Genomic DNA, 71,196 nt, shown 5'->3' on the forward strand with positions numbered 1-71,196 from the left:
TGTGTATAGTAGACTTTTTTTTCTATAAATTAAAGAAATTTGATATTAATTTAATGATGCAAAGGAGAGATATTAGCACTGGAAGATCAACATCAAGGTTGGAGAAGGAGGCCAGCTAACATCTAAGTAGTTTTTAGGATTTTTCTTCTATTTGGTAATTGTGATTGTCCTAAAATTTATTGTACTTATTTGTAACTAAGAGATTGAGAGGTATATAAAAGATTAAACAAGATCAATGATTTAATCAAAAAATAATGAGGTTCTAAACTACCTTGAGATTTGGTTTAGGATTTAGAATTGATTAGGATTTGATTTAGGAATTAGGATTTGGTTAAGTTATGATTAAGATTTGATTTAGGATTTATGATTTGATTAAGGTTTGCTCAAGGTTTGGTTAGAATTTGATTCAAGATTTAGGATTTGATTAGGATTTGATTAGGATTTGATTTAAGGTTTAGGATTTGGTTGAGATTTGATTTAGAATTTAGGATTTGGTTAAGATTTGATTTAGGATTTAGGATTTGGTTTAGGATTTGATTGAAGTCTATTAGGATTTCAATTAAGATTAAATTAGAACTTAGTTGAGATTTATTTAAGATATATTGTGATAATTTTAATATTTTTTTAAGGCTTCTTAAGGATTCTTTTAAGATTTATTGTGGATTATCTTTCAACTCCTTTAAGATTTCTTATTGTCTCTTTTGTAATTTTTTTAAGGTTTCTTTTTGAATTTGATTGAAGCTTATTTAGCATTGTTAAGGTTTAATTAGAATTTCTTTAATATTCTATTAGAATTAAAATTTTGTTATTGTAATTTTCATTCTACCTTCCACAATCAAGTGCCCGATGCACTCTCAAGCAACACTTCACGTATTACGACACCGCATTTCTACAGCGATTTTTAATGTTGCATATGGCCCCGAGCATTTACGACATATTCGAATCCATCCAATTTTCTATGTTTTCCAATTGAAAAAATTTCATACTAAGCCAAAGTGCTTTTTGGATTGATACCAACCACCACCACCACCAGTTGTAGTTAATAATCAAAAAGAATATGAAGTAGATAGCATTTTGGAGCATTACTACATTTACCATGGTAGTGGACATTTACAACTTCAATACAAAGTTTTTTAGAAAGGTTATTCCATTCACAATGCAATAAGGGAACTTGCTTAAAACCTCACCTTTTGCCAAGAGACAATTTGGAGATACCATTGGGAGCGAAACGAGGATGTTCCACATTAGTGGAGAGAGATTAATTGTATCAGGGTATAGATAAGGTATTTATATATGGATAAATAGTTAGAACCATGGAAGTTTCTAGAAGTGGGGTTAGGTTAGTAGACTAGGGAGAACCCACTGTAGAACATTTTAGAAAGAGTCAGGGCACTTATTTATGTAAGGTCCACCATAGAAGCTTCTAAAAAATATTTAAGGCTATTATCTAAGTAGAGCCCATCATAGAACTTTCTAAAAAAGACTTAGGGTGGTTATTTAGGTGGAATTTACCACCTAAGAATATTCTAAAAAGTCCAAGGTGGTAAAACAAGATATAAATAAGATTGGCTAAGGCCTTTTGGGGCATTTGGCCAAGTATGGCTTTGGATCCTTTTTCTTAGTAAAATTTGGTTTTTCGTCTTTCTGTTTAGTTTTGTTCTGTTTTATTTTTGTTTACTCACTTTTGTCTTTCATGTCCTATTTTGTTTAGTTTCGATTAGTTTTCTTTTGGTCTATTTTATCTTATTTTATGATGAGACTTTATGATATTGTGGATTAGAAGAATCTTAGGTTTTTGAGATGGTTTGGTCCTGTTTCATTAAAAGTGGATAGTCTATAACCTTCAAACACAATAATAAAAATAGAATAATCCATTCACTTCTAAAAAAAAGACAAGAAAATTGAGTTGGCACTTTTGTCAAATTGTCAAGGACATGAATTGCACAGAACCAAAAATTCAAAATATTCTTATATAATTCAAAAAGATTAAATAGTTATTCAAAACTAATATAGTATTGCAATTGAGATGGCTATTACTAAAGACAAAAAGACTAGAAAGTTTTAAAGTAAGAAGAAGGACTAAAAAGACGTTGATAAGAGTGAAAAAAGCTTCATTCTCGCTCCCATATATACTATCTAATTAAAAGCTATGTAATGATGTTCTACAAGATCTCCGACATGTATTCAATTTGCAAGATATGTGTCTTAACTTACAAAGCAAGTTTCTCATATATACGCCACATCATTATCTAATACCACAAGCTACTAACATATATAACATGTGACTAACTTGTTAGCCAAGTTTCTAACCTACTAATCACCTATAGATATGTATAAAATTGAAATTGCATCTATGAAGCTTTTGTATAAGATATTATTAAATTAACCTACTTTTATCTATTCATAACATCTAGATAACTATTGGAGTGAATATATTTGTCCATAACACCAATATGCTATGATTCAATAGTTTAAGATCAATGCATACTATTAGCAAGTTCCAAAAAACCATGTTGTCTTTGTAAAAAATAATGTCATAGTTTAATAGTGTAAATCATAATATTAGATTAATAAACCAATAATATGAATATAAATTTGAATATAAAGCTTCGGTTATTCCTATAACATTCACACACTGTCTTCATCATTTTTGTTTTTTTGTATTACACCATGTAATTAATCTTATAAAATTACACATTTTATTTAAATTTTATTTCTTTAGATTATAGATAAAATTAATTGATAAGCTTAATTAATTAAAATTTTAGATAAAATTTTACATTAATTGATGAATCAATGATTTGATGACATCTTAAATTTTAAAAAATTCACAGTTTAGAAATGAAGATTATTAGACCATCATACATTACAAGTTGAGTGCAAGATCGAGTTAGAGACAATTGGTGGGCGAGTCTTTGAATCGGAAGTGCTAGAATAGTAGTCACTTCTCCAGCTGCAAGCAACATCCAGATAAGCTGGAGAACTTCGCTTCCATGAGGATAAATACCAACTCAAAGAGAGTTATCCCGAGAGTTAAACTTTAATCTCTCGCATTTGCTTCTGAGAAGCAACACAAATAGACTTGTCGACGAATGAATTCATGAGGGAAACAGGCGCAGATAGTGTATAAAGTCTGCAGACCCTCTTTTGGAAAATCCGGGTCTCCTCGCAGGTTTCGCGATGAAGTCTCTCGATTCCTCCATTGTAGGATCGGACGAGTTCGATGAGTAAACATTCAGTTGTTGATTCAAAGATCGTTCTGGAATATCTGGGCTTTTGTGCCAAGTACCCAGTTCCGCCACGGAGGATCCGTGCTCCTGTGCTCCGGATGTTAGGCCCATAGTTTAAGCAGTACCTACCTACTCCTCCTCGAAGAGATGAACCAATAATTTTAAACAACCCTGCAGCTCGTGCAGTCACTGGTTTACAGGCTCGTCGCAGAATACAAATCGTCATCGAGGTCTCTGGAGACTGGAGTTCTAAACCATGTTTGAGGTTTGATGTAGATATCCAACCTGCTCAGGTTCCAGAAAATGCAATAAACATGCATGCATTTTTGGGCTCTATTAGCCCGCAAAGCAGATAATGCAATCCCCAGCTCTGGTCAAACGACGTCAACTCACAGCACAGCCTCATTTTACTACATGGCCCAAAGGAATTTATTAATACCGACATTCGTACATGAGCGAGTACAAGCGTACTGAACATGGATATTTAGTTTCCCTATGGCAGTACTTTTTTGTTACTCTGATGTCTCGCAAATCCTAGATCCCCCAGGTGCGATCTCTTCATTCTGTAGCTTCGTGAGCATTCTGGTGTTTTGGCTGAGTCACGGTCTTTACTGCACCTCCTAAAATTCAGAGGATCGTGCTCGGAATCTTTAATTATAATTCATTATGAACAAATGCAGTATTTAGATATTCATGACTAAAAACGGTCAATCTTGCTCATGTCATCACAGTGAGAGCAAATTTGAACTATCTCAAGACGTTCTCGTTTTGGAACTACAGCTATATTGACATTCTTAACACATGAATATATACACAAAATATATATAGACAATCACTTAACAGGGTTTAGGGTTTAGTAAACTGTAAACCCTCTTATGTACAAAGATTTGAGTCAATTATTTTACAAAAATATTTTTATTTACAAAAATCGATATTGTATTATGTGTTGTGAAGAATTATTTTAATATTTGAAGAATCTATAACAGAAAAAAAAAAAAAAACAAAAAACAAAAAAACAAAACAAAACAAAACAAAAAATAATACAATGGATGAAGGGTTTCAGAAAGATTGATGTCAAAGAGTTAGTTGGTTACAAGGATTGCAAAATACTTATCAAGAACTAAGACCCATGTAATAATCGCAAAGCCGATTCTGGAGGGTCGTCAGGACTCCCCAATTGACCTCAAGACCACTGAATGGATTGCGAGGGAGCTTCGTTCGTTCGTAGAGCGTGTGATTGACTCAGCGGACGACGATATCCACTCCCTGCGCAATTTCAGCTTTCGACGGCGTGTGTTTCTTCGGCGTCCCTTAGATCTCTCTCCCCACCTTCTTCGTGAAAGTGTGTGCGCCGTGATGGATGTTGTATGCGCTGAACCATCCTGGCAGGTGCTACTCTGGCGTGCAAGTGGAGGTGCGAGTGATGAGCAGCTCGGTTGATTTTTCGTTGTCGGGGTCGCGATTCGGCTAGTCCTTGCCTTGGGCCGCACTCTCATCTCTTTCTGGATTCTTCCTCTGTGCTTCACCGCCGCCGATGTGCGGCTCTTAGGGTAATCTTCTGTTTGGGGGGGATGTAGTCGATCGATCAGCTCGTTTTGTTTGTGCGCTTCTGTGAAAGTTGCGGTTTCGAGCACTTGTCACTGTTCTGGCTACGGTACCGCCATCGATCTCAGGCCCTGGCACATTCCATGCAATGCATGCTGCGGATATGGCAGATTTGCTAGGTTTACGAGCTACAGGAACTGTAGCCGGTTTCTTTTGTTGCCAGAGACGCGGATTCGCTGTTAGACATGAAGCGACGAGGTCCTTTCCTTTGAATGTGCCTGCGTACTCTGAATAGTACTCACGTTCATATCTTGGTTTTCCTGCTCCTACTTAGAATGAGGTCGCGGAAAGGGACGATGAGATGCCGAGTATTTTGCACTCAATTCGGCTTTTGTGAAACGAGTATTCTGTCAAATGCCAGATTAGTTTACTACATCTCACTTTAGACCCGAATTTTGTTGAGGGATTTTCCGTAGATATGATTGCTTACTCATTCTTGGGGCAACGTTGGAGATTTTCTTTGCGTAACTTTATTGTAGAATGGAAAAGGTGTAACAGGAATCCGTGTGAGTGGTTCGTATAATGCTCAATGAGAGTTCCTGACACTCCGTTCTTAGTGTAGGGTACAGTGTGAAACTTGAGTTGGTGGCGAATGCGTTGTGCTTCTTTTCAAATTCAGTTTTGCCTCTATGTATACACGTTTGACAGAATTTGAACGTAACCAAGCGACGTTTCAAGGCAGAAGTGATCGCTGCGATTGATTCAGATAATATGCTAGGAAGCAGGAAACTAGAGGGACCTTCTCAAGAAAATAGTGCTCATATCTCTCCGCTAGAGAGTTTATTGCATCGAGCATGGCTTCGGACTCACAAACCAAAACTACGAAAAAGTATTACTTCTGCTCCCCCCACAGATGTGTCAGTAGGAAAGCGAGAGTCTTCGCAGGCTTCTTTGCCAGTACTTTCAGAACTTGTTTCTGGTCAAGTAAGTAATGAGGATGGGCAAGATCAACTCTATTTTCACAAGTCGAGATTGGATGCATCAGCGTCGTTCATATCAAGGTTCGTACTCCCAGAGCTAAAATGTTATTCCCAGAAGACATACATCCCAAAATCAGTGTCCACGGAGCAATGGATCTACCGGTTGCCAGGCGTTAGATACGGTTTATCGCAGGGATTGAAGTCACTTTCAGGTTCCTCTACCGGCCTTAGCCGTAACCGTTCAAGCACTGTCAGCCAGGTATCTGGCGTCACACAATCTGAAGTAAGTGGTAGCGATTCGGTCGACTCTGAGGAACACACACAGCCTTTAGCTAGCTATCTCGAAGGCATCCTTACGGAAGAAAATCTGGAAGAAGAAAATACCATGTTGTGCAAGACTAGTGCTTACCAGGGTATAGCGAAAGAGATTTCTGATCTTATTGGCCTGGAAGTCCCAACTGATCCTGACGGATCCGATGTGAATTCTGATCGTCATTGGGCGGACGTTGAATCCCATTACACCGAAGAAGAACTACGCATAGTAGAAAAGAGTAGCGCTTATGAAGCCATGACAAAAGAGATTGCGGAACTCATTTCTCCACCGCACTCTGATGTGCATGATGCTTTATCAGCCGAATCGTCAAATGAGGTGTATGTCTCCAAATCTGACTTTAAGCCAACCATGGAACTTGCGGCTCGGAAAATGATAGAGGCGTACACTTGCATGCTAAGCAAGCACATGGCGGACATGTCGATCAATACTGACAACGAGGATTCCAAGAATCGAGTCGCTAACACTGATGGCCTCAATTCAAGTCTTTTAATCTACTTCGATGAGGATTGGAGAATATACCTACATAATCTCAACCAAAACTTCACGCCATCCTCCAATTTCGACTTCAACATGCTTCTTTGTGGAGCAAGTTTAGGGTCAAAGACGTTAGAGGATAATGCTGTTGCCACCACCTCAGGTGGTAGTTTGACGGAATTACTCTACAAGTATGATTTTACCGTAACATTTGTTCAATGCTTTCAGTACTTGAGAAGTGAATACACAGAAGTCAAACATAAGTGAAGAGCCCGATCAATGTTTAGAAAGTGCTTGTAAACAAATTTGCGGTTCACTTCAGTTAAACATAAGTCTGATGATTCACAAGAAACGCATAGTATCTTTTGCCTCCTAAAGTTGATGTAATACTGCAGGTGTGCACTCGCAGTGAGTCAGGGCGATGCAAGAAATGCCACGGACTTGTTAGCTGAACTGCGGCTGAAATCAAGTAACCAGGGGAATCCCACACAGCGCATGGCTCATTATTGCATGGAAGCTCTGGTGAGTTAGCTCTTCGCTCTCAATCTACTTAGATTAGCGTCACTAATACTTCTTTGGCATAACATCGCCACAGAAGAGTGCAATTTACTACTAGGGTCCAATGGCATTTGTCCTTGTACATCAACATCGAATCTGTATCTTCTCCCTGAAACAAGCGGACAACGTGTGATTGAGGTTGTTAGTACAGAATTGTAGCTCGGAATCAGTCGCCCTCGATCCACTGTGTTTTTGAACTCGAATGTTCGTAGGAGAGGAGACTATTGAAGCATCACAGTTGAATTAAACTGTGCCCTTACTTGTAAACTTGGGTGTGGGGTGTTCCGATGCACATATAGTTCGTAGATGTTCGACACGTAAATCTAACTTCGATCTTATTCAAGCATCAGAAAGCGCTTTTCTGTAATATTCTTCCTACCTGCAGGTTGCAAGAATGTCAAAGACTGGTGAACAGCTTTACAATGTCATCATGAATAGCGGCCCCTCCGATGCAAGACTGTTCAAAGCTATTCGACTGTACCTCGAGAATTGTCCTTACATCAAACTTGCTCATTTTTTCGCCATCAAAGCCCTTCTAGATGCCTGTGAAGGTGCCACTCGTATTCATCTTGTATGCTACGGAATTTGCTATGGTGTCGAATACCCGAGTTTCATTCAACAACTGTCACTAAGGGGTGGGAAATTACCTCATCTTCGTATGACAGGTATCTGCATTCCTTCTCTAAGTTGTAGACTTATAAAGCACTCGATAACAACTTTGAAGATACGCGTCGTGCATTTCTGTTCACCTTGTTGAGCTTATGTCTTTGTGTCCTGTTACTTTTGTTTGAAGCAACATGCCGAAATACACTGCTCTACTCTGTATAAAGTCTCTACTTTACGATGACAGTTATTGATTCAGCAAGTCCTGGAGATGATCCCGCATCAAAATTACATGAGACTGGGCGTCGGCTGACGGCGTTTGCGAAGGATGTCAATTTACCGTTTGAGTTTGTCGGACTGGCTGGAAACTGGGAATCATTTACAGCAAGAGACATGAACTTAAGGGACGATGATGTGCTTCTAGTGTACAGCGTTGGCTTGCACCGTCTTCTTGATGCGTCGGTTGTGGCCTCAAGCCCTCGTGAGGTTGTGTTGAGGAGGATCCGAAGCATCAATCCTAAGGTATATAGATGACAATAATTAGAATTCTCAATCTTTACCAACAATTCTATTAATCAGCATTTTCCCTTCAGACAGCTCACTTGCGTGGATGTTAGCAACTATAACATTGGGTGGTCATTTGTTTTTGAAGGTTTGCTTGTTTCAGTATTCTTTCTGAACTATATTTGCGTCTATGGATATTGGTTCAGTAGTATGTTGATTATAGCATTAATTCAAACGTGGTACAAATTTGCAGGTATTTGTTATGGTGACGCTAAACGGAGGGTACAATGCTCCTTTTTTCATGACCCGCGTCCGAGAGTGTGTCAAGTTTTTCTCTGCAATGTATGAAGGGATGGAGATGTGTATGCCTCGCGATGATCCAGACAGAATCATTATTGAACGAGAAATTTTTGGTTTAGAGATAATGAACATCGTTGCATGCGAAGGACGAACGAGAGTGGAACGTGCTGAGCCTTACCGGCAATGGCACAACCGACTGCAACGGATAGGCTTCACTCAACTGCCACTCAATCCGATAGTTTACTCCAAGATTACTAGCATGATGAGTGCTTATCACAAAGACTACGGAGTAGGTGAAGATAATGGCTGGTTTCTGATGGGAATAAGGAATCAGATCATCAAATGTTGTTCAGCTTGGGAAGCTAAAACATCTGTAAGTTTGCGCCCTATTTTATAACCGGCACATTGGCTTCTGTTACGTACGGTTGTCAACAGAGAATGAGTTGCAGATTCTGTTAATCTTCAGCTCTAACCTCAAATTTTGATCCATTTGGAGGGTTGATGGGTCGTCTCATACCAATACGAGACTCCAAACATTGAGAAAGAGAGACAAGTCGAAGAATATAGGTTCCACCCAAACCTTCAACTCTCACGCACTCGGTCCCTTAAACATCCGAATCCGCAGCAAACTCTCGAACATGACATTGCTGCTATGGTCCCAATCTAGCGATCGTCTTAGTTTGATTTAACTGAAGTGAACAAGCTACAGTACGCCTCTAGATTTGTGTAGACTCACATTTAAGCAAATTCCCAGTAACAAGCAAATCTTGAACTTGCCGAAGATGGTTGAGTGGGTGACAGCCTACGTTTGCACCAAATTGGGGTACCCCTGATAATTTGCTTGTTGCACCGTTATGCGGACTGCTTCTTTGCACTTATATAATTTAAAAATAAAATAAAATAAAAATAGAAATAGGTGAGTTTGAATATTGGTTTTAATGTTTGATCAAATTTTTGCCAATTTACATTCATAATGTTTTCGAATTGATCTATAATAGCAGACTGGTTCAAACAAAAATCATGATTTTTCTTATAACTCATTTACTTATCTACATGGTCAATGTATTGCAATCTAGTTTCTATTTTTTTCTTCTTATAATACATCATTAAAGACATTGCATCAAATGCAAATTGTTTTTTTTTTTTTTTTTTTTGTCAATCTGCTAAGTTAAAATTGTGAAGAATATATTGCAAGGATTGTATTTTCTTTCGGTATTTTATATAATGCTTTAGTTTCTAAATATTTACAATGTACTTTTGTTTTTATCTTGTTTGTCTTTTGTAACTTTTAACTTTCTAAAATAATCTTTGCATTGATAAACACATCTTAGGATTGATTATTTCACTTATAAAAAGCCAAGAATTTAAAAGAAATCAATTGATATTAATAACATGTGATATCCAATCTTTCTAAATTATATTTAAAGATTATGTTTTTTTGACAATATAATTTATTGCCAAAATTTGTCTTCTAAAAATCACAATAGATGTTAAAAAGGATGTTTTAACAAAAGCCTTTATTTGTTATATACTTAACTTCTTTCATATTATAATCTTGTTTGATTTCATGCTTGTTAAGCCTTAGAATAGTTTGAGACCAAATATAAGTAACTTTAGCCACTTTTGTAGTTTTAATTGTCTAATTTATTCCTATATCTTAGACTAATAACATTCAAAATTAGATTTTAAACTAGTGAATGAAGTATTTATTGTCTATGCAATCTATTATGGAAAATAAATAAATAAATAAATAATAATAAATAAAATCTTGACTTTATAATCTTACTATAGAACAAATTCTCTTAAGTTGCAATGTTGTCTTTATTCAAGATCAATTCATGATTAGTAGTATAATTCTTTTGTCTCTATAGTTCTTTTTTACAATGCTAATGCATAGATTTTAAAATTAATCTTTTTACATGGTGTTCTATTCTATACCAATCTATTTGCATATAATGACATGTTTATGCATTATATTCCAACTATAAATAATTGCTTCGATACTTCTACTACATTAGTTAGTATTCATTCTTACACCAATATAATCAAGTCTTACACCCTTATTCTTCTATTACTTCAACTTAATTGTCTTTTCATTATACAAGCATTGATCATCTATTGGATCCATTGTTTCAAGACCTCTATGCTACCTATAACTTTCTTCAAGCCTTATTACCTCTATTGTAGTACCTTTCATAATTACTATCTACTTTGATTTCTACTTTATATGTCCTTCCACAATCACCTAATATGAATAATATTCCACTTAACTTTATGTTTTATTCTTGCAATATTATATTATTATTTAGAAGTCTAATTAAGTATTGATTTATACAAGCTTTGTAACAAATTTTACTCAAAAAACTTATTATTTCATCAAATCTTTCAACAATGTATTAAAAGCTTTTAGATTTCTACCAAGTTACAAAATTATTTTTTTGCAAAATTATTTTTCTGCACCTTCTCAATTCAAATTTGGAAGCCTTATTGTATTAAATAGAAGCAACTAATATAGTTGAATTTTTTATAAAAAAATTGAGTATAAAGAAATTTACTTAATTTCTTTATAGATTATAAAATAAAACATTTAATGATGTAACTAGATAGTAATTTTTTATAAAAAAATAAATAAATTATTTAATAAATAATCATTTTAAAAATAATTTATACATTATTTTTTATTATTTTTTAAAGAAATAATATTAGCCATGTAGTATATTTAATGCAAATTAATTTTTAATAAATATATGTGTATATATATATATATATATATGAATTTTTTACTTAAACAATAATGTTGTATTAAAGACACTATATCTTTAATTATCAATATTCTTTAATTTTAGCAAGTTGTTCAAAGACACAACAATAGTAGTGCTAAAAACTTACTATTATTTAAAGAGTCTATAATCATTCTTATATTACATACATAAAGGAAAATGTAAATTTTTTTTCCTTCCTATCTTATTGCATAAAAAATTATTAAAAATTTCTGTTTAGTATGATCATGTCATATCTATAATTGTAAAATTATATAAAAGAGTTGTTTCCAAGATAAAAACAATCATTCAAGATTAAAATTGTTTAGATAAATAATGTCATAAATGTTAGTAAGTTGTTTAAATTTTATTTTAAAAATCAAAGAATATTTTATTGCAAACTTATAAATAATTTTTAATTTTGAAACATAGTAAAATAGTCCCTTAATCTTTGGTAAGTATAACGCTGCTCAAAGAATTATACTAGCTAGTATAAAAGTCTAAAAAGTTTATCCATCTGGAATTCATTTAAAGAAATTGTATAGCAAAAAATGATAATGTTACTAAAAATAGTATAACAGAGATATTGACTTTTGAAATACTAAGATAAATAATATTAAACATTTTAATATAAAAACAATAGAAGTGATATTTATCTTAAAAATTTTAATAGATATAATGTTTTAAGATAAATGAAATTAAACGTCTTTGAAAAATTAAGCATTATACTATACATTAAAGCACAAAGAATTTTATTTAGTATTGAGTTTAGAAGAAAGTTAGAAAATAATTGATTAAAGATGAAAATAAAATAAAAAAATTACGAGTAATTTGAGTTGTTTTATTATTTTTTTTTTCTTATGCAGATTGATAGAATTTTAAAAGAAAAACATAATACATAATATCACAAAATACAAATAATTATTTTTTGAAATTTTCAATCTTAATATATATTTCGTATTTTATTTTAAGTAGACATTTTAATATAGTGTAAGTATTCTTAGTACAAATTATATCTAATATTATATTTTATAACTTTATATATGTAATTTTTTACATGATTTTTATTTTTTAATAGTAATTGAGTGATTAATTTTTACGTTTATGAACTAAAGTTCTTAATTTTTTTCTTAAAGCATTTAAATATAGCAATTGGATATAATAAATTCAAATAAATTTATTATTGCAAATAGAATTATTTATGGTTCTTCATTGTATATATATATATATGATATGTTAATTTTATGAAATCCATATTATGTTTCTAAACATATTTTAATATCTTACTATATTAAAAAATAATTATATAATATTCTTTGTATTTATTTTCCAAAGTTACAATTAAATCATATAATAAAAAAATTGATGGGCTATTCGTATTGTCTCATAAATCTAATATAAAATTTAACTATCTTAAATTTTATGTGATATGATATTCATAATTTTTATATCTATATATATAAAACTAGTTTAAAATAATTTCATTTAGATATCCATATCCTAAATCATAATTTAAGTGATCAATTTTACATGTGACAACATAAATTTTTTCCACACATTAACAACACATTAATCATACATGTTTAAGATTTCATATGCCTTGTTTAAAATTAGAAACTAATTCTATGAACACATCACATGAAACATTATAGCATTTCTTCTCATTTCTTTCTAATCATGAAAAATTTATCTACAAAACCAATTATAATTCCTATCCATGAACAAGAAACATAAACCCAAACAGAAACCAAAACAGAGAATGCAATCCCTACTTATACAACCACTTTGGTTTCTTTATTTCTTTATTTATTTTTCTTAAAACAAACTTCAAGTTCCCCAACACAAAACACGAATATCGGTGTGTGAACATGACATTCCGTCGAAACGCAACCAAGTGTGAACGGGGCTATTTCCCAAACATTTGAGCGTGTCTTCCAATTTTGTGCAGAGGGAGGGGTTTACATCAATTCGAGAGTCTACACTGTTTTTGCGGTGTCGGCGCGTCTCCGGAGCTCATTTCATCGCTCAATCGCTGCGTTGTTGCTACGTTCTCGCAAGCATTGTTCCATCACAGCTCGGTTAAGAGCTTCGGTAAATCCAGGTCGTCACCATGAGGTGCGTAGAATGATGCTTTAGCCCAAGTTGTTGTTTCATTGTAGCTGTTGCTTCGAGACCCCCCCCCCCCCCCCACCCTCCCATGGAACATAATCTCACCGGATGGGTAGTGTTTGGAAGTGGAGAGGGTTCCGAGAATGACTTTGTTGTTTACACTTCCTGTGTATTGCTGAAGTTTTCTACGATGAACGTGCCGATTATGTGGGTCTACGGAGGTTTAGGGTTTCTGGGGAAGATTCTTTGTGCCCTTTATGATGCTCAGTATTTGGGCAACCCGATCATTTAGTGCTTACATTTGTATATACTGACTTTGAATTGGGGTCTGGGGGTTTGGGTATTGTAGTGCAAGACCAATGGAGGAAGACACCGTAAGTTTCTCTCTGCTGTGTATGTGTGTGTGTGTTTTTTACGGGTATCTAACAGTTTTCTGTAGTGTAGCAAATTTTATTTCCATTTTTATGAAGAATGGATAATTTTTCCCCGGATGAGTGTTCCATTTGATATGGTTGGCTTATTGTATGTGGGAAATTGGTGTGTAGGAAAAAACGGAAGAGGAAGAATTCTCCACTGGCCCTTTGTCTGTGCTCACGATGTCCGTGAAGAACAATACTCAGGTTTGTGGTTTTTGTGCTTATGGATATTGCAAAGTTTGGATAGTTATAATTAACTGCCTATTTCACTTTGATTTCACCGATTATACCGGATGATTTTATAGTTTTGTATAATCCCCCACATTGAATATGATGACATCATATGTCATGGACTGACTCGTATCTTTACAAATGTTGCAGCTTGCTTAGCTTTAGCAACGACCATTGTTTAAAGTGTTGTTTTTGTTGTGAGTTGACGTCTTATATTTAACGGGGAGTATTTTACATGCTAGGTTCTTATCAATTGCCGAAATAACAAGAAGCTATTAGGGCGAGTGAAGGCATTTGATCGTCACTGCAATATGGTTCTTGAAAATGTGAAGGAGATGTGGACAGAGGTGCTCCATGACATCCTGCACTGTGATCTTTTCGACTTTTCTGCTTTTGTAACTGTATTCAGGATAGAGAAGCTCAATTCTGATAAATTTCAGTGTAGTTTTTCGCTCAGCCATAATAGGATGTTGATGTCTATTTTTTTCTGTTTTTTGGATGTCTCATTAGGTGCCCAAGACTGGTAAAGGAAAAAAGAAAGCCAAGCCTGTGAATAAGGACCGCTTTATCAGCAAAATGTTTCTAAGAGGAGACTCTGTTATCATCGTTTTGAGAAACCCAAAATGATTGACTGCAGCCGCGGCCAAGTGGGGGCTTGTGGTATCACATATTGGTCGAAGGAATTTTGACCCGGGGAACAAACGATCTTCTACTTTGAATTTCAGATAGCTCACAAAGGTGCAAGTGTAATAGATGCTGAAAGCTTATTGTTTTTTTTATCTTAAATACCAATAGGGTCTTGTTTTCTCAAGCAGCTTCTTTAAGCTGTATACCTTGACATTCCACTCTATTTTCAGCTGCACAAGTGGTGCACGAGTGATTCTCATTGAAGTGTAGCCTCTTTCATAAATATGACGTATAATTGTTCGCGGTTTTCTATGTTAAAATGTTCCAAGCTTGCAGCTTTACAGTTGAGAGATAAGGCATGTTGTGCTACCCAGAACAGTGTCTAATTTGTTGTTTCTAGTCTATTTTGGTGAGAAACGAATGTTCATTGACTTATCCGTCGCTTCACTAGTAAATTGGATTCACTTCCCCAATGTGCCTGCTTTCGCATATCCATTTGTCGATTACATCTATCCAGAAAATTTAAGCTGAGCCTTTTTGTAGTTGGTTGTTAGGTGTCAACAAGATCCCCTGCCTAGAGGTTTGTCGATCTGTTATACGAGTGTCGTTGGTGCACGAACACTCCAAGTCATCAACTTGAACGACTACGTTTCCTCTTTCTCTGGACAACACTGGACGCAATTCCAGCTGCGCGTTGGTTAGATATTGTTGCTGCGAGATTGGAAGGTGCAACACCATCGCTCAAGATTTTGTCGTTTTCCTGTCCAACATTTAAATCTCCGATTTTTTTACTAAGCTCAGCTAGCTTCCTTTGGAGCAGTCGACTGAAAGTATCTGTTCCATGTCTGCAACCAGAGTTGTTCTAAGGTCGATACAGTAGTATGTCGAATGAGCGTGATTAGTGTCAGTAGACTATTTGCACTCTTGGATCTACCCCCTGGGCTTCAAATACCTTCGCTGCCATCTCTTTCTGACATGCGCCAGTAGTAAATCGCACAAGACCTCTCGTATGCACGCTCACTTGTGTCAGAGGAATGATGGACTATACATATGTTACCGGAAGCTTCTTACCTGATTTTTTTTTGTTTTTTTTTTTGTTTTTCCCGAATGATGCCGTTGGAATGAGAGGCCGGTGACGTTGTGTGCTGTTAAGGAGGTGCTGATCTACCCAATGTCGACTTGAGAGATGGTCCGAAGCACCTCAATATCGACAATGGCATGTGCTTTGGTATATCCATCAAGTGCAGTATCCTTAACCTCAGTGTTCGATGCATCTTGCAACTCTCCTTTGGACTTGATCAGGAATCATTTAAAAATCACTTTAATTGAAGGAGCTGAGAGTAGGGAAAATCCCTCTTAAATTCCTCTCACCTTTTCATGATAATACAGCTCTGATACTCGAATGTTGTGAATGTTTCTTTCCTAAAATGATTCAACTGTATTTTCTCATTCTAGGCTTGCATCCAAAAGTCCGCATCATCGGAGAAATGTCATTACACAATGTCAATTGATCAATGGCAATGGAACGAGGTGCGGAAGAAAATTCGGGGTATGTCAAGAATGGTACCTTCTTTGAAATTGAACCTGGAGGCCTTCCAAATCTCCAAATCCTTGGTGTAGGTGAAGAAGCTGAATGTAGGGAATATGAGCTTTCTCGACAAATTCTACATCCACGTAGGAATTGAAGAGGTTCACTTGACCATCCCTCTTTCAAACATCCGCCATCTGGTTCCAGCTCTTCTGCTATTGCCACAAAATTGCACTCGAGTTCTCAATGAAATTGGCATCCAGCAGAGTACTGAGCGAAGTCTTTGCAAAGTCAATTTAGATCAGCTTCGACACGTCTGTGACGGATTCACTGAAGGGGACCCATTTCACATGGACATGATTCGCAACGTTGGCTGCTAAGCCATGTCTGCTCAGGGAATTTAATGATGAGGCATTCGAAATCAAAGCACGATCGAAGTTGCTGGAGTGTAGCGTGAAGTGTTGTTTGTGCTACGTTACGTCATCACATCTCCAGCAAGCTATGCCGAATAATAGACTTGGATAGTAGGAATTGAACTAGGATGAGGCTGGGACAAAGCGAGGGATTCATGGATCCTTCAAAGGAAAAGGAACTTTTTTTTTTTTTTTTTTTTTTTTTTTGACTGGTACTGTTATTTAAGGAATGGGTTGAAACCGCCTCTAAAATATTTTGGTCAACAATTATGTGAATATAGAAGATATCGTCTACTCAAAATGGTTAGAAATTGTCATAGATCTGTTGAAACGATCCGAAACGCAGTTGCTTAAGAATACAAGTGATTCCACGTAATTATGGATCAACTCGGAGTGCGTGAGAAGCCTGAGGTGATCTAATGCGAAGGAGGACTGAGTTGTTGGAACAAATCCTGTGAAAAAAAATGATACAATTTATGACTTCAAAGATCAGAAATAGTTTGACAATTGAAACTCCTTTGGTCTCAGTGTTATGGATTGAAGTGCTGCTCCACTGTGGACTGTGTGGCATTAGTCCCAATATGCCAAGGAGTTTCAAAAAATCAGCTGCACTTTTAACATTGAGAGGTTCGACTCAATTTTAATCACCTGAACACTGGTCCTTTGATTCACGGAAGCGATAATTCAATAACTTTGTTCGAAACGTAATATTCAGTTCTTGTACAAGCTTCCTTCTGACGGCATTACACGAACGTGGTGGTAATTAACAGCCATCTGATTAACAAATGCGTATCTCAGAGCTCGAAGGTTATCACGTTGAATGTGTAATGGGGAACAATGTGGACACATCTCTGCTCCCGTGTGGAGTCGACAGAGTCGTTAGTGAAGCAAGTCTTTTGAGAACTACTGTGTCTCTTGCCTAAAGGTGCTGGTTTGGCCCTCACCACGTAGCCACCATTGTTTGCAAGAATTCATCGCAGAGACGTGCCTCTTAAGCCTTGTTGGAAAGCTGGTCCGTGGTCGAGACAGCTATAAAATGTTAGGAGCTGCAAGCTAAAGATTAAATCTGTAAGTAGCTGCTGAGGTCTGAGGGACTGGATGCTCCCAATAAGAGTTAACACCAAATATATCTGGAAAAGTGAACAACTTGAATATTTAAACTTACCTCCCGGAGGCTTTAAGTGGGACTCCCATTCTCGAGCATTGGCAGCAAGGTTTGTCCGCACAGCCAGGGAAGAAAGGCTTACCATTATCCATAGGCATTGCACATTGTCGTCCACAGGACAAGCATTGGTGTAGAACCCACATCCAATAGCCAACCCTCTCGTACAGTAACTCAGCAATCTCACACAAGCAACATCAGCAGTACTTGTAAGGAAAACGACTGGAAAAGTTTATTTACTTACTGTTGCGCTTCGCGTCTGAGCAGTATTTGCCAAACACGTCGTTCAGCACATTCGTCGATAAGAAAGAGGCTTTCAGCAGCATCAAAACCTACTCATCAACCTTGAAGTTGGATAATGGCTAACTCATACATTGCCCGTTGAACGCAAGACATAGGCCAACTATAATTGGCATCAAATATTTAACTTAGAACAGAAACCTCTGTGCAAGCCTGCAGCACTATCTATTCTGGAATGTCGTAAGAATGATCAGTCTATAACAGCACATACCTCTTCTGAAACAACTGAGATTTCCATGGTGTCTAAATCACCAACACGTTCGGATCGTATCATTTCGAGAGTGATGAGTGCTTTCATGGATGAACTGGCGAATATCTCGAGTTGGTTTGTTACCATGAACTTCGTCTCGGGCTTCACGTAACCAACTGCTCGCTGCACCACAAAAGTCCGAAAGACGAAGCTATAAGAGTTCATACGCTCTTGTCACCAAACGATACTTAGGAGAGGCAAGAGAAAATCAATTAAGACCTGCAACTGTAGAGCATCTGCTTGGGTTGCGAGACTTCGTTGATATTCGTCCCTGCCGAAAGAAGAAGGACAACCTTACAAGGAAGTGTTGAGAAGATGGCAACTGTCCAAAAATGCCTGAAAACTGTGTGGAGAAGAACATAATTTAGAGACCAAATACTCATAGAAGGGCACCTGTACAGAACCTGCAGCTTCAGTGGTCTTCTTGACCGTCGATTCCACTGGTGATTCCTCAACCATTTTGATTGCGGTTATCATTGGTTGTTTGTGCTTCGGGCATGTTGTTTGGATTATCGCCGTGGCGTAATTGCAAGCCACTCCACAATTGTAGAATCCGGAGTCTGGATGAACCATCTCCTCACTTTTTGTCGGAGTGCTCTTCGTTTTTAATAGTTTCCCAGCCCCAAATGGAAATGTCGGCTGAGCCTGCAGCAGTGTTCTCTTGTCTACGGCCATCTTATCATTCTTCATTTTCACCACGCTTTCAAATACATTGCTGATTGCGCTCAATGCAAAATGTGGATCGGACTTCATGGGAGCTAGGTTGTTCGAGACGCTAGCAGGAACAATCGGTGGAGATTTTATTTCGTCTGGCTTGTGAATCATGGAGGCCTCTGCCAGCACCCTCACCAGGCAACTAATAGGCAGGGTAAGGAACCCCATGAGCATATCTACAAATTCCTTACCGACCTCTAGACACACAACTTGTTTGCTCGCTCTAGAGTACAGAAGAGTGATAGGAATGGTATCGTCCTTGTTCTTGGGGGGCATACCACAGGTAACACACATATCCGCCATGGCTAGAATGAGGCTTACCACTGCCTAGTCCATGAATCAAGGCTCTCTCGCCGCACTCTGGAAATCTCAAAAAGAACCTTCATACACTACACATCTATATTTTCCTACATGTGATCACCTCTCAGACTTGGGGATAGCGTAAACATGGTTGAGGCTCAATTTCTCCAAGGCCAAATCTGTTCGCTCTTCTCTTGAACAATTCACTGTACAGGGGAAATTCTCCGCGTTCCAACAGGAATGTTATGCATAACTCAACCAAGGCACCAGCGCACTAACCTCATCTCCATACTCACCCTCACCACATTCCACAGAAACGCCCACGACTGACACCAACACAACACCAAAGTATGAAAGCGCCTGGCTATCATTCTCACTCATGATCACAGAACAAATCGCAAGTAACTCACGGCCCTCTGTTGATTAAACCGACGCTAAAGACTGCACTAAAAATTCACAGCGAACTTTCTTTATAAACACAAGCCAGCACAAGCTCCTCATCACGATTAGCTACAATCCTGCCACACGACATTCTGATCGCGCGCCTGTCTCCACGAAAGTGCCGAAATCAGGCAGTTTCGAAAAACTCTACGAGGGAGCATCCCTTCGTGTGCGAATGTGTGCATCGATACGATGCGATGCAGAAGAGTGCGGCGAAGAGGATGCTTGGGAAACAGCGATCTCCGAGAATGGACTCTACTCACGGAACAAGTGCTGCCTGGCCGATGATGGCCGATGAGGCGTTTCGGAACCGTTTTCCATCCACTGGATGTCGTCGGTCATCCAAAACCAATGAAAATCAGCCACATTCATCATGAGTAGGTCAATTTAGTAAAAAACCTGGGTTTATTTAACATTCCCGTATATATATATATATATATATAACCATATAACGATGTTTTTCATTTCGTAAGAATTGCTTTGCATAAATCAATTTCCATTTCAATACTGTAAATGATGTTGTGTGAATAGCATCAACTTCTAGGATGAAAAATCATAACTGTATTTGAATCTGTGTTTTCTTTTCTATTCATGAGTTGCATTTGTGTTAGTTTTACACATGCACCTAATAATGGTTGGTGTTTCTCAAAACAGGTAATATGTTGTACTGTTTTATTCAATCACAAGATATTTACATTATTTTTGGATATAAAAAGGGCTTCAATTATTACAAGATAATATTTAAAAAATAAAAGAACAATAGTATTAAATTACTTGAATTTTCTTACAAGAAACAGTAAAAAAAATTAGAATGTGCTTCTAAGTGGAATGACTATTTTTTCAGAATGAAACTTTTAATTAGAAGTGTGTATATATATATATATATATATATATATATATATATCAAATAAATAAAATACCAAAAATATATATACTTTATCAAGTATAATAATTGACATAAGAAAGTACAATGAACTTATATGCTTACTTTATTTCTTTTCTCCATGTATGCACTTAAGAAATCTATAGCTTTATATATAATCGTAACAAAAATTTGATAACATATTTTTAAAAATAATCAGTGATGGTTGATTGGGAACAAAAAAATTAAAAAAAAGAAAAAGAAAAAGAAAAAAAAGTGTGATACAATTTTACCAAAGGTATTTCACCTTACCAATATCAAAGTACAAAAGAAATATAATAATTTAATTTCAATAAATAAATAACTCACCAAAAGAGTTGGCATTGAAAACCCCAAAAATAAGTTGCATACTTCACAGTTTATTTTCATTGACCACAAGCTTACAAATATATTGAATAGAATAATTTAATCATTTAAAATCTTAACTTATATTATATTTATGTAACAAAAATGATTCAAATTTTTGTGCTATTTAGTCATCTTTTATATGAGATGTACTATGTGTGTTTATATATATATATATATATATATTGGCTCAAGCTTCAAGCACACTCCAAATTACTATATGCACATCTACTATATCTGCACACACATCCAAGGCTTTTGATTAGCTCATCTATACCCTCTCTCCTTTGTCTCAATGGAGGTCCCAAACCTCCTCTTCCTCTTCTTTGTCTTAATGGCAAGACCACGAAGAGTGAAAGGAGGTCTTGGATCTGCACAAAGACAAGAAGAAAGGAAGGAGTTTTGGGACCTTGTTGGGACAAAGAAGATGGGGTCTAGAACATCCAATCAAGGGTCTTGGGTGTGTGTATAGACATAATGAGTTTATATATAGCAATTTGGAGCGTGCTTGTAGCTTAAGCCATATATATATACATATTGTTATAGTATACAATAGTTGTATTTTTACAATTAGAAATTTATGTTTATATATATATATATATATGAAATTAAAGTCAAAATGCAATGCTTCTAAAATTAATTCATTCTCAAAAAAATTAATAAGAACTTGAACTTCATTCTAAGAAGTTAAAAGTGCATTTGGAAGTTTCTTGAAGTTGATGCATGGGCTTAATATAATACATATGATCTATTATTCAGAGCATGCAAAATTTACTATAATTTTTCAAATTATATTATTATTAATACATTCACTTTAAAATAAAATGTCTTTTATGATTGATAAATTTTAGTGATGAAAATGTAAATGTGAAGCAATAAAAAAATTAAAAATTAAAATGGTATTAAATGCATGTAAAAATGAATTTATTTACAATGAACTTTATATATATATATATATATATATGTATATATTCTCACATACATAGATACATGCCAATAATTAAAGAGTTTTTATCACGATATAAAATTTAAAGACAAAATTTAAAGAAAATTAGATACAAAATTTAAAGAAAACAAATTATTTGATTTTCTTAATAAATATCTTCCCACTTCAATATGTATTCATGTTTTTATATGTATCTTGCTTTTGTGCAATTGTAAAAAACACTGCTGTTATAAGGTAAGCATACAGTCATGTTCTTATATTTAATTTTAATGTTATGTATTAGACTCTGATCATACATCTAAAAACATAAAACAAACTATGGCTTTGTAAGGACCTTATTCAAGATGCAGCTTCATTGAAATTTATGAAACACACTTTTAACCAAATAATTCTAATTCCAATTACTTGGACATTGTAATATCCTTCATTATTAAATGTGTTCAAGCAACCATCTTCCCAAGGTCTAAACATTAGAAATGAATATGACGGAGTGAGAAACCAAAATCCACGTCAAGGTCTAGAATGGTGAGTAGTGAGTAGTGAGTTGGGCTAGCTGATTGAGTGCTTACGCTGCACACAATGACCTCCTATCCAGACTATTCAGAGAGTAGAATACATTTGGCCAAGCCTCGCTCAACCTAAAACCCTAAACCCTAATTCAGGCCTAAGCTAAACCCCGACGTTGCAGAGCTCCTGGAGCTGCTGGGAGGGTCTGAATGTTGCCGGCAGTCTCGAGAACTGTCTGCTTGTGCATTGCATAGATTCCAGGCGAAGGATAGAGATGAAGAGAAAGCATGGCTCTTCTGGTGGCGAAGGTAGAGGAGGTGGTGGTAGGCGAGGAGGAGGAAGAGGTGGTAGGCGAGGAGGAGGAGGTGGTGGAGGAGGAGGCCGGGGAGGACGCAGGGGAGGAAGCGGAGGGGGAAGAGGTGGAAGACGAGGCGGAGGTCGGGGTGGTGGAGGAGGGGATCGTAGCAAGAGAGGCCGAAATCACATAGATTACGAACCTCAACCAGGTATTCGCAGGTTTTTATTTTGATTTAAAATTTTTAGTGCCTTCTATACTGCTACTTCAAACGATTACTGCAAGTGCTTGGTTGTTTTTTTGTGTGTTTAGCGACTTGAATTGGAGGAATAGTTTCTGAAATATACTTTCGTACCGAGGTCCGTGTTACAAGATGAAGTCGTAATTCAATGTACTTAGCTTTGTTATCAGTGAATTGGCCTGTCTTGCTAGGAAACTGGTGCTTGTTAGAGAACCGGAGCTTGCTATTGGTCAGTATTTGTCCAATACTAGCAATAATTCCATGGCTAATCACGGTTCACATTTTTCTTGAGAGATGCTTTCTAGTAGTGGATTCTGCCTAAGGATGTTAATTTAGGGGCTGTACCTGTAACAACGTAGATTTAGTTATGAGGATTTTTCGCTGTAGTTGTCAAGCGACATGCTCCATTTTAGCGTGTTTCAGGAATTGCGGTTGGCATCCAGTAATTTCAAGTGTAAGTATGTGGATGCTTTGCATGCCGGTGTAATTTCAGAGTTATACGTATCCCAGAATATTGAGACCTGCCTGTTTGATTTATTTATTCTGACGTTCTCTAGCAGTGAGGCAATGGGTTTAGGCTTATGAATTGATGCCTATGGGTGTAGCAGTAGGTTTAGGGTTGAGAATTGGAGAGTACTTGTCGTACGCTTCTGATAGTCGGTAACTTTAATGATGTTGTGACGCATTATTGGGCAGAAGTGAAGCCGGCTCAGGCTACTGAGAACAATGTTGCTAGTGAAGAGGAAGAGGATGAGGATGGGGAGAACGGGGAACCTACCAGTGCCTACACAACTCTACTTCAAACTTTACAAGCCACTAATGAGTCTTTCGCCAAAGCCTACGCTCCACGGTATACAAACTTCTCGTTTGAATAGATTATTATAGAGACGGACCTGCGGTGTGAATCTGATCGTACATAGTTACATTTTCCAGTGGCATTTGTTATCTCTAGATTTTTTTTAGGTCGAAGTGCTTTTAAAACAATGTCTTGGCTAAACTAGCTTTGTAATGCCCTACTCTGATCAAGCTGTTCTGTAGAGTATATAATTGAGATTAATTGTATTGATTCATAGCGAAGGTCTTTGGCATCTTTGATTCTGCTTGCAGGATTCTATTCATTCCAGAGTCCTTTCTAATTACCTAGGAGTGGTTCAACGCCTGTGTTGCAGACGAAAGGAAGAGCAAGGCGCTAGTGAAAGCAGTGAAGATGACGAAGATTACGAGGAGCTTGGCAGTGAACTAGAGGGTGAGGATGGATCTGAATTGGGGGATGAGCTTGATGGAGGTACGTTTTTGGTTCGATCCCTAAATAATTTTTATAGGCATCGAAAGTAGATGTTTACATAGGGTTTTTGTCTACAGGGGAATGCTTCTTTTGCATTCTGCTTTATTTTAGATCTTGAATTTTCAAGTTTGAGAGTAATAATATCCTCACAATCGGTGCCTTTTCTTAAAATATTGGGATCGTGACTCGTTAAGACCACTACGTTAGGTAACAATTAGCTGTTTTGTGATATTTTCCGGGGTGATTTCTTTGTTTTCATCGATAGTTATGATGGTTTGTTTTACTTGTATTGCCTAGCCTACTGCAAAGCAATGCAGGAGAGAAACCATCGCTTATGTTTGTTGTTTTGCAAGTTCTAAAAATTTTTCGAGTTCTTTTTGGTCCCTGAAACTTTGGTATGATCCTTGAAATTAGTAATTCTCTTTTCTTAGAGCTGATGGTTCTGGGAGTTGTACATTATCACCAGGGATTCCTGAGGAAGATGGCCAAGAGTCTGTCGGAGTGGAAGATGACGATGAGGAGAATGGAGATGCAGAAGCAGATTCCTCTTCAGAGAGCGAATGGGAAGAGGTGGCTGATGGTGAAGAAGTTGAGATGGGAGAGGCAGAAGAAGAGGATGGTGATCAAGATTCAGATTCAGAAAGACTGTCTAGTGGGGCAGGTGCAGGCACAAGTGAAGAGTACGACAATATCTAACACTTGTTTCAAATTTTATTTTGTTTGTGGATGTAATCGGACTGAATATCAATATTACGAAACATCTCGATAGTATAAAGCTGCAAAATGTTAATTATTCGTTGGACATAGATTTCACACGGTTAACAAGAACTTTTTGGAACGGTGTAGTGAGCCTTGGATTGCGTGTATTACACAGAACACGTGTTGATAAATGAGTTCAACTGTCGCTTTATCTGAAGATGTCCTTTGTGTTGATCCAGTCCTTTCAAAAAGCATATGGAACTGGATATTGCTGATACGAAGATTGCCGAATTGGTGGATGGGAAGGTTAAATTTAAGACTGAGATGAAAGTAGCAGGCCTTCCGAAGGGAACATGGTTGACCAATACGTCCACTTTTCCAAAGGTGATTTTTTATTCTTTGTCGCTGAGGTGTTCTGAATGTGCGTTCAAGCACCTTGTTACCTGCTCACGGCTTTTAGCTTCCAGCTAACATAGATAATTCTGCAGGTAGAAAAGGAATTGAAAAACTGTGCATTAAAAGAGCGGCTTCTTAAACATTGGCAAGGGCAAATCAAGCATAAACAGTTTGGTGACTTTCGTACAGAAGGACAAGCTCAGTTCTTTTCTTTCTGTGAGTCACACCTTTTGGCATTATAAGCTCTGTTCACGTTATATTTATAAAATTTGTTCTCCTAGCTTGGTCGTTTGTCCCAACAACTAATTCATCATTAGCAGGCTAACATATGACAGTCTTGCAGGCAACAATTATGAAGACATTATGCTCACATTGAGATGTGGAATTCAGGGTACCGTGGCCTCCAACGAGGAGCACGAAACCTACGTTGATGCATATGTGCTGCATGTTGTAAGTACTATATGAATCTGAACACAGCTTTTTTAGTCAATGTCATTAAGTTGTTATTAAACCTGTTGTGGGAGAAATGTGCACAATTGTAAATTTGAGGAACTCATGAAGTGGAGAAATTTGCATCCTTGTTATTTTGATTCTTTACCGATAGCGTTATTACTGGAATTGAATTTAAGCTTCTGTTGATTTACAGCTGAATCACGTCCTAAAGACAAGGGACCTTGTTACTAAAAACAACGAAAAGTTACAGCGTCAACAAACGGCTTTAAACGAGAATGGAAAAAGGGGCGCTGATTTCATAGACCCTCCTCGTGATCAGGGCTTTACTCGTCCAAAGGTGAGGTTCATGTTATCTCTGCTTGTCGAAATTGCAGTGGGACTAGTGATAAGTTTCAGTTGCTTGGTTCACTATTTGTCCATTTTTTATGACTTAACTCACTGCTCAAAAGTCATACGAATTATTTGAAGGATCTTATGGCTTGAACTTAATTGAAGAGTATACCTAATAATCTCTGAGTTTTCTTGCAGTTAGGAATCGTTTGTTCCAGGGACATACCTCAAAAAATTGTTAATAGCTGACTCGGGCGTCAATCTTGCAGGTGCTGATGTTGTTGCCAATGCGAAGCACTGCATTGAAACTTGTGAAGAAGTTGATTGAATTGGCTCCTAAGGCTCAAACGGTAAGTAACATTCTCGAGGTTCCCTGTACTTTCTTTTTCTTGGTTATTTATGTTCTAATGCAACGATTTCAGATGTGGCATATGTCTGCGTTAAACCTGGCCTGAAGATGTGGTGCGCGTACTGGTAGGTTGATATCGAACATAAAGCTCGGTTCTTTGATGACTTCGGAGCAGAGGACGATGAAGAAGATCAAGTGTTGATAGAAGAAGGACAAGAAGGTAGTAATGAATATACGGGTGGGAAACCAGCGGATTTTAAGGCCCTTTTCAGCGGCAACAATGATGACCACTTCCGTATCGGTATCAAATTTACAAGGTGGGTGTACAGCTCTCAACCGTAGTCCTGCCGTTACACTATTTGTTACTAATAACTTGCTTCTGCTTACATTTTTTTGTGTAGTTTTCAAGTGTAAAAGAGATACCTGTAGCGCTTATCTGTCTTCGTCTTGGAGTTCATGTTAAGAGTTGTATGAATAGGTTGCTTTTATTCTGCTTTCCATGATTCTGTGTTGCCCTTGGGATGACGTTCTGGTGCTAGGAGCGAGAAGCATCCATGGGTGATGAAGAGCTAACTTTTGGACTCGTACCTGTGGCTTCAGAAAGAGCATCAAGCTTTACAGTGATTTCTATTCATCTGACATCATTGTCGCCTCACCCCTTGGTCTTATCACAGTATGTTTACGGACTCTTTCCACGTACACTATCTTGATTCCATCTACTTGTAATTTCATCTTAATCGTCATTAGCATTTAGCACTGTTCATGACGAGGTCTTGCGAGGTGTTCTCTTTATTTAAGCTTCTACGTTGAAGCTGACTATTCTTGCTTCTGCACCCTACTTCCAATCGGGCGCACCCTGGAATGCAAATACAAGCTCAAGGATAAGTTTGTATTCTTGTTCACTGTCTTCTGTAGTGCGCGTCAGCCTCCTTAGTATTTAACATGTATGTAGTATCTGATATGCAATGCATTGTTTCAACAGCAAATCGGCGAAGCAGAAAGTTCCAAGAAAGACAATAGTAAGGATGTTGATTTCCTTTCTTCAATTGAGGTGCGTGATTATCGTTAAAAAGTTCCCTTTAATTTCATATTACGTTGATTTACTTTTTTTTACGTCATCAGTAGATGTTAAACAGAATATTAAATGTTTTTAGGAGTTGGTCTTGAACTGATAAGTATGGAACTCCTTCGTCTGTCTAGAGATTCAGAATCAGAAGGACTCAATAGAAACTTATGTACATCTAGTATGAGTTTATTTTAGTATGTTACAATCAGTATGAAGTGTAACGCACACTTGGTTTTGCAGATTGTTGTGATGGATTACACGGATGTTATTCTGATGCAGGTATATTTTTGTACTTTTTTCCCATATCATATGTTTTTATTTTATTAAGTTGAGGCAGCACTGTAAATGTTGGCTAAAAGCACTAAAGCGAGATTCCTCCAAGAATCACTAGATTCAATCCTTGAGAGGACAAATCAGAATTGAATATGTGTACTGTCCATTCTGGTGTTTCACCCAAGAGAGGAAATTCGATGTCCTGCTGTGAGTAGGTTCTGACTATATATGTGCTTGAGAGATTTGCAGAACTGGATGCATGTCTTGACTTTGTTTGATCATCTGAATCGGATACCCCAATCGCAGCACGGTACCGATTTCATGCGCATCAGAGAATGGTGAGATCTATTTATTGTAGTTTGTGCTTCATTTTTTCTTTTGAATCTGTGGAATTTTAAGCAATGAATTAAGATGAACCAATCATTTTATATCTTACATGTGGTGTTTGTAGGTGCTTGAATGGACATTCTCGACATTATCGACAGACCATGATTCTATCAGCATTCCCTGATGCAAGTAAGACTTGAATTGATGGAGGCTATTATGCAATAGCTCTGATTTTAGAATATATTTCCTTCTGGGATCTTTAGGTTGTATTGTAACATTGAGTGCATAGTTTAACATTGATGCTATAATATTTCGAAGTTAGTCACTTTCTAAAGACCTTAATTTGCAATTGCGGTCTTATTTAGCTTTTCAGATGAGAAAATCTGAATTGTGTGAGGAGCTAAGCTGTAACATTACATAAGCGCAATTTTTGTTGGTTTTTCCTCAGAGATCAATGCGCTATTCCATCGTAGTTGTGTTAATCATGCTGGAAAGGTACGATGAAAGTTTGACTTGACTTCCGTTTAGGTGCAATATAGTATAATCTTACTGTAATTTTAAGTTTCACGTGTAGTAAGGACTCTTTGAAATTTAGTGAGAGGCTGCATCAATCATTTGTTTTTCATGTGCAAGCTAATAGTTCTAAATTATATAGTATATATGTTTGCAACATATTGTACAGGTTAAGTTGCGTATGGAGTACCCAGGAATACTTTCAAAAGTAATGTTGAAAATTCGCCAGGTGATGTCATCTATTTCTTTCAACCCCTTACTCTTCGTGTATTCCATTGATCTCCATCGATATGATGACCTTCGGAAAGGATTTTCAATGATCACATTAAACTTCTTATCATCGCTCCAGTCTTGTTAGCTTCTATTCTGAATGATTCTGATAACAGGTCTACGAAAGGATTGATTGCAAGGCCATTTCAGAAGTCGATGATGCTCGTTTTGAATATTTCACCAAGCAGGTGCTGTTCACTCCTATCTGCTATTATCTTCTATTATCTTCTTTTTCTTCGTTAGATGTGGATGTAACTCACTGTCTGATTCTGAGTCAATTCTATTTTGTCTTTTTTGTTCCAACAGGTGTTTCCAAGAATCAAAGGTTCTCATCAGGTATGTTGATCTCATAACTTTCTTCTTCCATTGCAATTTTTCTTCTCTTTCTAGAATGGGTAAGCTGTGTCAATCTAGGTACAAAAGTGTTTGGAGTCACGTGAAATAGCCAGTAAGAAGTGTTTAATTTCACTTAGAAAGCTTGCTCGGATGTGGTTCTTTGAATCATGGTAGGCCTCTTTCATGTGGAGATGGGATTCTTCTCCCAACGAAGACACATTTCTGTGTATAAAGCTGTTTCAATCTGTGGCATTTTATATTTTTCACAAGGCATAATTTGCCCATCTTGCTTTTCAAAGCAGTGGATGCATTAACTTTGGGTTAAAGTAGAGTTTGTCTGATTTCTTACCATGAATTTCACAGGGTGGAATACTACTGTTTGCTAGTTCCTTCGATTTCGTGCGGCTTCGAAACTTCTTAAAGTCTCAAGAATGCTCATTCTGCTTGCTGAACGAGTAAAGTTCTCCGCCTGGCTTGCTTTGTGACACTTGCCATTGATCGAAAGTAGTGACAATTGATATCGCACATATTTGTGTGCTGCATGTTTGGGAAAATAGAGATTGTTATTTAAAGGCAAGCATAAACTCTTCAGTGCCTGATTAAAATTTTCTTTGTTGTAGGTACACAAAGCAAAGTGATATTTCTCGAAGCCGTTCATGGTTTTTTCATCGGAAGAGGGATATTATGCTTTATACGGAGCGTGCTCATTTCTATCATCGTTACAAGGTATTTTCTCGTCCCTCAGTACCACTTCCTGGTTAATTAGCACTATTTCTTAATATCGAACCATCATCTATGCATGGTATATATTGAAGCGGCTGGTTTGGAACGCCGGTTGCAGATAAGGGGCATTCGAGAGCTTATTTTCTACTCGCTTCCGGATCATGCACAATTTTATTGTGAGGTTAGTGTGCAACCTAATCTCAGTAATTTCGTCATCAGCATGAGTGCTCTTTATTTGTTGTTTTTTGCAACCATTTAAGATGTTTCGAAGTATGTAAGACCTTACACCACCCCTCTTCAGTATTTTGAGCTGATTAACTCGTTACCATTGGCAATTACAGATATCCAACCTTTTGGAGGGATTCTCATCGTGTACCGTATTATTCTCCAAACTTGATAAGATCCAAGTGGGTTTTTTTTACCTTTACTTCCTGTTGTTATGCATGCAAGTCGAGCTTTTTATCTTTTATGTATGTAGTGCGTGGGCTTTTATGAGTATAATATCTGAAATTCTTGTTGGAAATCATTGATTTCTTTGTTACTGGTGTGGTGGATGGCTTGTACTCTAGCAGTTTAATCTGTCGTCGCAGCTTTAAAGCTTCTGACATTTAAATATTTGAATGATTGTGGCAATTGATTTTATTGACGATTTGTTATGAATTGGTTTGTGGTGTATGCAGCTAGAGCGCATTGTAGGCTCTACATACGCTGAGCGGATGCTTAAATCTAAACAGAGTATATTCACTTTCATGTGAATGAAGAACGTTGTGCAGAACAAGTTCATCGAGAATCCAAGTGGCTTTAGAAAGTGAAATGTCCTTTGCAGATGTCACCTTTATAATTTCCCCCTAAATTAGTCATTCTAACATAAATCATTGAGAAACATTCTTCTGAACAATGTTGAAACTCCAGCCATTCTCAGTTCTAGTTTGTGATACTGAGTTGTGGCATACTCAGGTTAGATAGTTATCCAGTTCTTTAATGAAGCGGAAGGATGGCAAAGCTGTGGGTTGTGACAGACAGTGCAGTGATTTAGTCACGAAGTAAATGTAACTCTAACTGCATGTCTAGTAGACTTCACTCTCAATGCTGTTTCTCTTGTGTATTGTCTTCCCATAGCTAGTAGTTTAATTCGTGCGAATGGGTGACAAGCGGAATAGGGAGGGGGATTGTGTGTTGAGTATATTGGGAATGCAAAAAGGTGAGCGTGTATGCGTCACTTGACCACCCCTTGTGTGGATTTCTTAATTTACACCTTTGTTGCCCCTTCGAGATTTCGTCATTGTCGTCAAATCCTCTGTCTCCCGTGAGGTTCATGATCATTGTTTGATTTGTGCAAAGGAATGCCAGATTCTGAGCATCGCATCACGAGTCGTATTCCCTGCGAGTAGAAAACAATCGTTATTCCGACGGACGCCTTGAAGATGAGTAGGACTGGGCACCTCGGAGCGATATCGTTAAGAGGAGGTCTACATCTACAGTCAAATGCACTTGGAAGCTTGTAATGCTGAACACTAAACCATTCATGGAAAACTACCGGAAGTCCATTATAATCGAAGAAAATCTTGATGAGAATTAGTCTGCATAGGTTGTCATATATTACAGATCTGATGAAAATGCGGCACGAAAATATGCCGTTTCACGACTAACTAATTTTCTCGGAGTTGAAAATAAAAGCCAATGCGAATAGGGTCAGACTGACTTCTGTAATTTTTATTTTCCTGCTGACCATAAAATACCTGATTACGCCAGAAACATACCATAAAGTGCTGACATGGTACAGATATCTAGGCGTAGTGAAGGCAAAGGTTTAGCTGCGAGCATAGATCCCAGAAGCAATTCATAACGCCTCGGACTCCAATGCTAAGAGAAGCTACATGATGCTACGATATTATAACACATGTTCATGTACATTGACAGGAGTGAGATGTCGTGTGAAGAGGATTTGGACACAATCAATGTTCCGCAAAGATGAGATGAATTACAGACCTGGAGTAAATTGATGTACATAATATGCTTTCCCATCAAATGTCGAATTGATCAAGATTTACTTCAATAACTAACCAGATTCTTTTCTCGTAAGGGCTCCTTCTTGCGTAGAGTCTTCACCTCTACCATGTCGCAGTTCATCAGTAATCTCAAATGCCATGTCAGCTTCCCCTGTCGGCTGACTTGCAGTGTGGCACTACCTTTCTCAAGGGAATAATTTCCTCACACTCAAGATGAGGTTCCGTCGATCCCAATTTCATTTTTATGTCGTCTTAACCGGATTGTTTAGGGACATCTTTATTGGTGTCTGAGATGGGGGTAATTGCACTTTCATTGCCAAGGTTTCAACAAAATTATTACTGTCAGTTTCCCGCCTTGTTGAATTGCCACTAGGAACTAAATTCAGTTCTGACATCTGATGGCCTCCTATCTCAAACAATTTGCGCGCCTATCCCTGAGAAAATTGCAGAAAATTTTGAGAGTATCTACAAAAGTCAGTTCTCATTAAGGGTAGGGCGACGTTCCCTCTACAGATACCTAACAGGAAATCTTCGAATGAAGATCCATGTTATTACAGTCAATTCCAAAACCAAACTGATGCAGCATCAAGAGTTAAGATCGTGACAGTGAGGCTAGGATTTTGAAGTCAGCCAGTCATGTAGCAAATGCTAGTCACTATTATCCATGGCAACTTCTGGCAGTTACGTCCGAGAAGGGACACGCATTCCAGAGGTTTGGGTTTCTGCAACCAAATAACAAGCGAAGTTAATGAGACAAGTAATAAGTGAAAAACCTCAAGAAAGCATAATAACCTGCAGATGGTGCATTAATCTTTACCAAGACGGTGAAATGTCTTATGTTGATCTCGAGTCCATCGTCGATCCCTAAAACACATCTGATTCAAGACAGAGCAGCACTTGGTCTATAATGACAATGATACTGGATGTCTACATGATTTATTTTCTCCGATCTTTGCCACCGCCCCAAAAAATTTGCCCTTCTCTACCGAAATATTTGCCCTTCTCTACGTTTAAATGATCCGACCATTGGCATTTTGGATATGCACTGCCAGGATATGCACATTCTTCGTCTAAAATTGGCAATCTCTGAAGTGCAGCTCTAATGTTCAAAGTATGACTGACCTCCTGCTTGTCCCATTTTAGTTGGCGTTTAGATGTCCTCTCGACTTCAGAACAAGTTCAGAAACTGAATTTTCAAAAATCCACACCCAATTCAAAACATGGTTAGAAAAAACATTATAAAAGTCTGTAAATTTCAAAAACAACAAGCTTATCACGACTGAAGTGATCAGAAACTTGCGAGCCCCCCCCCCCCCTAAATCCACCAATTCCATGACACTGTCCTTGGCTGCATCCTCCGGGATGGATCCTTCAGAATCAACTTGCTTGATGATCTTTCTCAGCCATCTTAAGCGCTTGATCCCAAAACCCCACTATCCAGAAACCTTCAGAATCCATAAACCAGTTCCTCACATCACTAGCGTCACCATTGCACAACAAACCGCGGCAACATGCGCCACTGCAACCGATGAACGACAATGCCAATTTCAATCAATATCTCATAGCCGCTTTCTTCATCCCTACTGATCTTCATCTTTTGCTTTGTCCTATTTCTTTCGTAGGATGTCCTTGAATGCTTCATTTTCCTTGAAGGCAGACAAAAGGACATTGATGAAGGGGCAACGGTGGCTAAATTTGAGACCTGCCAGTGCAATCATATTCAGTGTACTCCTCGTAACCTTACATATCTGCTGCACACCAGCAGTCATAGCACTGCAGCCCTTCGATCGTCATGTACTTGGCGATTGTCGTGTACCTGGGCCGCTTGTGATCAATGTTACTGTAGCTTTATCAGCCTCTTGAGTTCGCGCGTGTTGACGTCACGATGGATAACCAGTGACCTCGACGATGAGGGTGCAGGCGAGGCCACACTTTGCGACGTGATTATAATGTGGGTGGGCTGCAATCTGGACCGCACACAGCTTGGTTGTGGGGCTGGTAAGTGCATTGCAATGGATGCTCATGGTGGATAAGTGTGCAAAGGTGATTAAATGTCGGGAATATTACCGACTGTTCCCGGTTGTGATGCAACCAACAAAATTCCAGTACTTGCCTGACTGGTGTTCACTAAATTGCGTACTACCTGAGGCTCAGGACAGATAACCGCAAAATTTCATAAATGAAACGATTAAGGAATGTCAGCATAACTTGAGCTTCCAAAGAATTTATGTGAACATACACAGCGCAATTCAGATTAAGTGGATTGAGAACGAGCAAGTGCGATGCCAATGGTGGAACATAAGTCTCAAATCATGTGGGACATTTGATTACACAATGACGGATGCAGCTTACCTATGACACACTCCTAAGAACGTCTAAAAGAAGATGCCACCAAATCGAATATGCAATCTCTTTCTTAAACTTGATTTAATTTAAGAAATATCTCGTGCGCGCACACTCCGCGACTACGAATTAAGCCGTTTCCATCTGCATTTCCATTCGCAGCCCTAAATTGCAAGAAGAGGCGCGTCAGTAAATGAAAGAACCAAGCCCAGACATTCTCCACTTCTGCTATTATTGAATTAGGATCGCTACCTCCGGGCGCATATTACACACATATGCTTTACATTAACTTGGGAGCGATCGAGTGACAAATACCACATAGTTGTAGGTAGGTGAACCTTGCTGGGACATTTGAAGTAATCTACATGTTCACTTCAAGTTGGTAGAGGTAGTATTTTTCGAACATTAGAGAATATAAATAAGGATGAATACAAATGGAATCGCAAATTTTGGAGCCCTAGAGATCCGACAGCGATTTTTGAAGTTGGAGATCCATAGGATCTTTTATGTGACCTTATAATGAATTTCACAAGTTGCTAGGGTATTGCCCTTAGGTCACACACACGCTCAAGCTCCCTCGATGCTAGAGGTTCTGGAAACTTTGGCAAATTACTCAGTGAACATTTCTAGGGGTCGAAATAAGATAGCTGTACTTCATCTAAAATTCAAAAACAAAAATCACATCTAGATGTAATGAGCAAAACTTTCGAGGCATTTTTAAAGAGTGATTTACCTGTCAAAAACATTGTAACCTCTCTAGCTGAACATTCGAGCGTAGGACTTTTTCTCGTTCTCATTTCGCTCATTGATCTGAAAACGTACAACATTTCCAATCGATACACAACACGAAAAAATGAAAAAAGATTCGCATTTCAGTTCTACCCGATATCCTGATCAATGCAAGAGATAAATCCTCGACACAACCTCACTACTTGGTAAAGTAACCAGCAGCAGACATTTCCAGGACACTCAGACGGGTAATTAAGCACGAAACAAATTATCAATAATAATAAATAAATAAAAAGTGGGGTAATTTGCACTTAAGTAGACTGGAAATAAAGCAAACATACCTTCCTCCTAGCCATTGCAAGTTCTCTCTTAATTCCAGCTGCACAATTATGCACAAGAAATCCTCAGAACAAGTGCTGTGAAAGCTTAAAACAAAAAAAAAAAAAAAAAAAAAAAAAAAAAAAAAAAAAAAAAAAAAACATGCATCTGAATGGTGGAAATTTCAGAATATCCAAAAGCCGCCACTTTATAAGAGTAAATGACACAGCGGAACACATCCTATATCACGCTTAAAATGTAACAAGTCACTAACTCTTCATGATACATTACTACCTTAGAGAATGGCCAGCAAACTCAAGGCAACGAATGAATATCCCTAGTCCTTTCTACAAAAGCAATTAAAATTATTGAGAAAGTAATTGTTCATGTGCAAGCACCCTTGCACGATGCAGATTCGATAACCGATATTATATTACTCTTCGTATAAATCAAGCCATGGCAAAGTAAGTGATAAATTGTCTTACTGTCATTTGGTTCGATATTAGAGGCTTTCGTTAAGCTCATCAATGCGGAATCTATATCACCAATCGCCAAATAAGCCTGCAATACACGTATGTTTAAGTACTGTTGCACGTGTTACTTAGCCTTAGGATTACATCTATTTGTAACAGGAGACAACCGTCCGAAAGTCGGCACACGGCTTTAGGGATACACATAAACTCTCAATGAAAATTTCCCAAAATGGGGAGACTCTACCTGGCCTTGACGGAAGAGAGCTTTAACATTATCAACTCCAGTTTGCATCGCATATTCACAGTCAGTTAATGCACCTCGAGGATCCTCAAGCTTCAACTTGCAAGCCTGCCATCGCCACCAATCGTAGGTCAAGGTGTCGCAAAAGAATGACCTCAAACTTGCTAGCAAACACATGAATAAGTGATAGTGCTCACTACGCTTAGCTACTAAAGAATTCTCAGACTTTGATAGGTAGATTCTAAACGAAGGAAGTTCGGCAATCAAACTAAGTCAATGTTCTGAGACAAGCACTCGTCAGGAGGATACTCACAGCACTATTAGTCAATATGAGTGATTTTGTTTTGCGAAGCGAATTACTTCTTGCTGTAAGACATAGTACAACACAATTATGTCAGCCATCAAACTGAAGAGAAGTAAACCAGTATGAATCATGCCACAAGCCCGAAAGAGAAATACAATCCGTAACTTTGAAAGTCCAACTTCCAAAAACTCAGAAACTTACTTTCATCGAGCTCCTCTTTCTCCCAACATACATCTAGATACCGTAGAGCCTTACGATACTTTCTTAGTGCAGTCTTATAGTCTCCTTTCTGCAAACACACGCGATAATTACCAAGGGTTCTACAACGTCCACATAAAACAGTCTCCAGAAACAAGAAATGTGATATGAGAATGGAGTAGAGGATACTGGCTATATATTATTTGAAGCAATCAATCTGCTTGGATAATCACCTTAAAAAATTCATTGCCTAAGGCTCGGGCAGAATCCACTGCTGCCTCCCAAAATGCTGCGTCAGCAGGCTGCGTATCCAAGTCTGAAGGCCAATCTGGATACTTATCCCCGTCTTGGGTGAATCCTGAAATACCCATTAGCCATCATTATAATATTTCGTAAAACTTAATTTTCCTGAAGATTATATTTTTTGTTCTAAAAGAATGTTCCTAAATAAATAAACAATACAAAGAAAGGGGGATCATTTCGTATCCAAAGTCACTGGCTAGGGCGGCAAGGAAGATCTCCTTTCAACATCTATCACGTGCTAAGAAGGGAAAGTGCACACTATCAAAACGTAGGGTGACGAAACAAGAACAAGCAGGTAGAATGCGTTCAAGAGTTCCGAATTCATACCCACGACTCCGTCATCAACGCCTTCTGGCAACTCGCCGCAGTCCACGATACGCACGTCAGCAAGGGGCTTGTTGCTAGCAGAGTCAGTTGGTTGGTGCTCAATGGAGCGCACGACTCCCATGCCCTTCAATACCTTACCGAACACCACATGCTTTCCGTCGAGGTGTGGAGCTCGGGTAGTGGTAATGAAAAACTGGGATCCATTAGTGTTAGGTCCAGCATTCGCCATAGATAGCATACCCTTCCGTTCATGTTTCATTAGAAACACTTCGTCCTCAAAATTCTTTCCATAAATGGACTCGCCACCAGTTCCATTTGCATTCTCAAAGTCACCGCCTTGAATCATGAAGGATTTGATCACTCTATGAAATATGGTGCCCTGTTGAAAGGAGATCATCCACCATGTAACGGAGGATACAAAGCTGGTCAGTCAACAGGAATGAGCAGCGAGGCGGTGCATCCGCATTGGACTACACGCATTCAGAGCCTGCATACAATGGAAGACTTTAACCATCCACGACCTCACGTACTAATCAGAAAATGTCTCACGTCAAGCAAAACAAATCTTATTACCAACGCACACAAGCCTGATTCATCAACAATAAGACTAGCGCTTCCGCATTCCCAAGACAGAAAAAACCTCCCAAACAATTTGGAAACTCTTCGCACGAGCAGATGCACACTCAGGCTACATTCCTCGCTATGCTAGCTCTAAGACATGTTAAGAGTAAATCGGACTAAACAGGATTCACCACACGTAACTCGAAACGGCGCTACAGTCTTGTGCGTTGCCAAATAGGAAGAACTAAAAGACTGCCGACACAATGGCCATATATAGCATGAGCGAGAGAGAGCGCGAGCGAGAGGATGGAGAAAGAATAACGTAGCTCGGTGGCTGCCATACTTTATAATGCATAGGACGCCCCGTGACAGGTCCAATCCCTTTCTCGCCTGTACAGAGAGCGCGAAAATTCTCCGCGGTCCTGGGCACAACGTCTGCGAAAAGCTCCATTACGATCCGACCTTCCAACTCGTCACCAATACTGATGTCAAAGAACACTTTCGGATTCTTGGAACCCATCCCTGCCACTTCACTCATGCTTGAAAACAAGATCGCCGCACAGCACAACCACACTCCACCTCAACTCCAAACAACCCCTTCGCAACTGTGCTCCTTCGGCCACACCACGCTCCAAACTGTTCCTGCTTCTTTCTCCCTCAAAGGCTCCCAAACACTAATTCAAATGTAAGGATCAAACTCAAACCCCGAATAAACCCCTTCAACCTCAAACCTCCCCTAAAACCCAGCTCTAGGGTTCCAGAACCCTTCAAACTCCACGCGCCTCTCAGATCCTCACAACCATAAACGCCCTCGCCCTCTCTTTCGCTCTCGCTCCTTAAAATCAGCTCACGGTTCAACACACTTCTCCAGCCTCAGGTTCTAGAACTCCGAGAGATCTTCCACCAACTCACAGACACAATGCTTCAAGTAGCCACCGACAAAAGCATGTGATGTAAAATGGAGCAATGAATCTGAATCGATTCTTTCTGTTACTCCCTGCCTCCAAAGACTTCTCACAACAATATAACCGCCACCAGGCGCCACCCAAACGCAGCCGCAACACGATAACGGAATGCAATGCAGGACAAATCCTGGCAGCAGTGAGCTCGATTGAACTTCAGAAGCCAGCAGATAATGCAACAAATACCGGATTTCAAACCCAGCAAAAACGGATAAAAAAAAGTTAAAAAACGTAAAGCGAAAAGAAAGAAAACAAATAAAAGAAAAGGGGGGGGGGAGAACAGTTTCTGCCACACAATATGCCAGAGAGGGGCACGCCGCTCAGCATCCGCGGTGCAAATTCCACACGGAAATCTGCCTCATGCAGAATCGGCTTGGAAAGGTTCCAGCGGAGAGGACATTCTGTTCCGGAATTGTCGATCCGTGGGACGATTTGGCAGGGCGACAGGTGGCGAAGTGGGCAGTCGATCTGTAAAAGCGGCTACCCGGGCCGGCTCAAACACCCCAGTTGACCCTCGAATCACCCGTTTCGTTCCCCTCATTGGGAACGTACGATGGGGCTCGTATGTGAGCACCAAGGTCAGAGATTGAAATACTAAGACGACGACGACGAAGTCGAATACGAGTACGAGTACCGTTCGTCTCCTTCATGAAGTGGGGAAGAGAATGAGACCTGTGTGTGTGTGTGTGTGTCTGGAGCATTTTCACTCCCCCTCTACGCACCTGCGAATTCTCGTAGTATCCATGTACCTGGTCTTTTGGGCCTGTAGCCAGGTCCTGGTGACAGAACCCTGACCTCCTCTATGGTTCGTCTCCTGGTGATACATGTAACAAACTGAGTCTCTTTGCCCAGAGCGGTGGATTCATGACTGTGTTGGATAGCACCTCGGTATGCGTGCAAGTCATTGAAAGTTGTAAATTTTGATTTGTTTTTTGCTTAACTGCTTCGACTGATGCTGCTGCTGCTGCTGCTTCAGATGCTAATAGTCGGTTTTGTGACGGTTCCATGACAAATGCTATCACTACCTTTGGATGTTCCTGATCTATGTCGTTGTTTAAGTTTGTGATAATGGAAGTAATACTTGTAAGTTTTAAATGTTGAGGAAATGTAGAATTCAAATTACTAGAATGAAACTTCCTACTTTCGATTGGAAGGTTTTTGTATTTGTTGATGTTGTTCTTAATTGTAAAATTATGGTGATTTCAAGGTGTTGAATTGCACTAAAATAGTATTTAGTTAGTTCACATGAGTCATTGTAAAAAAGAGGAATATGTTTGATAATAACGTAATCCTGATGAATCCATTAAGTTAATTGTACATAAACCTGTTTAGATAGGCTCACGTATTTTAAGGAAGAACTTTGGTTACTAACCAGAAATAAAGAATAATGGGTAAAATGTTTTAGCTTTGATAAATACACATATAAAATTTTGATTTGTAATTGTATTGCTGCATTTGAGTTTCAAGGATACAAGGATTGAATATATTGTTGTTCAAAAACCTCTACTGAATAACTATTGGATTTGTAATTAATTAGCCAATTGAGAACTACAAACATCTTTGACACAATTGTGTAAGGACAATTTCATGTTTCATTTTAACATACTTTAGAAAAAAAAATCCTTTCAAAAGAATTTATATACATGAACCATGTTATTAATTTTTAATTCTTACAACAGAATATATTGAAGTCACAATGTTTTAAATGATAACCAAAAAATTCAATCTGGAAAATAAAATGAAATAAAATAATTATATTTAAAATATATTTTTTAATAAAAAGAATTTAAATTGAAATTTGAAATTCCTATCCAAAATTATTTATATTCTATCACTTCAACACCTTCTCAAAAATTTATAATCTCAATTATTATCATTTAATAAAATAATTATTTATTTATATTTTGAAATATATGTATATATATATTTATAATTTTTAGTATTCATCGAAATTTACAAAGTTAATTAATTATATTTAAATATTTAAAATAAAATATGAACTAAATATAATGTTTAAAAAAATTAATACTATAGTTATTAGTGATAATATTTTTAAAGTAGATTTAATTTAAATATAATTCCTATCAACAAAAAAAAAATTATAAGTTTTTTTTGTACATCTGTTATCATTATCTCAAATTTTAATTTTATTACTACATTATGTAATAAAAAAAATTATGATCTAAAAAAATTAATTTTTAAAATATTTTTTTATTTCTTCTTCTTATAGAAATTCTTATTAAGTCGACTTGTGAAAAATATTTAGTAATGCAAGAATTTCATTGATTAATTGATTAACTAATTTTTTCATATTCTATTAATTCTTTTTATATTATGGTTCTTATATAGAAGTCACTCTATGTTTTTTGTTCAAAAACAAAGTAGTTTCTTTAAATTCACATGTTCTACAAATATAAAATTTTAAGTAAAGACCAAATCTTTTGAAAACATTTAAAATAAGAAAGATATTTTTTTTTATAAAGATTATTTATTTTCAAGAATGGGCTTTGTAAGGATTTGAAATAATTTTGTAAAAGAAAGAAGTTACACTTCTAAAATCTTTAGATTAAGTGTCCATTCAAAATATTTTAGTATTTTTTTTTTTTTTTAGTATTAGGATAAACCAATATCTTTTTCTATATTTCTGTGTTGGTATAGAAGTTGAATACAACTAAAAGCAAAGAGTCTCTTTACAAGGTGTATAAACTAATTTAATTAATTAATTAATTTTTTTTATTATTATAATAGTCTTACCTTATTAGAATAAAGCTTTCCAAGTCTTGTGAAAATGGTAGTAGATTTCATCTCATATATAATTGATGGTTGAATTCATCATGTTATATTTTTGTAGTAGTTCTTAATAAGATAAAGATTGTGTAGAAATTATTAATAAGTGCTTAACATATTAGAGTCCATTTAAAAAAAAAAATACCACTTTGTAGACTTAATACTTCTATTAATAAGACAAAATTTCTTAATATACTACAAAAACCTATTCCAAACTTCATAGAGGAACATAAGAGGCTTGTATCTAAGGTGTTACGGACATAGAATACAGACTTGATATCTACCAAGAAGTTCAAGAAGAACTGACAAGAACTAGATTAATCAGATGAATACAAGAACAACACCAGAGAGGTGAGCTAGAGCTCCAAGAGATGTGTTGTCGAGACTGAAGAACTCTTCAACCTCGATTCCAATATATACTCCTATTTAAGAAGCTTCTCAAGCAACTTCTACCAACTAGGAAGCTTCTAGAAGGTTCCAGAGACTTGCTTCTAGAAGGTTCTAGAAACTTATCTCTAGAAGGTTCTAAGGACTATGTTCCTAACATCTTCTACCAACTAAGAAGCTTCTAGAAGGTTCCAGAGACTTGCTTCTAAAAGGTTCTAGAAGCTTGTCTCTAGAAGGTTTTAGAAACTTGTTTCTAGAAGGTTCTAGAAACTTGTCTCTAGAAGGTTCTAGAAACTTGTCTCTAGAAGGTTCTAAGGACTATGTCCCTAACATCACCCCCTCCTTTAGCTTCGAGGTCTCTGAGAAGCAATGTTGTTGTCAATCAGTACCAACGCAAGAAAATGAAGATCTGTCGCATAACGTCTGCTATGAACTCCAATTGTTGTTCGTGAGGTAAGTGGTTCATCGGCCCTTGAAGCCAACAATAGTGGCCCACTCCTTCAACTTCTGACCAAGCATGAACTTCCTTGTCTTCATTGTGAAATTGTCCTACAAATATGCCTTCTGGTTGACCATCATAAGCAGGCTCGGACTCAAATACAATCACCACTGATCAGTTACTTGGTATCCTCTGTCGTCGTCGTGGTGTAGGTGGTTCTTCATCTCGGGGTCGCCTTCGTGAACTAGTTGGTTGAGATAATCTGACTGGCATAGTATCTATCTCTTGGCTATCTATATCAGAAGACCAAACTATGGCTATTGAAAAAATTCTATTTTATCTTGGAGAAAATAACTACATCAACTACAAATTTTGGTGGTGCTCTCCCCCTTTCTTATATTCTTGGGTGAGCAAGCTTTAGAAAGAAGCTATTGTCGAACCTGCTTAGGTTTATGAGGATGTTGTTGATGAAATTCCTGTATCTTTTGTGGCGCATTGGTGAGATTTTCAGCTGGCTCCCACGTTCGCTCATTAATGTCGTAGCCGCACCAATGAACAAGATACTCCAACTTGCCCCACCTTTGCCGAGAATCCAACACCTTTTCAACCTCGTATTCCTCGTGGTTCTCGATCTCAATACTAGGTGGCAGACATTGCACTCTTCCAGGAAAAGATGACTCTCGATAAGGCTCTAACAAAGAAACATGAAAGACTGGATGTACTTTCATAGAAGCTGGTAATTCCAGACGGTACACCACTGGATTGATTTGCTTTTGGATGATAAATGGTCCCAATCTTCGATAGTCCAACTTATCACATGGTCGCTTGGTCTTGATATTCCTTCGAAGAAGCCATGTTTTATCTCCAATTTTGAAAGTAGGTGCTTGATTCTGAAATCTATCTGCAGACGCCTTGTAGGATTCTTGAGCAGATTGTAATTGAAGCTTCAACGTATTTTGAAGCTCTGATAGTTGTTTCGTAAATACTTCAGCTGCTGGATTGTTATTTGTTGATGGACTCAATAAATCAAGCTTTGGATGATACCCATAGTTGGAAAAGAATGGTGTGTATTGAGTCGACGCATGGAGGGTGTTGTTATATGCAAACTTGGCTAGCGACAGATATGTGGTCCAATCGTCTTGTTGATAGTTGATGCTGCATCGTAAGTATTGTTCCAAGATTTGGTTCATCAGTTCCGTTTGACTATCAGTTTGAGGATGAAAAGCCGAAGAAAGCTTGATATCCACCTTCAGTATCTCAAAGAGAGATCTCCAAAACTTTGATACGAATTGGGTTCCTCGATCTGATACGATATCATCTGGTAGTCCATGATATCGATACACATTATCGAGAAAGAGCCTTGCTATGACTTCATTGGACGATGTCTTCTTGCAAGGGACAAAATGTGCCATTTTTATAAGCCGATCTACCACGACAAAGATGCTGTTAAATGAGTTCGATGATGGCAGGTCCGTAATGAAGTCCATGGAAATTGAAGACCATGGTCGACGTGGAATCGGCAATGGCTGTAGGAGTCCATAAAGGTGATGCCAAGGATTCTTGGATCTTGAACAAATGTCGCAGGAGAGGACAAAATGTTTCACATCCTTCCACATTTGGGGCCACCAAAAATCTCGAGAAATAAGCTCCAAAATCTTGTTGAATCCAAAATGTCCCGAAGGTGGAAAATCGTGGCGAGATTGAAGAACTCGGAGTTGTGCTGATCCCTTTGGGATATATAACCACTCTTCAAAATATAAAAGTTCTCCCTCCACCTTGAACTTGTCGTCATTGGCACGCTGCTTAATATCAATGGCTACTGAATCTTCAATGGTTACGGTGTCGTGTTGTAACACGAGTATACCGTGAAAATATAAAGAAAGGGAACTTTTATTAATATTTAGTTACCTCGAATATTGGGGGCAACGACCAATTCCACTGCAAATAATGGGAGGCCAGGGTCAGTCACCCCGTTACAGTCAACCGGGGCATATTGAAATGCTCTGTTCGATTCCAATAACGGGAGTCAGTAGGAAGGAAAAGGACCAATTCACACGACGAATGAGCCTGATTCGAAGAGCCAATTGGATCGTATTTCAAGACATCCAATCCAAGTCCTCTTATCCAATATGAGACCTGAATTGGCCGGGCAACCCAATGCAGTCTAATTACGAGAAAATCCAGGTCTTACTACGGGCTCAGCCAATCTGACGCGAAGAATTTGATCCAATTACGGGGACATCCGGGTCTTACTACTAGACTCTTACCCAATATGAGACCTGAATTGGTCGGGCGACTCAATGTGGTCCCGATTACGGGGTTTCGATTCTGTTTCAGGCTGTCCTGTTCTCTGTGCCGTTTCAGGGAACGTTGTTTTCGATAAAAGGATCTCTTAAAGGTAAAAACGGAGGAAAAAGCTCTGACGACGAGAGCCAATTTTGGATCAAGCTCTGATGGTGGAAGCCAATTCCGGATCCAAGACGGAAGATTGAAGAAATTCAGAGGATAAGGTTAGGGGGGGGAATAAGTTTTTTTGGGGAGTTTTGAAGGATCGAGAGAGTTAGCTTCATGCTTTGGACGGGGAAAAAAGACAGAGAATTGGGTTTTTTTTCTTCATAGGGTTTTGAGAAGACTGAGGCAATCGTTGCTGAAGTTAGTGTTGTAATGGTGAATCGGGATTTTTAATGAAGTAGGTTTGATTACTCTTGACTGTTTTGTGAAATCGAGTTACGTCTATAATGAAGAATTAAAAGGGTGTCTATAGGATTGAGTATGCGGAGTGAATGAAATTTATTGGATTAATCTAACGAGACAGTCAGTGGATACAAGATCATGAGTATAAAGCGGTGTCAAAGATTAGCAGTTTGGGTTGTTCGAGGTTCTTTGTAACGTGTAGAGACCTACCGACCAGGACAAAAAGGACTTCGGCGAGTAGTCAAAGGGCATCCGTATAGATTTATGGTGTATTCTTGCACTCGTTTATATTCCAACAGTCAAAAAACTGATAGACTGCTTGACTATTGGCAAATCTCCATACTACCTTCTACAGCCAGACGGCCGGCGCGTTCTCGAGTAGGAAAGCACGTAATACGACATAAGTGGTGAACCCGACATGAAAGCTTGAGGTGGAATGTATTGGATTTCGTTTGATTTTATCTTTATTTTATGGAAAACAAAAATAAAAATTTTGAAGGATTTTTGGGAGGAGTTTCTGGTGGGGATTCTTCTAAAGGACAAGGTATGCACATGGATCCGTCTATTGCTAGTATGTTTCAAGCCTTCTCATTATCAATGCAGCAACAGCAAAGTAATGATCGAAAAGAAGCTTTGGCAACCAAAGCATTGCAAGCAGTGGTTAATAAAATTGATCAATTTGATGGGAGGAATATTTCAAGGTATTTAAGATGTTATGTTCGTGAAATGGAATTAAATCGAGTTTCTGAGAAGAAAATGGTTGAACTATTTGGACTTGCCACAATACCGGAGATAAGAGACCACATTACATCCATTACGGATCGTTATAGGAATTCATGGGAGGTTTTTTTGCATGCATTGAAAGACGAATATTTCTTAGAAGATGCTGATCGCGTTACTAAGAAGCTGTTTCTGGAATGGATTGAATGGCCCAATAAGAATTTGCAAGCAACAGAGCTACTAAGGGAATTTAAGAGGCAGTACTTTCAATTATTGAAGGTAGAAAAATTGACATTGGAGCCGAACAAAGTTGATCTATTTCTTCAAGCTGCTGATGGAGAATTGCAAGGGAAATTAGAATTCCTTCTTGAAGACAAAGAAGAAGATGAAGGATTGACAACAAAGTGGAAGAACGTTGAAGATGCGGTGGGATTGCTTACAAAAAAGGAAAGGAGGAAGGATAGGAGCAATATTCCGAAAATAGTACAAGCATCCAAAGCTCCAGTACATACAACACCACCAACAATGCCTACAGTTCAACCTTTGACATCCTTATCAAAGAAAGCAGATATGGGGATGGAAGATATTATACGAGGAATGCGAGATCTTCAAATCAAATTGGCAAGACTTGAAGAGAATACTTCTATAAACAATTCGAAGAATGTTTCAAAACAAAGATATGTACAAAGATGCATTTGGTGTGATGATGCTTCACACACTAGAAAAGATTGCAATGAATTTAATAATATGATACGGCATGGAATTATTTGCTGGAAAGATGGGAAGATAGCATTGAAAGATAGGGATGATCTTCTTCAAACCAATTTTGGCAAGAGAAGAATGAGAGCATTGGTTCAAGATTACCTAAAAGAGCATGAAACAGCAGCACGAGAAAGTACAAGTTATGGTGCTAGAGTAGATGATGAAATTGGTGGAAGTATGGAAACTAGTGAGTTTTGGACTTCTGCCGTTTCTACAATGCAAGAAGGGAAATTACCTCGAGAAGAGTTATTGAGGATTGCAACTACAAAACGAGGTAGAACAAGTTGGGAGGATCCTGTTGAGTCTCTTTCAGTTCATGCATATATTGCTAAGAGCCAACATGAAGCTTTGATGGAAGAAAAGAGACGAGGAAATTTTGATGATACTAGAGAAGAAAATTCTTCTAAGAGGCAAACTCGAGGAGACAAGGCTTGGGAGGCAGCTTCATAAGAATTACCTGTAAAGGATACCTCAGCATCATTGGAAGAAAAAACAAGAGAGACAAAAGATAAAGGCAAATCAATTGCTTATAAGCTACTTTCTGACATTAAAGCGGCAACAAATTTGAAAGGGGTGTTGGAAGAACGTATATTAAACGCTAAGGTGGAATTCACATTGAAAGAAGTTTTGAAAATTGCAAAGAAGGAGTTTCATGATGTTATCATTGACAGCATTAAGCGAAAGAGGTAATTAATGGGTGAAACTCGAATGAGTCATGCTATTGATGCAAGAATATATAGAGATGAAGAAGAGGTTGATATTGGTTACAAGCAACCAACAAATGAAAAGAATGGATATAATCAGCGAGTACATTTCGAAGATTCTAGTGACAAGGAAATGGAAACTTTGAGCCATTATACTCGAAAGCATTGGGCAAGGGCAACTACTGAGGTATTGGTGAAGGTAGGAGATATAGAAGAACCAATAGTTGCCTTGGTGGACCATGGTTCTAAAATAAATCTCATGTCTAAAGATGTTTATAAGAAGCAAAAATGGCCAATTGATATGGAACATGGATGGGCAATACGAGCAGCTAATAACACACGAGGTGATTTATATGGAGCTTGTCCAGATGTCAAAATTCGGATTGGAGATGTTGCAACGGAGCAACATTTCTTCGTTCAAGATACAACGTCTTATCCGTTGATTTTAGGACAACCTTATATCACGGCAACACGGATGGAAACAAAGGTACTTGATGATGGTTCTGCTTATGCAAGGGTACGGAGCGAAGATGGGAGGAAAGCTGTACAATTTCTAACAGTACCTCCTAACCATGAATGGAATCGAGATAGGTTGAGGGAGAAACCATTGCTAAAGCTTGTTGAAGGATTTAAGGATTTTGGGGAGGTGCCACTGTAAAGCGAGATTATGGAGGTATAAAAAATGAGGTACTCTCGCGAGATGAAGGTGCCTTTGATGCGAGTTTTATTGGTATATTGGAGAATGGAAATATTATGTATAAGAAAGTTGATGATTTTAAAAGAAAAGAAAGAAAAAGATTATATGATATTGAAGGACAATTATGCAAGTTAGGTACATTGCAAGATGATGAGAGGATTTTAGGTGTTTATGAAGAAAATGGACTGGAAGATTCATTGGAATTGATTACATCTATTGGGATAGGGGATAATGATAAGATTGTTGAGATTCATTCAAGAGAGATTTATACCATACTTGAATCTTTTCAAGCACCAGAAGTCACTGTAGAGACGAGATATAAAACGGCAGATAAGAAGGTAAAGCCTGTTGTCGGACCTTTACCAGAAGATTCTAAAGAATAAATGGGAGAAGCATCAAAAGAAGCAAGTTTAAGAGATCCAATGAGTATTGGACATCAATTTACTAAAGAGACTTTTGAAGAATTGAAGATTGGTTCTAATGGTTCTTTATTGCCGGAGGAAATTACTTGCTTCAAAAAGATGTTGGCTAAACAAGGTAGATCGTTTGCTTTCGAATCTCATGAAATTGGGTGTGTGGATCCAAATTTTATAACACCTATGGTTATCTTCACTGTACCGCATATACCTTGAAATTTAAGACCGATTCCAGTACCGAGGGCACATTTACCTAAATTGATTGAACTATTAAAAGAAAAGATAAAGATGAAAATATTGGAACCCTCGTTTGCGCCGTATTCTAGTCGATGGTTTACGGTACCTAAGAAGAATGGGTCACTAGGGTTTATTCAAGATATGCAACCGGTGAATGTAGTAACTGTCAAGAATGTAGGAATTGGACCTATTGTAGATGAATTTGCTGAGGCATTTGCTGGAAGGGCGATCTATTCAATGGGTGACTTGTATTCAGGTTATGATCAATTTCAACTTGCCGAAGGAAGTAGAGATATGACAACAATGAGGACACCACCTGGATTGGTTAGAATGTACACTCTTCTTCAAGGCACGACCAACTCAGTTGCGCATATGATGAATGGGATGAATAAGGTATTGAGAGATTTTATTCCGGAAAGGACTATGTCTTTTTTGAATGATGTTCCTATAAAAGGGTGCAGAGAAGGAGACAAGGATGAAACTTTAGATACGAGGGGGTATCGCAAATATGTTGTTGATCATATACAAGATTGTGAAAAGATTTTAACTCGGCTTGGAGAAGTTCATCTTACTTTATCGAGTATGAAGTCCGTATTTGGAGTACGAGAGGTTGTAATTGTTGGACATTTATGTGGATCTTACGGAAGAAAATCAGATCCGACTAAAGTTGATGCAATTGGAAGAATGAAAGAGGATTGTGATTCTTTAACAGAGGTTTGCAGGTTTTTGGGTGCATGTGTATTTTATCAAATCTGGATCCCTCATTTTGCTCACATAGCAGATCCATTATATGAACTGTTACGCAAGGGTTACCGATTTAAATGGGAAGAAAGGCATATTTAGGCAATGCAAAGATTGAAGAAATTATTGATGTCACCTCCAATATTGAGGAAGGTTGATTATAAGTGCAATAGACCAGTGATTCTTACTGTGGACGCTAGTCCAATTGCCATTGGATGGGCTGTGGGTCAAGATGATTCAAATGGGAATAGATTTGCAGTTCGATTTGGGGCTAAAGTTTTAAGTATTCGTCAGCATGCATATTCGTAAGTCAAAAGAGAACTTTGGGGAGTTGTTTCGGCTATGAAAGCTGAAAAGGACTATTTGATTGGAGGAGTAGTAGTAATAATTAAAACAGATTGCTTGCCATTGCTTGGAATGATTATTAACTGCTCAACGCCAGATATTGCAATGTTGAGATGGATTGCTTATATTAAGTCATTAAATCCAGAATTTAAGCATGTTACTAGGAAGGACAATTTAGTAGCAGACATGCTATCTCGAGCAACATACGAGAGGGAGGACGAAATGGTTGAAGACATTGATGACGTCGGATTGAAATTCTATTCAATATCAAATCTCAACAGGGAAGACAAGCTATTTCTTGAAGAATCTTATGAAGGAGAATTATTGGATATTGGTCATTACTTGAATACCTTGACTAAGCAGGGGAATAGGTCTACAGAAAAATTCAAACAAATAAGAAAAAAAACATATGGATTTTTACTTCGAGATGGATTCTTATGGAAGAGACCGAAGAAAGGAATTGGGATGCCACGACGAGTGATAGGCAAAAGCGAAGAAAAACTAAAATTATTAAAGGAGTTTCATGATAGTTTATGGGCAGGGCATAGAGGAATCTGGGCTACTTTTGCTAAACTCAAGGAACGATATTGGTGGAAAAATATATATCGAGATGTGCTCTCATTTGTAGAGTCATGTGAAATCTGTCAATCGTATTCTAATATCCGACATCGAGATGGTCTTCATCATACGTATCCTCTGGCTATTCATTTTAAATGGATTGTTGATTTGGTTATTATGCCGGTTGGGTTATGGCAGATGAGATATTTGGTTTTAGTTCGTGAAGATTTATCAAATCAAGTAGAAGGAAGAGCATTGAGGACAAAATCTACAGAGGGGATTTGTAGGTTTTTGCTTGAAGATGTCATTTGCCGCTACGGATGCGTAGGAAAAATCACTGCAGATCGTGGAGAATTAAATGCACAAGAAGCTCGTAAGTTCTTTGAAAGATGTGGAGTTAAACTATCATTGGCTACTGCTTATAATCCGGAAGGGAATGCAAAAAGCGAACGCGGTCACCCACCGATTGTGAAAGCATTAGTTAAAGCTTGTAATGGAAAAGTTAGAGAGTGGCCACGGCTTTTGTCATTTGCATTATGGGCTGATCGAACAACACATAGTTCGGTGACAGGATATATGCCAGTAGAACTTATGACAGGTCGAAAACCAATTATGTCGATTGAAGAAAAGGTACTTACTTGGAGTATGCTACCATGGGAAGATGGATTGACAAGAGAAGAACTTCTGGCTATTAGGATTCGACAATTGGAGCAAAGAACGGAAGATGTCTAAATAGCATTGGGAAGGTTAAAAAGAGCAAGGTTACAAAACAAGGCGCGATTTGATAAGCAACATTGATTGAGACCAAAAGCAATCGAAGAAGGTGACTGGGTACTTGTTTATGACAATAGTCTAGATAATCAACATAGAACTTTGCGGAAATTTTCAAAACGTTGGTTTGGACTATATGTAGTAACAACTCTTCATGATAATGCGACTTACTCATTACGGGAGTTAGATGGTACAAAATTGAAAATACCAATTACCGGGAAGCGAGTAAAAATATTTAAACGAAGACACGCGGAGATGAATATGGAAGACCTTAATGAAGGTATAGAGATTCCGCAGCAAGAAGATGAAAGTGATTTGGATAATGAAGGTGACGAATTGAACTAGACAAAGACGTAGAGGATATATTCTAAATCAAACAGCAATTGGGTAAATTGGTGCATATCGGAGGATGCACAGGTTCAGAGGGGGTAGATGTCGTGTTATAATACGAGTATACCGTGAAAATATAAAGAAAGGGAACTTTTATTAATATTTAGTTACCTCAAATATTGGGGGCAACGACCAATTCCACTGCAAATAATGGGAGGCCAGGGTCAGTCACCCCGTTACAGTCAACTGGGGCATACTGAAATGCTCTGTTCGATTCCAATAACGGGAGTCAGTAGGAAGGAAAAGGACCAATTCACACGACGAATGAGCCTGATTCGAAGAGCCAATTGGATCGTATTTCAAGACATCCAATCCAAGTCCTCTTATCCAATATGAGACCTGAATTGGCCGGGCAACCCAATGCAGTCTAATTACGAGAAAATCCAGGTCTTACTACGGGCTCAGCCAATCTGACGCGAAGAATTTGATCCAATTACGGGGACATCCGGGTCTTACTACTAGACTCTTACCCAATATGAGACCTGAATTGGTCGGGCGACTCAATGTGGTCCCGATTACGGGGTTTCGATTCTGTTTCAGGCTGTCCTGTTCTCTGTGCCGTTTCAGGGAACGTTGTTTTCGATAAAAGGATCTCTTAAAGGTAAAAACGGAGGAAAAAGCTCTGACGACGAGAGCCAATTTTGGATCAAGCTCTGATGGTGGAAGCCAATTCCGGATCCAAGACGGAAGATTGAAGAAATTCAGAGGATAAGGTTAGGGGGGGGAATAAGTTTTTTTGGGGAGTTTTGAAGGATCGAGAGAGTTAGCTTCATGCTTTGGACGGGGAAAAAAGACAGAGAATTGGGTTTTTTTTCTTCATAGGGTTTTGAGAAGACTGAGGCAATCGTTGCTGAAGTTAATGTTGTAATGGTGAATCGGGATTTTTAATGAAGTAGGTTTGATTACTCTTGACTGTTTTGTGAAATCGAGTTACGTCTGTGATAAAGAATTAAAAAGGTATCTATAGGATTGAGTATGCGGAGTGAATGAAATTTATTGGATTAATCTAACGAGACAGTCAGTGGATACAAGATTGTGAGTATAAAGCGGTGTCGAAGATTAGCAGTTTGGGTTGTTCGGGGTTCTCTGTAACGTGTAGAGACCTACCGGCCAGGACAAAAAGGACTTTGGCAAGCAGTCAAAGGGCATCCGTATAGATTTATGGTGTATTCTTGCAGTCGTTTATATTCCAACAATCAAAAAACTGATAGATTACTTGACTATTGGCGAATCTCTATACTACCTTCTACAGCCAGACGCCTGACGCGTTCTCGAGCAAGAAAGCACGTAATACAACAACGGCACGTACCTGATTCAAGAAGTCAGCATCAATTGGCATAATAGTAGCGCAAAGCTGAAATTGCTCTGGCTTCAACAATGTCGTACATTGTTGATCAAACAATGCTTCTCCAGCCTTTGGTACAAGATACGATCTCCTCGATAAGGCATTAGATAGTCCTTGCTGCTTTCTAGGTTGATAAGTGATAATAAAATTGAACCTAGATAGCAACATGCTCCATCGAGCTTGACGTCGATTTACAACTCGAGCCGACATGAAATACTCCAAGTTCTTTTGATCTATGTATACGGTCACTGGATGTGCAGCTCCTTCAAGAAAGTGACGCCATTCTTGGAAAGAATCCACTATAGCAAGAAGTTCCTTATCGTGGATCTCATAATTGATTTCAGCAGCAGAGAACTTTCGAGAATAGAATGCAACTGGATGGAGCTTCTTATCTTCTCCCATTTGTGAAAGTACAGCTCCCAAAGCAAAATCCGAAGCATCAGTTTCTAAATAGAAGGCCTTTGTAAAGTCTGGATGTACCAAGATTGGAGCCGTAGTAAATGCGGTCTTCAGGTTTTGAAACGCCTTCTCTGCTAGATGTCCCTATTCTAGCTTATCCTTGCATGTCAACCGAGTAAGAGGAGCAGCAATTTGAGAGTAATTCTTGATAAAGATCCAATAGAAGTTGGCAAAACCAAGAAAGCATTGTACGTCTCTAACCGTCTTCGGAACCGCCCAGGACACGATTGCTTCTACCTTCTTGGGGTCCATCTTCAAGCCTTCCATAGTCGCAATGAACCCCAGAAACTCCATCTCTATTTGGTGAAATAAACACTTTTCCAACTTGGCATATAGTCCTCGCTCGCGTAGTTTCTCCAATACCAAACGAACGTGTTTTTTATGCTCTTCCTCATTTTTGGAGAATATCAAAATATCATCTAAATAGATGACAACAAAATCGTCAAGGTACTCTCGAAAAATGTCATTCATCATATGTTGAAAGACCGCTGGAGCATTGATAAGACTAAAGGGCATGACATTATATTCAAAATGGCCATACCTTGTACGGAACGCTGTCTTCCACTCATCTCCTTCCTTGATTCGTACGAGGTTGTAAGCTCCTCTTAGATCAATTTTTGTAAAGATCCTTGCACATCCAAGTTGTTCTAAGAGACCAGAAATCAAGGGTAATGGGTAGCGATTCTTCTTTGTTACCTTGTTGAGGCCTCGATAGTCTACGCACATCCGCAACGAGCCATCTTTCTTCTTCACAAATAAGATGGGTGCTCCAACTGACGATTTTGAATGACGGATGAAGTTCTTGGCTAGATTCTCGTCGATGTACTTCCGCAACTCCGTCAACTCCATCTGCGATAGATTGTAGATTGGGCCAAAAGGCGGTTGTGCTCCTTCCTATAAGTCTATGGCGCAATCATATGGTCTGTGTTCCGGTAGCATGTCGGCATTTTTCTTTTGAAACATGTCTTCAAAATCCTTATATTGCTCCGGTATACTTATTGTCGAGATCTTCTCCCAAGTAGTTGGGGCCGCATAAATGACAAACGATGTGTCTCCCTTAGACAATCTTATAAACACTCTTGCTCCAATAAATAAGGATTTTTCTATTCGGGATTTTCTACTAGGCTTGCTCTTGGGTGGTTTTGTGAGAAAGGTCATCTTACATAACTTCCAATTTATGGATGGATTATGCTTTTCCAACTAGGAAAGACCAAGAATAACAGGATTTGATGGGGTTCTAATAATATTGAAAATAATATGACTACTATGGTCCTTAAACGTCACTTCTATAGGTTCTGATTCATAGGTGACACTACCAGACAATAAAGGTCGTCCATCTATGACCTCAACGTGAACAGGTTTGGATTTTTGTACTAAAGGGATTTTATGACGCTTTGTAAATTCTTCGTCTAAAAAACAAGCAGATGTTCCTGAATCTAATAATGCTAAGGTTCTCAGTTTCTGAGGGCCAATAAGCAAAGGGATTGTAAAACAAAGGGCAGGTTGAGCGGAAAGAAAGGAACCTGGTTGTTGTTGCGATATTTCACTGTCCAGCCGCACGGTTCTTATTCTGGCTGGGCATCCTCGTTTTCCTGAATAAACGCACCCCTAGTCTTGATAATACGTCGATTTTGCTTCTTGGGGTAGTTTCCAACTTTGTAGCCTTCTTCACCGCAATACAAGCATAGACCTTCCTCCATACGCCACTTTTTTTCTTCTAGAGTAAGAGATTTGACACGTACTGCATCAATTTGCATGTCTTCTACCTCTGAATGTGAATTCTCGCTGCTTGCCGATATAGTTGGGATGTGGCAAATCGTATGTTGTCTTGAACGTTGGTCTTGGCGACGTTGGAATAGGCGGTTATCGCACTTCACAACTTGACTAATAGCTTCATTGAGCGTTTGCGGATCAGGAAGACTTAATAGCAAATCCTTCACATCGTCCCTTAAATCCCAATAGAATTGTCTCATCAACGCTTCTTCGTCCCAATTGATGTCGCATGCTAATTGCCTGAAGTCCGATGCATAGACTGATGTAGAACGCATCCCTTGTCGTAGTGACCGGATCTTTGTTGTAGCCCATCGAACCTTATCGTGTTCACCAAATGCTTCCGCAAATGCCTCCAAAAAGGTTTCAAAGTTGTTTAGTATGGACGATCATTTCTCAAACAAAGGAGCAAACAATGATAGAGCTTGTCCTGTAAGTAAGGTTCCAACAAGCCCAACACGTGACTCTTCCGTTGGATAGCGTTCGGGCTGTAAAACTGTTATCAACCTGATTTGGTTGACGAATCCTCGAAACTTGGAACGTGTACCATCGAACTTGTCCGGAAGGCTAACTCGGGGTTCCTTATGTTGTAGAACCAGCGGTGCTTGTCGAACCTGAGGCAAAGTTGCTTCTCCAAGTGTAGAAGTTTGAGGCTGGTGCAACCTAGATTGTGCCATCCTAGATGCTCCATCATTATGAAGCCTTGCCACGACTCCTTCAATCTCTGCAGTTCTTTGCGATAACGTAGCAAGGGCATTCATGATAGCATCTAACTTGGACTCTGAACTTTCCGTCATACTAATGTCTTGGCCCCCGACCATTCTAAGAGAAGGACAGAAATGACTCTACAAGAAGACAATATTGGTTTAGAGGAGGGTACTCCGCAACCTCTAAAATGCCTTAAGAGCTTCAAGAAAAGGAATAATCCACTCTCTCCAAGAAGAATAAGAGTCCAATATTGTAACAAAAGAAGTATCAGTTTAGAGGAGGGTAATCCGCAACCTCTAAAGTGCTAATATACTTCCAAGCAGAGGGGTAATCCACACTCTAATAAAGAAGAAACTAGCTCTGATATCTGAGGTGAGTGCAGTCTGGACAAACTGTCACGGACACAGAATACAGACTTGATATCTACCAAGAAGTTCAAGAAGAACTGGCAAGAACTAGATTAATCAAATGAATACAAGAACAACACCAGAGAGGTGAGCTAGAGCTCCAAGAGATGTGTTGTCGAGACTGAAGAACTCTTCAGCCTCGATTCCAATATATACTCCTATTTAGGAAGCTTCTCAAGCAACTTCTACCAACTAGGAAGCTTCTAGAAGGTTCCAGAGACTTGCTTCTAGAAGGTTCTAGAAACTTATCTCTAGAAGGTTCTAGAAACTTGTCTCTAGAAGGTTCTAAGGACTATGTCCCTAAAATAAGGTTAGAACTCATTTGAAAGCATATTTTACCAATTCTATTTAATACTTTAAAACTTGTAAATTATTTGTGTTTTAAAATAAATGTCCAAGTACAATCTAGATTTTCTATCCTTAGATCTTTTAGCATAGTATAAATTATTATATATCTAATAAATTAGTTGATATTTTCTTCTCCAAGTTGTTAAGTCGTAATCATCCATTTTGTGAGAAGGGCTTTGGTAGCATTATTTGAATCGATTAAGACAAAGCCACCAATCTTCTAATTTTTGCAATATTTGAATCAAGCCACCCTAATTTTTTTTTAAAGATAATATATTATTCTAAATAAAATTCATCACTAAAAATTTTATTTTTCAAATCTCTTAGAAAAATAGAGCCAAAAATTACTAGAACTTAGTAAAAATAAGATAAAAGAATATTATTGATAATAATGATTTTAGTTTTTATATTTTTTAAAATATAAATATTTAATATTATTAGATTTTTTTTTTATAAAAATTAATAAATATCTTATAATTTAAGATTGACAATAAGTAAAGTCCTAAAAATCTTTTTAATTTTTTTAAAGATTGCCTAAGTTTATTCAAAACCATTAATCAAAGAAGGTCAAAGATTTTTTTTTTTTTTTTTTTTTTTTTTTGTTAATAGGTTGCTAACTTTGATCAATTGATTTTAAGGCTTAAAGCCAAACTAATTTATTTTATAATTTAGATAAGTGTTTATACATTGTTTTTTTCTTCTCTAATAGTAATTGTTGAGTTATTAGCATCTTATCCAATTAATTATTGGTCTTTACTCTATAGAATGTAAATACCTTACAATCTTTGGTCTTTGATAGTTGTTATATTGAAACATGACTATTAGGTGAAAGATGAAGGAAAACATTATATTATAGAAGAGCTTATAGCAAAAAATTGTTTTAAAAAAAAATATAAAATTTATAGAGATACTAAAAAAATTTAGTGTTAATGCTACCTTTTGAATAAAAGTGACTTTTATTTACAATGTACGGCCATTGACAAGTCAAAAAAAAGTAAGTAAGCAAAAATAATATTATAAGCATCTTTAGATAAAATTAAAAATTAGCTTTTAGCAAATATTCCTTAAAAAAATCTTAGATTGATACTCAAAGAAGGTCGGTTATGAACCAAAATCAAAGACATATTATGAGACAAAAAACCATGCACCTTCAAAAAATTTGAGATTCTTTTACTGATTAAAAAATGGATAGTGAGAGAAAACTTGATAAAGTTTTTTTAATCATTGATTTTTAGGAAATCAAGTGCATTATGACTTTGTAAGAGCATTGCAAAGTTACGGTTGTTTAGAGTGACTTTGTTTTGTAATAAATAATAATGAGATTTATTTTAATAAATTATATGTTTATTTTAGCAAATCTACAAGTAATTTTTTTTTTTTTTTTTTTTTTTTTTTTATCTTTGTGAATATGATTATATTAATTGTATGTTGAGAATTTAAGTTCATTTACATTTATGAAAATTTTACAAATAAGTTTAAAAGAGAGATATTGAAGCTACAAGATATGTATTGAGGTTGAAGAAGAAAGTAAATTGATATCTTAGAAGATTAAGAGCATTTTTTCTTAATTTATAAGTCAATCACTTTCAAACTTTGTACGCTTGTTTTCAACTAATAATTTGAGATGTGTAAAAAGATTGAATTAAGATTGTAGATTAATTTAATAGTAATTGAGGTTTTAAAATCTATCAAGGTGTTTACTTAATATTTGATAAGTATTAATTAGAATTTTTTTAAAGTATAGTATGTGTTTTTAGGAATTTTTTAGAATTTTATTAAGATTCAATTAGAATTTGATTTGAAGTCTATTAGAGCTTATTTAGGATTATTTTTATAATTTCTTTAGGATTATTTTGGAAATTTCTTTAAGCTTCTTTAAGGATTCCTTGTGATTTCTTTATGTTTTTTTTTTATTTTTTTATTTTATTTTTATTTCTTTAGAATTTCTTGTGATTTTTTAAAATTTAAATTTAAATTATTTTTAGAATTTTTAAAGATTTATTTGAGATCGAATATAGTGTAATAATATTATTTAAGTTGTTGAAGTTTTCCAAGGTGTTTCTAAACACCTTATATATTGTTCTTTTTGGTTGTAAATCCAACTTCAAGATAAGTTCAAATCCTTCATAGCTTTATGCCCAATGCATTTTTAGGTGATTTTTACATAATACAATGCCACATCTTAGATTGCTAGGTTCAAAATATCTTCTATAATGATGAGAAAATATGGAGCTAGAGAGTATTTTTATTTTATTCTTTTTCTAATAGGAAAGTATTTTGTGAAGGACCTATTAATCCTCAGGTACAAGTTCCATTGAATATAATTTCTATCAACATAACAAAATTATTCATTAAATTTTAATTTTTTTATTAGCTGAAATAGAAGGGATATGACACTTTATCATAGGCTTTATAAAAATTAATTTTTAATAATAAGAAAGATTCATTAGACTTTTTTGCCTAATTAATTATTACTTGAGTTACTAGAACATTGTTAAGAATGTAGTTCATAGGAAGAAAAGCCATTTGATTTAAATGAATGGTTTATATGATCACAAATTATGGCATTTTTAGAATAGTCTTAATGTAAATTTTGTAGGTTTTTTAATAATATAATTGCATACTAATTACCAAGTTTTCACTTCTCTCTTCTTTTTTTTATTCAAAAGATTAATGTATCTTTTGACAATATATTAAATAACATAATCCACCTTCAAAGCTTGTTTGATTAAAGATACATAATAACTTTCTACAAAAAAAAATCTTGTCTACCATGTTCTAATTATTTCCAATGTAAATAGAATATTCAAAGGCAAGTTGTCCACAAGATCAAGCCAAAGTTGGCTTCTCTTATATGTATTTTTGGATGCATATACATTAAGAATTCATAAGTAATATCAAAGAATCTTTTTTAAGATTAGCCAAAAAATCATATTTTTCATAACAGAGCCTACATTGAGTACAAGATGTTTGATAGCCAATGCAATTAAAACGCATGTTCTTCCAACACCGGCTCTATTTCGATCATTGGCATAGCCTGGTGCTACTTCTAAAATATAGAAGTTTACATTGAGCCAAAGAGTCTTACCTAACTGTTAGACCATGTATATTATAGGAAATGATATTAAGCTTCATAAAACAGGATTTGTCAGAGATGCCAAGCTTGTAAACCTACTTCATGAAGGAAGAAGTCCCATTTGGCTGGCGATTGCCCAAGCCTCTTCAAATATGTATACAAAGAGTGAGTGTCCATGCAGGAGGGAGCTTGTCCACTTGAAGTAGAATCAGGATGGGAAAAAACCTGTTGCCGCATGGGGGAGAGAGAGACCTGTTGCGAGTTTGAGGAAGCAATTAGCTTGAGTTGGGTCAGAAAACCGCTTGCCTGGTTAGTGGAAAGTGGCTCTACTCGACTGAGTTGAGTTGGAGTCTGGATGCGGCGCCGGTCTCAGGTCAACGTCGTCTCGGGGTGAGTGACATGTTAGCATGCAGGCCGATGTTGTCATTTAGAGAAATCCACTTGGTTGAAGTTGTTTGATTTGCTGTTGATGGCACTGGACCCCGGGTTGAACGACTTGTTGTTGTGGTTTCTTGTTGCGGAGAAGGTCATGGGTTTGCAGTCGTTTGTTTCGCGGGCCGCGGACGGAACCCAGTTAGTGGTGCAGATGATGAACGGGCTGTAGCGCAGTTCCCATGTAGTTCTGGATATGTTGTTATTTAGAGAAACTGCCTCAGGAGCTGCGGAAAGCACCTGGCTTGAGATGAGATTGAGAGTTGAGGCCTCTGCTTGCAGCACGGGAGCCATGGTCATCTCCTCAGTCGTCTGTGAGATTGCCACAATCTGGGTTTGTGTGCTCGCATGATTCGACTCACTGCCCTGACTTGTGTTACCTGCGGTTGTCTCCCGACTGTATGTGTGTCTTTGGTGGCTTTCCTGCTACGGTTCTGTTTGCTCATTGTTTTTTTTTTTTTTTTTTTTTTTTTGTTGTTGTTTTTTTCTCCCTCGGCCCGAAATATCACAGTGAACCCCGCGTCCTCTTGCACAGCATGGTTGGAGACTGCAGGCCCCTTGTGGCTGGTAGAAGGGGGTTGTGTGTCTCCCGGATGGTTGAACCTGTGGTCTCATCTGTGTTGGTTCTGTTACTCTCTTTGTCTTTTGGTTGTTATTTTCCTGATTTGTGCGAGTGTAGGGCAGTCTTTAATTCTATGCTTGGTATAGGCAAAAACGACATCTTATGAGAAGGTTGTTGTAATCAATTAGCATATATATATATATATATATATATATATTTATATAAATATATATATATATTTATATAAATATATATATATATTTATATAAATATATATCTTTTGGTAATAGGATTTTCTACGTTTACCTCTAGTTTCCACCTTTCTCCAAAGCTGAGTGCTACACAAAACTTTGGCCCATGAGTTTTATGGTTATTAAAAACATTTTCCAAGATTGGTCTTTGTATAAAGCATGCAATTGCAACATATTGCGAGAGAAATTCAAATTTGAAACATACTAGTACTTTGTCAACTTTAATTAAACGTAGAGAGGTTTTCACAAAAAAAAAAAAAAAAAAAATACAAGAGTAACACCTGTTGAAGCATTGAGGGAGTAATTCTCTCTTTGTGTGCTCCAAAAGCAGCTGAGAGATCCTCGTCTTCTCTACACGATCGAGGTGATGTAAAGAACCGTTTTCCATGTTTGTGTTTCTGCTCCATGCCTCATTTTACTGTGAACCTGTTTAGACAAAATCTGCATTAGAATTCATTAAGTTCTAAAAACTTTTGATCTAACTCTAAAAACTTATTTTCCATGGCCCTCCAAGTAATGTATCTGATCTGTCTTTCATGTTCCTGCTTCAGGTTCTGTAATCAAGAAAGCAACATTAATGCACAGCATACTGACAATAGAGAATATGGGCAAAGGCTTGTAGGAGTCTTTTACCAAGACTTTTGTGTGAAGCATGGCTTGGGACTGCGCCTACACAGTTTGTAACCCTCCAAAAACACCCCCAAAAACCCTCCACAAGAGATCATCTGGTAAAAGGCAAACCATTGCAAACCCCTCCTCTTTGGTGACTCCATCGGAGATGATTTGCAAACCCGTGATTTGATTGTGAAACTAATGCAAAACCTTGTAAGCTGCTTTAAAATCAAGTCTTCCAAATTTTTATATAGTTTGAGATCAATCTAACTCAAAAATTAAAAAAAAAAATCCAATAATCAAGTTGACTACACTTATTTTTCCTCTCCAAACTTGATATGCAACTTTTAGTAGGAAGATCTTCTAATTTCATTATTACTTTTGTTAAAGATTAAGAGTCATCTAAAAATATAAGTCTTCTATTTGTAAATTAATTTTTGGTTTATCTACATTATCAATCTCTAATTATTGTTGAAATTCTAAGTGTCTTGATTTTGCCAAATTTTGATACTTTTTAAAATTTATGTTTAAATGTTTCATAATTAGACTATATAAATGATATGAAACTTAGCTTAAGTACAACATATAATTATAATAACACAATTATCAAATTTTTATTATACACAATGTATAAAATATAAGATATGAATCAAAAATCAATTCTTAATTTGTTACTTTTTAATAAATATCATAAAAAAACCTCACTTTTATAAATCCTCTTTAAAGATGATTTAACTTATAAAATAAAAATAAAAATATAAATAATATAATTTTTTTTCTAATTCTATTCACCAACTTCAAAAATATATTTTTCATTTGCCTTAAGTTCCTATTTTAATGCATTAGAGTCAGATTTCATCTTTTCTAAAAAATATCTACCTTTTGAATATCAATAATATTATTTCTTTGATTTTTTGAACACTCATATCTTTGAAATTACTTTAAAGCCTATTATTCCACTTTTCTACTTATTCTACTTTTTTAAAATTAAATTATAGTCTTACAAAGGCGGTAGAAGTTTTTTTTTGTAGAATTCAATTTAAAATTAAAATAAAAGATATATAATAATAATATTTTTGTTCTTATAATATAAAAATAAAAACATGAAGCTTCTTATATAAAAGTATTTATTGCATATTTTAAATTATTTTAAACCAGTATCATAAAATAACAACTTTATAGTTTTTTTATCTATATGTTTACTACATAGTTGTATTTCAATACAACATCTACCTTTTTAAACGTTCATATTTTTTTGCATATTCTAGTAATTCTATAATATATCAATATATAATATATTTTATCTTTATTATTTTTAAAAATTTTAAATTTATTTATCTATTCTAAATTTTTACATCATTTATTTATTTTAGTTTTTATCTAAATAAGTGGTTTTATTTTATTTTTTTAAATAACTTATTATTTTAGTTGCTATAAGTATCTCCAACTTCTTTCTATTAAATTCTTGTAGCAAGTATGTTGTATTTTTATTGACTTGTTCACAAAATATGATCCAAATCATCTTTATATAAATTTTCTAGTTGTTATATGTTACTTTTCTAAATTTTTATTACACAACAACATCCAATTACCATTTTTGATTATATTATGTAATAGTTGATGCTTTTATTTAGTTTTATTGTTAAATCCATTATTATTCTTTTCTTGTGCTTCTTTCAACATGCTGAAAATTTCTTCAATATTTTTAGGCCTTCTTTTTAATTATTAGATTTTTTGATGCTAAAAATTATTTTTTATTCAAATTTTCCTGTTAAAGAAATATATTCTATATAGGTATTATTCCTTCAAATGGAATTATTGATTTTTTTTTCATGCGTTACTACAAGATGTATATGATCTATCACAATATTATGAGTTATACAATTTGCATATGTAGTAGTGTAAATTCCTTGTGTGATTTACTAATGCTTTCACCAAAGTTTTAATAATATGTAAATTTCCATAATTATTATTTATATTACCTCTTAGATGGTATGTTGTTATAAATAAAAGTTTAATTTCTATTCGACAAAAAACATCCTCATAGTTCTCTTATATCCAATTCATCTTTGTCTATAGTGATCTTTTTAATTTTTAATTTAATAATAATTATTATCATATAAATTTAAATCTATAAGGTTTTTTAATTCAATTAGCAATAATGTTGTAAATATTTAATTACATAAATTTTAATTACAGATGTAATTTTTTAAAATTCATTTAGCATTGATATCAAACTTAATCAACCATTTAAACTAGGTTCACTTAAAAATATAAGATTTTTAAGTGAAAAATTAATATAAACAACAATTAATAGGAAGTTAAAAAAAATGTGAGATTTCTCAATTTATTTGAGAATGATTTCAAGCTTGAGCAACCACTTATATCAAGTTAAATTAAAGATGTAAGATTTCCCAATTCATTTAGAAATATTGTAAAGCTTGAGCATCTACATGTATAAAATTTAGCCAAAGATATAATATTGCAGTATTTTTTGGTAGTTATGTTTAGCTTGAGAAATAATTTGTATCAAATTAAATTTTTAAAAATTGATTTTTTAATTTACATGGCAGTAATTTCAATCTTCAGCAATATTTTACACCAAGTTAAAAAAAAATCAGGTTGCACAATTCTTACTTAAGCAACCACTTATATCAAGTAAAATCAAACTTAAGCAACCACTTATATCAAGTAAAATCAAAGATGTAAGATTCTCTAATGTATTTGGCAATAATATTAAGTTTGAATGATATAATATATGAAATTAAATCAATAATATAAGGTTGCTTAATTTATTTAGTATTGATAAAAATCTTAAGCATCTACTTATTTTGAATTTAGTCAAAGATATAAATAAACCTAAAATTTTTTGTTAATATAAAAAAATTTAAATATAGCAAATAAATTATTTTTCAATGAAATTTTATAATATTATTCTTCTTGTAATATTTCTAAAAATTTACAAATTTACAAATTAAGTTTTAAAAAAGTAATGATTTTTATAACTAATATTAGAAATATTTTTTCATAAATTATTTTTTTAATTTCAAGATATCTAAAATTTTGAATTCTTTTCAAAATATTATTCTATTAATCATCAATAATAATTGTTGGTATTTTTTGTATAATTTATTTAAATAAGACAAGTTTGTAATGATTTAATTTAAGTTTTAAGAAATTTTCGTCAATAAAATACATGTATATATTATTATTTTTATATCCTTTAATGCTTTTGTATTAATATTATACCTTAATATAAAAGAGAAGGAAATATATATATTTTTTATTTTATTTAATAATTTTTTATTAGTATTGTAGAAAAATCCTTCTACCCACAAAGAAATATATTAAAAATTCTAAGTTTAAGACTCAGAAATATTTTAAAGAAATAATTTAAAAAATAATTGAAATACTTTATATCTATATATATGTGATAAAGATAATAAATAAATAAATAAATAAATAAATATAAAATAAAAATATATACTCTTTTATATATTTTATTTTAAAATCTTAATTATTTTTTAATAGAATAAAATTTAATCCACTTATTTAAATAATTATAAATCAAAATATCTTTTAAGAAAACTTTCACTTGCTTTAACACCTATATTCTAAATTTTTGGATCTATATATTCTTCTTCAATTCAACAATCTTTTAACTATATCTTATAATTACTTATATAGTTTATAACTCTGTTATTGCCTATTATTTTCAATAATTGATAATAATCAATTATCCAAATAAAAATTTATATTTTCTTTTAAAATAGGATTTTATTCATTTGATTATATTCATGATTTATTTATTTATTTATTTATTTATTCCTTTAACATGCTTTGTAGAGACACATCAATGTTAAAAAAAATATATAAATTTTAAAAAATATTTTTTCTTTAAATTTAAGCTAATATAGTTTATTTTTAAAATAATTCAAATCTTGTAGTTATTATTTTTTTTCATATCTATCTAAATACTTTTGTCTTTTCAACCTTTATAAAGCATACTTTCAACTCTTCAATCTAATTTGTCTTTTTAAAAATAAACCATATCCTTTAAGCTAAAAAATAAGGCATTACAAGCTTTTACAATCTTTTTGTCAATGTCAAGAAATTTATTTGGCAATTTGACTTGATATTTGTAAGAATAAGTTATAAACAACTTCAAACTTGTATCTTCATTATGTCTTTTAATATCTATTTTATGAATCATCATAAAATGATATTTGATTAATTTCTAATTTTTATTAATACAATCAATGTACTACCATTAACAACAAAAAAATATATGCAAAAGAAAAAAATAATTTAGAATTTTTATAGTATTTAAAACTAAAATAAACTTTTCTGAGATAAGTTATTTTAAGAGATTTTTTTTCTTCTAAATTCTTTGGTTTTAAATATGATTTAAATTATTATAAGGTATTACAACAAATTTTTATAGCTATTACCACTATTTCGAATATTTTTAATAAAGCATAAAGTATTGTACTAGTATTTATTAAAAGTTCATCTACATAATAGAATGAAAAAGATACCAAGGAAAAAGTTAACAAAATAAAATTTAAGAATGAGACTTTCAAATTTGAAAATATAGAATTTTATTTAGAAAATTATCATTATTAGAAAGAAAAACCTAATAAATTAAAAGTCTAAAATAAAAATTTCTTTTTGAGTCTCTATCTCTAAAAATCCTCATAAGAGATGTTGCTCTTGGATGAGTCAATAAGGGGGCAACAGATGGAAGAGGAGAAAAAAGAAAAAAAAAGAAGAAGGAGGAAGTAGGAAGGAGTGCCTCTTCTTCTCAATTCCCTCCTTCCTTCACATTTATCAAGGCTATAAATTAGACTCTATATAATAACAATCTTACTTAAAAACTAATCTAAAAACCAACAACTTTGTTGCAATCTTATTTTCTTCTTGTAATCTAAAAAATGATTCTAGTGCTTTGTCTTTATATTAGTAATTATAAAGGTCAATTGAGGCTTTGCACACCTTCAATTTATCAACAATAATAACTTTAGTTAACATATCTTATAGATTCTATCATTTTAAGATCTTCTTTAAAAGCAACATCCTATCAACTATAAGCTCATGTCTAAAATGGTATCTTAAGTATATATTCTTTGTTCTTGAATGAAGTATTGGATTATTTATATGATAAACTATGATTTCACTATCACTAAAAAGAATATTGTTGACTTGTTCTTTGTCTAATTCTTTCAAGAAATTATTTAACCAATTTTTTTTCAGCTTTAGAAGTGGCTATATATTCTACTTTAGTAATTAATAAGGAAATATTTTTTTGAAGTTTAGACATCTAAATCACAACAATATCTTCTTTGGTAAATACAAAAGATGTTGTATTTCTACAATTAGTTAAGTCACCACTCAAATCAACATTACTAAATCTTTACAAATTTACACTATTCTTCTAGAAACAAACTACCAAAATAGAAGTACTTTTTAAATATCACAATAGCCATTTTATAGCTTTTTAATGTATTCTTCCAAGATTTGCTATGTATTTACTTACAACTTCTATTGTATGTATCATATCAAGTTTGATATAGATCATAGCATAAATCAAGCTTCTAATTATCAACACACATAGAATCTATTCCATGTGATTTCAATCTTCATTTAACTTTGGTGATTATTTCTTTGTAAGTATAAAGTGACTTTTTAAAAGGATATTTTTAGACTTTGCATCATAAAGATTGAATCTTATTAATGTTTTTTTATGTATTTTTTAAAGATAGGTCTAGAATTTTTTAATTCTATTTTTAGTAGTCATCATCTTAAATATTTGATTTAAAGGCCCTAAATCTTTTATGTAAAATTCTTTTGATAATTATTGCTTCAATTCATTAATTTTTTTCATACTACAATTAACAATAAGTATGTCATCAATGTAAAAAATAAAATAATATAAGAATCATCAAATATCTTAAAATAGAAATAATAATTTATATCACATCTTATAAAGCTATTATTATATATAAAGCCATTAAATCTTTTATACTACTATCTTGGAGCTTATTTCAAGTCATATAAGCTATTATTTAATTTATAGACAAAAATGTTTTTATCAAGAATTTAGTAGCTTTTGATTGCAACATATAGATATTATTATCAATACAACCATAAAAGAAAGCAGTCATTACATTTATCTGCTCTAGATACAAATTCTTGGCAATAAATTTTTTTAATATCAACTTTATAATTGTTAGTTTGATAATATGGAAAAAAATCTTAGTGTAATCAATTCCACTCTTTTGTTGGTATCTTTTAGCAACTAATATTGCTTTGTATCTTATCTTGCCATTATTTTTTTTTTATCAATACAATATATCCATTTTTTTTGCAATATCTTCTTTCTATCTACCAAGTGAGTTAGTACCTATGTTTCATTCTTTTCTAAAGTGGACAACTTCAATTTGGCAAAGTCTTTTATTTGCATTGCTTTTATCCATATCAATAAGGTATTATATTTTCACACCATAAATAAAGATGGTATAGAAAAATTCTATGTTGCACATCAAATCAAAAAAATTAAGCAAATAAGACAAAGAAAGAAAGAAATAATATTTAAATTTAGTAAAAAAAGAAAAAAAGAAAAAAAAAGAAGCAAAAATAAGATATAAATTGAAGAAGGAAAGTTTTGGCAATCAAGGAAGTACAAAAGAATTACAAAAGTTAGAAACTATATTAGATAATGAGCAAAGAAACTAGATCTTTAAGAAGTCGTAAAACTCCAAGGAAACAAGCTCCTAAATAATAATATATATATATATAAGCAAAATTGATAGGTAAAACATTGAAAGAAAAGAATGTTATACTAGAAAAAAAGATTCTTTTAGAGAATTTAAGTTAAAAAACTTAATAAAAGATTTAGATTCTAATAATGAAGACAATACAAAATCAATAAGTAAAGAAAAAAAAGACGTTCTTCAATTATTGAAGAATTTATAAAGAAATTAAATTTAATAAATTCTAGGATAAGTATAGAATTAAGATAATTTTTAATACAATTTTTTTAATTTATCTATATCATTACAACAAAGAGCAACAATCAATATGACATTCATTATTAGACATATTATGGCAAGATTACTCAAATTAAAAAATAAAGGAGATCTAGACATTTATATTAAGGAATTCAATAATATTTATTAGGCTAACAAAAAAAACATCAAATAAAGACAAATTAGGACTTTTTCTAATAATACATAAAAATAGCACTTGAATAATATGATTGGTATCCTATAAGATATTTTATTTCTTAGAAAGATCTTAGAGATGCATTTATTATTTGTTTTAAAGAAAAGAAGTATGATAGAGATGTCATCAATAATCTTTCACATCTGAAGCAAAAGAAGGGTGAGGATGTGAAATAAATCTTTGAAAGAGTCATATCAGCAACTAATAAACTTGTTTTTCAATTCCATGATGTATTTAAAAAAAAATGATTATAAAATGGATTAAATAAAAAATTGGCAAATATGTAGCTTTATTATCAATAGATATATTGGAAGAAGTCCTACAATTAATAAGGAAAGTTGAACTAAAAGTACATAGGAAAGAAACATCTTAAGATACAAAATTTAAAGATTCAAGTGAAGATTCAGATGAAGAAAAATAAATAAATAAATAAACTAAAGAAATTTAAGAAAATTAAAAGAAGAGATGGCTCAATTAAGCATTGGATTAAAGCAATTTAGACTAGTTATTGTTTGTAGGAAGTGCAATAATAAAGGACATTTTCTTTCTAAGTATCATATGAAATTTTGTACAAATTGTAATATACATACATACCAAATTAATGATTGTACTTATAATCAATAATATAGAAATAAAAGTTTAGTAGTTCATTAAGTACAACCACAATTAAATGATATGGAAAAAAAAACCTATGAAAAAAAAATTATCTATAAATTAAGATAGAAGTTAGGCACCTTTAAATCAATAATACTACAAGGTAGAAGATACTATGAGGAATAACACTTATAGAAGGAAAAAAAGATATCTTTATGGAGAAGGGTATAGATCCAACTATTATGAAGATAGATTATAGCTAAGATATGAAAGGAAATATGAAAGAGACACCAATGAAAATTCACTAAGAAGAGATTATATAAATCACCATGAATGGATAATCTTGAGTGTTATTATTGCCATCAATATAGACATATAAAAGTAGATTGTCTACTATAGCTTAAATAGCAAAAAGAAGCTAGAGAAGCACAAACACATAGACAACTGATTATAGTCACAAATGTAATAATTCTAAAAATTTATATAATGTCTCAAACTCAAAGAGATAAAAAAATAAACTAAGAATGAAATAACAAGTAATAGTAGTGAAAAAGACGAAAAAGATGAAAGTAGGGACTAAATTGGGTTTATAAACTAAGATAAAAAAAAATTATCATTATTTGCTAGCAAATTATTATATAAACTAAGATCAAAAAAATTATCATTATTTGCTAGTAAATTATTTTATATTTTATGTCAATCATCAAATATTATTATATTTAATTAATAGATCAATATTTTTAAGGCAAGGAGTAAGCTTAATGTTATTTTTATAAGAATATGATTTTGAAATTATTTATAAACCAAGATGTCAACATGTGATGGAAAATCATTTGTTCCAAATAACTATTAAAGAAGCATGTAAGAATATAGTGGATACTTTTTTAGACACAAATTTATTTTTGGTCTAAACTAATATGGAAAAAAAACATCTATTATTTTTCATAGATTGAAAAATACTTTTATGATTTTTTTGAAGAATAGAAAATTACCATGTAAAAATAATGCATACATATATATATATATATAGATAATTTTCTATACAATGTGATAAAAGCCACGTTACTAGATTTTAATTGGTTATAAAATATGATTAGATTGCTATTTGGAAATAATTAGTCTAAAAAGGCTACTATTATAATTGATTTTTATGGTGATTATAGTTTTATATATTTAAAGCCACCTTTATTAGACATTGATGATTCTTGAAATCTTATTTTGTTTATTTTATTTGGTATTTAGGATACATATTATGTAAAACTTATTAAAAAAAAAAGATTAAAAAAGGATAATAAAGACATCCATATAGATGAATGGAGATGAATGATAAAAATCCTAAATTAAATCCTAAATTCTAAACCTCAAATCCTAAAGATAAACCAAGATAAATCCTAAATCCTAAATTTTAAACTTTAAAGCAATATTTTAGGCATTTGGATAAATCTTTGGCTAAAGTTTTTTACAAATGTATATTATTATGTTATAAAGCTATATATCAAATTTTTTTGCATTTGAGATATGAAAAAAATATTACTTGGATGCTTCTAAATTAGAGTTTAGAACACATGCTAGGATTTTTAAGATGCCAGATGATTTTTAATCAATTTATGGTTCATTTTTTTGTGATGAAGCTTAAGGATAAATAATATATTATTTAAAAATTTGAAAAAATTAAACAATTGAAACAAGAGATATAAAATCCTAAAGTTTGAAGAGAAAAAATCATTTGCAATAGAAAAATGTTTTGAAAGGATTTTGCTACAATTTGGATATTTTATGCAAAGTAAAAGAATTTTTTGAAGCCAAGACTATATATAAATATATATATATATATATGATAAAATCATAATATAAAAATAAATTTTTAAAAGAAAATTATGAATTTTCTTTGGAATTATTAAAAACTTAACTTATCGGCAATAGTTAGTTATGATTTTG

The 71,196-nt window shown here is 35.3% G+C and overlaps 5 protein-coding genes and 1 long non-coding RNA gene across 16 annotated transcripts; 3 read left to right on the forward strand and 3 right to left on the reverse strand.

Moving 5' to 3' along the window:
* Positions 1-4,384: 4,384 nt before the first annotated feature.
* Positions 4,385-8,946, forward strand: LOC112287735 (scarecrow-like protein 14). The gene is made up of 5 exons (XM_024531070.3): positions 4,385-6,754; positions 6,959-7,085; positions 7,507-7,786; positions 7,972-8,246; positions 8,482-8,946. Exons 1-5 carry the CDS (start codon positions 5,547-5,549, stop codon positions 8,923-8,925), a joined length of 2,334 nt encoding a protein of 777 aa, XP_024386838.1. The 5' UTR covers positions 4,385-5,546; the 3' UTR covers positions 8,926-8,946.
* Positions 8,947-13,260: 4,314 nt separating this feature from the next.
* Positions 13,261-14,990, forward strand: LOC112287916 (uncharacterized). The gene is made up of 5 exons (XM_024531537.3): positions 13,261-13,402; positions 13,746-13,770; positions 13,942-14,016; positions 14,286-14,390; positions 14,554-14,990. Exons 1-5 carry the CDS (start codon positions 13,398-13,400, stop codon positions 14,668-14,670), a joined length of 327 nt encoding a protein of 108 aa, XP_024387305.1. The 5' UTR covers positions 13,261-13,397; the 3' UTR covers positions 14,671-14,990.
* Positions 14,991-17,066: 2,076 nt separating this feature from the next.
* LOC112287914 (uncharacterized) lies at positions 17,067-20,059 on the reverse strand. 10 transcript variants are annotated; one of them, XM_073536738.2, is made up of 5 exons: positions 18,717-20,059; positions 18,285-18,446; positions 18,018-18,105; positions 17,777-17,853; positions 17,067-17,620 (listed from the first exon to the last, which is right to left on the reverse strand). In XM_073536738.2, the coding sequence occupies exons 1-4, from the start codon at positions 19,338-19,340 to the stop codon at positions 17,789-17,791; spliced, it is 939 nt and encodes a 312-aa protein (XP_073392839.1). In that variant the 5' UTR covers positions 19,341-20,059; the 3' UTR covers positions 17,067-17,620; positions 17,777-17,788. The 10 variants fall into 10 exon arrangements, 7 of the variants coding, with proteins under 7 accessions (XP_073392839.1, XP_024387302.1, XP_073392840.1 ...); XM_024531534.3 differs by having other exon boundaries at positions 17,067-17,657; XR_012218367.2 differs by lacking the exon at positions 17,777-17,853 and having other exon boundaries at positions 18,728-20,059.
* Positions 20,060-22,642: 2,583 nt separating this feature from the next.
* LOC112287696 (protein NUCLEOLAR FACTOR 1) lies at positions 22,643-31,141 on the forward strand. The gene is made up of 24 exons (XM_024530989.3): positions 22,643-23,004; positions 23,731-23,884; positions 24,204-24,319; positions 24,786-24,999; positions 25,258-25,402; positions 25,507-25,630; positions 25,758-25,864; positions 26,061-26,204; positions 26,467-26,547; positions 26,676-26,863; positions 27,147-27,219; positions 27,529-27,597; positions 27,853-27,891; positions 28,135-28,223; positions 28,337-28,401; positions 28,661-28,707; positions 28,895-28,954; positions 29,112-29,183; positions 29,302-29,331; positions 29,695-29,786; positions 29,952-30,057; positions 30,173-30,235; positions 30,396-30,461; positions 30,735-31,141. Exons 1-24 carry the CDS (start codon positions 22,773-22,775, stop codon positions 30,807-30,809), a joined length of 2,451 nt encoding a protein of 816 aa, XP_024386757.1. The 5' UTR covers positions 22,643-22,772; the 3' UTR covers positions 30,810-31,141.
* On the reverse strand, positions 30,856-33,324 carry LOC141045860 (uncharacterized). The gene is made up of 4 exons (XR_012218382.2): positions 33,186-33,324; positions 32,881-32,938; positions 32,044-32,785; positions 30,856-31,435 (listed from the first exon to the last, which is right to left on the reverse strand). It is a non-coding gene; the product is annotated as an uncharacterized LOC141045860 (long non-coding RNA).
* A 1,017-nt stretch (positions 33,325-34,341) lies between these two features.
* LOC112287697 (peptidyl-prolyl cis-trans isomerase CYP40) lies at positions 34,342-38,961 on the reverse strand. Of its 2 annotated transcripts, none has more exons than XM_024530990.3 (10): positions 38,204-38,961; positions 37,300-37,678; positions 36,903-37,027; positions 36,673-36,760; positions 36,481-36,533; positions 36,171-36,275; positions 35,939-36,014; positions 35,477-35,514; positions 35,140-35,216; positions 34,342-34,570 (listed from the first exon to the last, which is right to left on the reverse strand). In XM_024530990.3, the coding sequence occupies exons 1-9, from the start codon at positions 38,396-38,398 to the stop codon at positions 35,163-35,165; spliced, it is 1,113 nt and encodes a 370-aa protein (XP_024386758.1). In that variant the 5' UTR covers positions 38,399-38,961; the 3' UTR covers positions 34,342-34,570; positions 35,140-35,162. The 2 variants fall into 2 exon arrangements, with proteins under 2 accessions (XP_024386758.1, XP_024386759.1); XM_024530991.2 differs by lacking the exon at positions 34,342-34,570 and adding an exon at positions 34,790-34,998 and having other exon boundaries at positions 38,204-38,871.
* Between the last annotated feature and the right edge of the window lie 32,235 nt (positions 38,962-71,196).

This window comes from Physcomitrium patens, chromosome 10 (assembly GCF_059467195.1).
Source record: "Physcomitrium patens ecotype Gransden chromosome 10, ASM5946719v1, whole genome shotgun sequence".
Taxonomy (NCBI): domain Eukaryota; kingdom Viridiplantae; phylum Streptophyta; class Bryopsida; order Funariales; family Funariaceae; genus Physcomitrium; species Physcomitrium patens.

Excerpts from the sequence above, each read along its gene's own strand:
- LOC112287916 (XM_024531537.3), top strand. Across the intron at positions 13,771-13,941 it reads GACCAATGGAGGAAGACACC|GAAAAAACGGAAGAGGAAGA; the intron begins GTAAGTTTCTCT and ends ATTGGTGTGTAG. Across the intron at positions 14,017-14,285 it reads CCGTGAAGAACAATACTCAG|GTTCTTATCAATTGCCGAAA; the intron begins GTTTGTGGTTTT and ends TTTACATGCTAG.
- LOC112287735 (XM_024531070.3), top strand. The coding sequence starts at position 5,547 with ATGCTAGGAAGCAGGAAACTAGAGGGACCTTCTCAAGAAAATAGTGCT. Across the intron at positions 7,086-7,506 it reads ATTATTGCATGGAAGCTCTG|GTTGCAAGAATGTCAAAGAC; the intron begins GTGAGTTAGCTC and ends TCCTACCTGCAG. Across the intron at positions 7,787-7,971 it reads ACCTCATCTTCGTATGACAG|TTATTGATTCAGCAAGTCCT; the intron begins GTATCTGCATTC and ends TTACGATGACAG.
- LOC112287697 (XM_024530990.3), bottom strand. The coding sequence starts at position 38,398 with ATGAGTGAAGTGGCAGGGATGGGTTCCAAGAATCCGAAAGTGTTCTTT. Across the intron at positions 36,761-36,902 it reads TAGGCAATGAATTTTTTAAG|AAAGGAGACTATAAGACTGC; the intron begins GTGATTATCCAA and ends GTGTGTTTGCAG. Across the intron at positions 35,515-35,938 it reads TAATATCGAACCAAATGACA|CTGGAATTAAGAGAGAACTT; the intron begins GTAAGACAATTT and ends ATAATTGTGCAG.
- LOC112287696 (XM_024530989.3), top strand. The coding sequence starts at position 22,773 with ATGAAGAGAAAGCATGGCTCTTCTGGTGGCGAAGGTAGAGGAGGTGGT. Across the intron at positions 28,402-28,660 it reads ATCAGCATTCCCTGATGCAA|AGATCAATGCGCTATTCCAT; the intron begins GTAAGACTTGAA and ends GTTTTTCCTCAG. Across the intron at positions 30,058-30,172 it reads ATTTCTATCATCGTTACAAG|ATAAGGGGCATTCGAGAGCT; the intron begins GTATTTTCTCGT and ends CGCCGGTTGCAG.
- LOC112287914 (XM_073536738.2), bottom strand. The coding sequence starts at position 19,340 with ATGGCGGATATGTGTGTTACCTGTGGTATGCCCCCCAAGAACAAGGAC. Across the intron at positions 18,106-18,284 it reads TCTCAGTTGTTTCAGAAGAG|GTTTTGATGCTGCTGAAAGC; the intron begins GTATGTGCTGTT and ends GTTGATGAGTAG. Across the intron at positions 17,854-18,017 it reads CTCAGACGCGAAGCGCAACA|CCTTTCTTCCCTGGCTGTGC; the intron begins GTAAGTAAATAA and ends GATAATGGTAAG.